At 43.5% G+C, this 61,513-nt stretch overlaps 1 protein-coding gene across 4 annotated transcripts; it reads right to left on the bottom strand.

The window, feature by feature from the left end:
- Positions 1-47,902: 47,902 nt before the first annotated feature.
- LOC110526628 (cdc42 effector protein 3) lies at positions 47,903-58,611 on the bottom strand. Of its 4 annotated transcripts, XM_090236992.1 has the most exons (3): positions 57,668-58,325; positions 57,245-57,309; positions 47,903-49,714 (listed from the first exon to the last, which is right to left on the bottom strand). In XM_090236992.1, the coding sequence occupies exon 3, from the start codon at positions 49,440-49,442 to the stop codon at positions 48,408-48,410; it is 1,035 nt and encodes a 344-aa protein (XP_090093118.1). In that variant the 5' UTR covers positions 49,443-49,714; positions 57,245-57,309; positions 57,668-58,325; the 3' UTR covers positions 47,903-48,407. The 4 variants fall into 4 exon arrangements, with proteins under 4 accessions (XP_090093118.1, XP_021463438.2, XP_021463446.2 ...); XM_021607763.3 differs by lacking the exon at positions 57,245-57,309 and having other exon boundaries at positions 57,668-58,611; XM_021607771.3 differs by lacking the exon at positions 57,245-57,309 and having other exon boundaries at positions 57,656-58,353.
- Between the last annotated feature and the right edge of the window lie 2,902 nt (positions 58,612-61,513).

Here is a 61,513-nt window from a genome sequence, read left to right as displayed (position 1 = left end):
CCTTCGTGGGGTTGTATAATGAGGGGTTGGGTTAAATGCGGAAGGCACGTTTCAGTTGAAGGCATGTTTCAGTTGAAGTCACGTTTCAGTTGAAGTCACGTTTCAGTTGAAGGAACGTTTCAGTTGAAAGGCACATTTCAGTTGAAGGCATGTTTCAGTTGAAGGCATGTTTCAGTTGAAGGCATGTTTCAGTTGAAGGCACGTTTCAGTTGAAGGCACGTTTCAGTTGAAGGCATGTTTCAGTTGAAGGGATACCTAGTCGGTTGTACAACTGACTAGGTATCCTCCTTTCTCTTTAATGCAGCATTCTCGCCTGTGGACATCACACTCAACCTCGACTGTCCACCTCAACTGTCCACTCAACTGTCAACCTTTAACTGTCCACTAGCCATCACTAGTATGCCCTCATGTCCCCTCACATCACCTCCTGGTGATGCAACACAGTGCTGGCTTGCTGTTGGCTAAAGTGCTGTCTGTTATCTCTGTGCTTTCTGCTGGGCAGGGATGTTGGTGATGTTTACCTTTGTGTCACTCAGTCAAACCCTCTCCACTTGAACCTTAATGTAACTATTGTTCCGAACTGTGTCCGCTCACTTCTCTTCAGCGTTCACTGTCAGTTACTGAAGCATATTACTCTTGTTACACAAGTACAAACAAACATTTAGGAAGGAGAATGTGCATGTTATTGATATAAGCTCGGAGTCGATTAAGAGAGCTTGCTTCCTTATTCTCCTCTTCCTGCTCCTGGTCCGTGCAGTGACTTTGGCTGTGTGACAGACAGGATTAGCCTGTCCTCCTAGACGATGTGACTCATTTGTGACTGTTTATCTCCCACGACACAACATGCCATTTCACTCCAGGCTCCTCTGTCTTAAGGGGGGTCTTATTAAGACTCTTGGTGCATGCATCTTCCACAATCCTAAAGCCTCTGTTACTTTACACCCATTCCAACTTCCTCAATAATCAAATGACCTTTTACCGTTGCAGACAGTTCTTTCTCTTTTGTGTTTAACTGTAAAAGAGCAACACGTGATTGCATGCCTTAACCATCTCAATATGAACTTTTGAATAAAATAAAGCAATATGGCCTCATGAATAGGTCTGACAATATCTGTGTTCCCAGTCTGGAATTCAATTAATACACATTTTCTTTTACAAATGCCATATATGGGGTAGGTCTACATAGGCTCCTGTGCACTCTTAGAAAAAAAGGTGCGAAGTAGAACCATATAGGTTTCTTTGGCTTGTCTCCATAGAGGAACCCTTTTTGGTGCTAGGTAGAACCCTTTCCAAACCATCTATGAATGGTTCTTCATAGAACCCTCTGTCAAGAGTTGATCCTAGAACCCTCTATAAATGGTTCTACCAATAACTATTTTATTATCTCAAGGTTCTTCCTAGAACTTTCTATGAAGGGTTCTATTGAGAACCTTTTTTATCTTTGAAGTGTTCTTCCTAGAACCCTCTATGAGTGGTTATACCAGGCTTATTAGCCTTTAAAAAAACTATTTATGACAATAGATTACATATATTATATATTATATACAGCTCTGGAAAAAAAATTAAGAGACCACTGCAAAATTGTCAGTTTATCTGGTTTTACTATTTATAGGTATGTTTGGGTAAAAACTTTTTTTTTGTTTTATTCTATAAACTGACAACATTTCTCCCAAATTGCAAAAAAAATATTGTCATTTAGAGCATTTATTTGCAGAAAATGACAACTGGTCAGAATAACAAAAATATACAATGTTGTCAGACCTCGAATAATGCTAAGAAAATAAGTTCATATTCATTTTTAAACAACACAATACTAATATTTTAACTTGGAAAGAGTTCAGAAATCAATATTTGGTGTAATAACCATGATTTTCAATCACAGCTTTCATGCTCTCCACCAGTCTTTCACATTGATGTTGTGTGACTTTATGCCACTCCAGATGCAAAAATTCAAGCAGCTCGGCTTTGTTTGATGGCTTGTGACCATCCCTCTTCCTCTTGATCACATTCCAGAGGTTTTCAATGGGATTCAAGATCAGGAGATTGGGCTGGCCATGAAAGGGTCTTGATCTGGTGTTCCTCCATTCACACCTTGATTGACCTGGCTGTGTGGCATGGAGCATTGTCCTGCTGGAAAAAACTATCTTTAGAGTTTCGGGAACATTGTCAGAGCAGAAGGAAGCAAGTTTTCTTCCAGGACAACCTTGTACGTGACTTGATTAATGAGTCCTTCACAAAGACAAATCTGCCCGATTCCAGCCTTGCTGAAGCACCCCCAGATCATCACCGATCCTCCACCAAATTTCACAGTGGGTGCGAGACCTGGAGAGGCCTACAAGCCACAGTGTCTCGCACCCACTGTGAAATTTGGTGGAGGATCGGTGATGATCTGGGGGTGCTTCAGTAAGGCTGGAATCGGGCAGATTGTAATCCCACGTTGTAACACAACAAAATGCATTAACAAATCAAGGGGTGTGAATACTTTCTGAAGGCACTTTACATGCACACATAGGTGCAGTCTTTTTAAACTGATACAAATTGTCCGAATTCAATAATATTTGTTGGGCTATAGAACAGATGGTTTTAATGAAGTTAGAACAGAGACCATGCTAAAAGGTTATTAAAACAATTTAAAGCCTTTCCTGCAGAGCACATAGCATGTCTACTGTACCTCTTCCAAACATTTATTTCCCACTGTTCAAACAATAGATTCAAAACCTTTCAAAACACAAACAAATTAAGAGCAGGTGTGGCCAATTAGGCATGGTCAACACACCTGAAACACTCAAATTTCCAAGACAAACTACTGACTGTTGAGGATGAAGTTGATGGTAAATGTATACATCTATGGAATGGTTTGAATAATGACAGCTTTGGGTCCAATTAACACACAAGTAACACAATTACCCATTTACAAAAGTTCTAAGTGAAGATGCATTGAATGCAATAAAATGCAGCCATCACATGTTTTTAGGATAAAAAAACATGTTCTAGGTAGAACCCTATACCTCTGCAAAGGACTCTTTTGGAACCCTTTTTTCTAATAGTGTATCTGCATGTACAGATGTATTATCTTAATTTGATAACTATTCTGTTGCTGAGAATTGTCCTGCACAGTAGGAAATTCAAACTTTTTTGTATATTTTAGTTTTAAAAAGGCTTCCAAAGTTTGTCATTTCAACTTTGAAATTTGATTTGCCCTAACTAAAAATAGATCAACCCCTAAAAAAATGTACATTAATTATGATCCACATAATCATTTACATTTCCTATTTTCAAGCTGTAGCAAACTGGATCAAGTTAGAATCCTACATCTGTAGCATAGAGATTTGTATTCTGTAGTATGAAGCCAGATAATAACCCAAATTTCGCTACATTTGTTGCTTACACATCCAGGATGAATAATGCCTGATAAAAATGCTAAAAATGATATTTGGGCAACAAGTTTTAGGCACGCTGTGGAAAACAGACTGTGTTTAATTACTAGGCAAACAGCCCGTGGACAAGGAAGGGGATGCTAGCTAAGGAATATTGATGTAAACAAGAAGAGAGAGTGTATTTTGGGTCTTCCTGCATCTGTCAGAAGACGCGGGTACACCAAAGGAAAAGCTTTCGGGGCAGTACTGTAACATTATGTGACAGAACAGATAGGACTCCTGCTTTGGAGATGATAGGGAACCAGACAGTGTGTGGTTGGATCTGTCCCAGATATGAACTGGATATCCAGACTTTTTTATAACACTAGACCTTGACTGGCGCAGGTAGAAACCAGCCAGCATCTATCCACTCTCACTCTGCAATCTGATACTACACTACAACCTCCAGGCCTAGAGTGATGACAAGAGCTGATGAAATGTATCTAGGCGTCTGTGCTGTATTCTCATCACCCAGACTCCCCAGCAGACAGTGGGGTGAAATAAGAGAGGATTGTCAGAAGAGCTTGGGCTGTTTAGAGGCTATTCTATCCTCTCAGATTCTCCTGATTCTATCTGATGGCCCAGCCTGGTCTCATAGACTAGACGTAACATAGTAAATGTAAACGTTGGGCACTAAAAGTAGTATGATATGTTACGTTTGGAATGATTCCATATTGTAAGAAAGATGGTTACTTAAAGCAAAAAACAAAGTAGGGTGGTTAGTTGGGGTGGATAGGTGGGCGTGTAATGCGGTCGTCTCGCAACCCAAAAGTTCTCATCATGGACAACTTAAGCATTTTAGCTGCCGAGCAACTTTTCAACTACTTACTACTTTTTAGCTACTTTGCAACTAATTAGAATGATAGCCAACCCTTCCCCTAACCCTTTAAACTAACTCCTAAACTTAACCCTAACCCCTAACCTCTAGTCTAGCTAACGTTAACAAGCTAGCTAATGTCAGCCATCTTTTTTCAAATTTGAAACATATTGTATGTTTTGTTCTAAGCTGGTATATGGAATTGTTTAAAGATGGTCATACCATGGATAATTTAGAACCCCCTAATATTGCATTGGCTTTTACTACTATAGCCCCTAGAAACGCATTGAATAACACATTCAGAAATGGCAAAAAAGACAGTCAAAAATAAATCATAAAGAATAAGGTTTTGAAGTGTCTGTCCTAGATCTAGGAGATACAGTCATTCGGAAGGTATTTAGACACCTTGACTTTTTCCACATTTTGTTACGTTAGAACCTTATTCTAAAATGTATATATTTTTTAAATCCCCTCATCAATCTACACACAATACTGAGCTAATGAAAGAGCTAAAATAGGTTTTTAGAAATGTTTGCAAATGTATAAAAAAATAGAAGAAAAAAAATATTACATTGATATAAGTATTCAGACCCTTCATCTCAGTTTTGTTGAAGCACCTTTGGCAGCGATTACAGCCTTGAGTCTTCTTGGGTATGATGCTACAAGCTTGACACACCTGTATTCGGGGAGTTTCTCCCATTCCTCTCTGCAGATCCTCTCAAGTTCTGTCAAGTTGGATGGGGAGCGTCGCTGCACAGCTATTTTCAGTTCTCTCCAGAGATGTTGGATCGGGTTCAAGTCCGGGCTCTGGCTGGGCCACTTGAGGACATTGAGACTTGTCCCGAAGCCGGTCCTGCGTTGTCTTGGCTGTGTGCTTAGGGTTGTTGTCCTGTTGGAAGGTGAACCTTGGCTCCAGTCTGAGGTCCTGAGCACTCTGGAGCAGGTTTTCATCAAGGATCTCTCTGTACTTTGCTCCGTTAATCTTTCCCTTGATCCTTACTATTCTCCCAGTGCCTGCCACAAAAAAACACCCCCACAGCATGATGCTGCCACCACCATGCTTCACCGTAGGGATGGTGCCAGGTTTCCTCCAGACATGACGCTTGGCATTCAGGCCACAGTGTTCAATCTTGGTTTCATCAGACAGGAAGATCTTGTTTCTCATGGTCTGAGAGTCTTTAGGTGCCTTTTGGCAAACTCCAAGCGGGCTGTCATGTGCTTTTTGAAGAGTGGCTTCCACCTGGCCACATTGCCATAAAGGGCAGATTGGTAGAGTGCTGCAGATATGGTTGTCCTTCTGGAACGTTTTCCCATCTCCACAGAGGAACTCTAGAGCTCTGTCAGAGTGACCATCAGGTTCTTGGTCACCTCCCTGACCAAGGCCTTTCTCCCCCCAATTGCTCAGTTTGGCCAGGCGGCCAGCTCTAGGAAGAGTTGTGATGATTCCAAACTTCTTCCATATAAGAAGGATGGAGGCCACTGTGTTCTTGGGGACCTTCAATGCTGCAGACATTTTTTGGTAACCTTCCCCAGATCTGTGCCTTGACACAATCCTATCTCAGAGCTCTATGGACAATTCCTTCGACCTCACGGCTTGGTTTTTACTCTGACATGCACTGTCAACTCTGGAACCTTATATAGACAGGTGTGTGCCTTTCCAAATCATGTCCAATCTATTGAATTTACCACAGGTGGACTCCAATCAAGTTGTAGAAACCTCTCAAGGATGATCAATGGAAACAGGATGCACCTGAGCTCAATTTCAAATCTCATAGCAAAGGGCCTGAATACTACTGTAAATAAGGTATTGAAGTTTTTTTTTTTATATATAAATTAGCAAACATTTTGATAAACCTGTTTTTGCTTTGTCATTACGGGGCATTGTGTGTAGATTGCTGAGGATTTGTTTTCATTTAATCCATTTTAGAATAAGGCTGTAATGTAACAAAATGTGGGAAAAGTCAAGGGATCTGAATTATTTTCGAATGCAGTGTATATATACAGTACCAGTCATAAGTTTGGACACACCTACTCATTCCAGGGCTTTTATTTCTTTCTTATTATTTTCTACATTGTAGAAGACATCAAAACTATGATATATGGAATCATTTAGTAACCAAACAAGTGTTAAACAAATAAAAATATATTTTACCTTGAGATTCCATAAAGTAGCAACCCTTTGCCTTGATGACAGCGTTGCACACGCTTGACATTCTCTCAACCAGCTTCATGAGGTAGTCACCTGGAATGCATTTCAATTAATAGGTGTGTCTTGTTAAAAGTTAATTTGTGGAATTTCTTTCCTTAATGCGTTTGAGCCAATCAGTTGTTTTGTAACAAGGTAGGTGTGGTATATAGCCTGGGCCCTATTTGGTAAAAGACCAAGTCCATATTATGGCAAGAACAACTCAAATAAGCAAATAGAAACGACAGTCCATCATTACTTTCAGACATGAAAGTCAGTCATCCAGTCAATTTCAAGAACTTTGAAAGTTTCTTCAAGTGTAGTCTCAAAAACCATCAAGCGCTATGATGAAACCGGCTCTCATGAGGACCGCCACAGGAAAGGAAGACCCAGGGTTACCTCTGCTGCAGAGGGTAAGTTCAATAGAATTACAAGTCTCAGAAATTGCAGCCCAAATAAATACTTCACAGAGTTCAAGTAACAGACACATCTCAACATCGACTGTTCAGAGGAGACTGTGTGGATCAGGCCTTCATGGTCAGATTGCCGCAAAGAAACCACTCCTTAAGCCCACCAATAATAAGAAGAGACTTGCTTGGGCCAAGAAACATGAGCAATGGACATTAGACCAGTGAAAATCTGCCCTATGGTCTGATGAGTCCAAATTTGAGATTTTTGGTTCCAACCGCTGTGTCTTTGTGAGATGCAGAGTAGGTGAATGAATGATCTTCACATGTGTAGTTCCCACCGTGAAAGATGGAGGAGGTGTGATGGTGTGGTGGTGCTTTGCTGGTGCTTTGCTGCTTTGCTGATACTGTCTGTGATTTATTTAGAATTCAAGTTACACTTAACCAGCATGGCTACCACAGCATTCTGCAGCGATATGCCATCCCATCTGATTTGTGCTTTGTGGCACTATAATTTGTTTTACAACAGGAGAATGACCCAACAAACCTCAGGCAGTGTACGTGCTATTTGACCAAGAATGAGAGTGGTGGAGTGCTGCATCAGATGACCTGGTCTCCATAATCACCCGACCTCAACCAAATTTAGATGGTTTGCGATTAGTTGGACCGCAGAGTCAAGGAAAAACAGCCAACAAGTGCTCAGCATACAGTATGTGGGAAATCCTTCAAGACTGTTGGAAAAGCATTCCAGGCGAAGCTGGTTGAGAGAATGCCAAGAGTGTGCAAAGCTGTCATCAAGGCAAAGGGTGACTACTTTGAAGAATCTAAAATGATTTTTGGTTACTAAATGATTCCATATGTGTTATTTCATAGTGTTTATGTCTTCACTATTATTCTACAATGTAGAAAATAGTAAAATAAAGAAAAACGCTTGAATGAGTTGGTGTGTGCGAACTTGTGACTGGTACGGTAAAATTTGGGGTAGGCACAAAACTACCTCCATACTTCCAGTCATTTTTTTCACCGGTACTGGTTACCTTCAGACAAGTCCCGTGATGGAGAACACCATCATGTTTTTAAGAATCCCCCGTTTCCACAGTGGGATCATATTAGTTATGTAGACTGAACCGTCTGGACGCTAGGGCACCTTCCACCGCAGATGCGGAAAGCCGCCACAGGCGGATTTAAATATCTCTTGTTTAAACTGACAGATTTTGATGGGGATTTTTTATAATTATGTTACTTAATACGTTTTTTTCATGTGAATGTACATGTCAATGGGTTCATTATTTTATTCTGTGTTGTTACAGCATTGAACCCACATAATGCGTAGTGCATTTAATGTTTACAAAAATAAATAAATCATCTAAACGGAAATTTAAAACGATGGTTAGTGCTGCTCGCTCAGCACTAACCATGGCTGATTGGGGGTTGTTGACGTGTCTGTGTGTGTGTGTGTGTGTGCCTGCTGTGGGAGTAGAAGAGTAGATTCTTCACTGGTTGATGCACACTTCAAAGGAACACAAACACCACAGCTCTTCCTTCTCCTTTCTTTCCTCCTCCTGCTCGATATGGCGAGGACGAGAAGTGCAGTACTCAAAGACCTTGTTCTCTATCATCGAACAGGTGCGTAATGAGGATACCAGACTTCAAATGAAGCTCTGAGCCAGACTACGACAAAGAAAACATTTGAATGGGAACATGGTGTATACCTGCCTCTCTCTGTCCTCATAACAAAGTGATTGTGTTAGCTGTATTGTTGGCTAGCTTCTCTGAACCACTGTGTCCTGTAGTTCCCCTCGAAGCTGGTGTCTGGAGGATATATTGGCACGGTTTGCGAGAGGCGCAGTATTCAAAGACCTTGTTCTCCATCATCGAACAGGTGCGTAATGAGGATACCAGACATCAAATGAAGTTCTTAGCCAGACTTCAACAAAGAAGATGTATTAATGGGAACATGGTGTACACCTACCTCTGTCTGTCCTCATAACAAAGTGATTGTGTTAGCTGTGTTGTTGGCTAGCTCCTCTGAACCACAGTGTCCTGTGGTTCCCCTCAAATCTGGTTTTTGGAGGATACATTGGCACGGTTTGTGGCTCTGTAATAACACCCATGCCAATATATACTGCAAACACCTGCTTCTCGGGCATTATCACTTAAGCAAACACAGGTGGTGTCATGCATTGCTTTGAAGGTCCACATTCTCTCAATGCAAGCCATCTTGGTCATCATTCTATGTGTTCCCTCAGCTAGCACCATATTAGAAGGATTTGGAATTCTTTCTCACTTAAAGTCAAGGGATTTGTATCATGAATAATTTATTAAAGAAAGCGCTGTCAATCATCTACCATGGCCATGTAGAGGGGAAACCTGAGTCACTCAGCAGGGATTAGGACAGAGCTCTGGGGTAATCACAAACACTTCTGAAAGAAATCAAAGAAGTGCACCATGGTGTGTGTTCTGCATACACATGTATAGTCAGAGAGTCCCAATGTAATGTCAGGAGTTAGACTGTGGCTGCTCTACAGTACTATGGCGTCCATATTAGGAAGTCAACAGATGTCAGGCCTGACATACAGGACACCAAAGTACATTCGATGCAACCAGACGATCACCAATCAATTTCTTAAAGGTATCTGGGTCACATCTCTGACACATGGGACTGCTTTCCAAGACACTTTCTAATGTCCCTTTTCCCTCTTTTTCCCCATCATAAGTTTACAGATGAATAATGAATGTGTGGAGGGAGTGTGGAAATGATACTCTCCAGGGCCTGTGGTGTGGAGCTGCTGTCTGCCTGGGACACTCCTGAGTCAATTCCTGGGGGGAGACACCACGGATGAGTTCACTGACATGGGACTATTCCAATATTTCAACTCAGTTTTGAGTTTGATTCATACAGGCTCTGTGATATTGATTTATTCTCACTCAGAGACTGCTATGTCCACTACTATGTTTCATTATATTTCAGCAAATGGCACTAAGGATAATTTTTTTACAGACATTGTAGTGAAGGATCTACTGTAGGTATCATGGCTCAGGCTAGACCCAGATGCAGACACAGGAGGCGGATAGTGCGAGTCTCAGAGTTTATTAGAGTACAAGGGGCAGGCAAAAGGTAAGTCAAGGCAGGCAAAGAGTCGTAGATCCATGTCAGAGTCAGGCAGGTACAGGACGGTAGGCAGGACCAGGACAGGCTGAAAGGTCAGCACTGGGAAGACTAGGTAAAACTAGAACACAGGGAACACACTAGTCTGACTTGACGGGACAAGACGGATTGGCAACAGACAAACAGAAAACGCAGGTATAAATACAAGGGATAATGGGGGAAGATGGGAGACACCTGGGGGAGGGGGGGTGGGGGGTGGACACGAGCACAAAGACAGGTGAAACAGATCAGGGTGTGACACTAAGCTATGTTGAAATGAACGCTAAGATGTACACCTTTCCTGCAGTCACCCTCTAGGGGCCTCATGGGTGGAATGTTATTAATATCTTTCATAGTTTCATGATTAATAAACCGTTTGTTATATTTCAGTATTCTGTAATTGATATCAAGTGTAATATTGGGATGCAAACTCAAAATGTAATACATTTCAACTCTATATCTGACATGGTACAGGTGTCTTCTTTTTTTAAATGATGTTTGTAAGGTTTATACTTTTGTTTCAAAGTAGATTTGTTTAAGTCTACCAAGAAACACTCGGTGTGACCCTGATTTAGCCTACTGCAGTACATTTAAACACTGGATCCTGGAATTACAATATGCCACAGGTTTAATCTTTTCACCAGTAATTCATAAAATACAAATTTACAGACGCTGCCAAGGTAGTGTGGCTGGTGTCATGTCTTAATGAGGCTGGCTCATTTATCACCAAAGCAACGGCTTAATTAATTTGTCAAGTTGAAGATAAGTTCGCCGGACTCCAAGCATGAAACATTCAGTGGATTCTCTGCCATGCTAGAGTAATGATTTCATGATTCATGTTTTAAATGAGGGTTCAAATTAATATCTCATGCAAAAGTAGTATACTGTTGTACAGTATATTTTTTATTGTACCTACAGTTAATAAACTTGCTGGTTTTGTAGTTGTATGAGAACTTCCTGTGGGATACCAATCTGTGAGGTGCCTGCAATTATATGTCTGCAATTATATGTGAGTGTATATTTTCCTTAGGGCACAGCGGTCATTTATCATTGCAATATTTGCTGAAAATGATTGGCTCAATATTTAGCATGAGTGTTCTGTTTGGAGAATTTCATATACACTTAGGTTGCCGCAAAATAGATTGGATCATGAAAGACTTGCCCCTTTTCAATGCTGCATATTGAGGTAGTCACTGCTGAGGAAACTTGCATTCAATATTCTGCCTCAGTAGTGATGAAAGGTAAAGTTTAAAGAAAAGTATATTAAACGTGTGCGTGTGTGTGTGTGGCTACGCGTGCATACAAGTGTGTGCTTCTGTTATTTGCAGCTCACCGCTTCCAGCCATACACTAACTGATGCAGACTGGCACTGACAGACAGCCACGTCATGCCCAGACTGGGAACCAGCCAGCTGGATCACACAGAGGTAAGGGATACCATTGTGTGGGGCCACACACACATCAACAGCTGCTAATCAGCCATGGTCCATCTTACACCTGTGGCCAGGATTGGACCTTAGTCTCAGTCAATCAAACCAACACAATCTTACACTCAATTTGTGCAAATATGTACAAAACGTATTTTAGCAGATTTGGACTGTTTTTTCGAATTTTGCTTGGCTTAATTTGTGAAAATACACACATTTTTTGTGCTACTGAATTTGTAGGAAAAGACAGAAAATGTTATTCATAGGAGAATCATTTTTGAGGGATGCAAACTAAGGATTTTTTAAATATAAAACCCCCCACATTTGTTAACAACCCAATCTTGCTAATCAACCAGGTTTATTATGGCCAATGCTGTTTTCTATGCTTGTTTTTGCTTGATACTTTGCGATTGTGATGCTATGTCAGATTTTATGAGGGTTGCCAGATTCTACTCCCAACTCCACTGCTCCGGCTCTCGACATCGCCTGTTAACTAACCACCGGTCATAGCAACCCAACATTACGCACACCTGCGTCCCATCATTAGGCACACCTGGACTTAATCAATACCCTGATTACACCCCCTTTACTTAGCCCTCAGTTGTCGTCAGTCCTTAGGTGTTATTGGTTTTCCTTCATGTTCAGTACGTGGCCCATGTTTGTTATGTTGTATCTGTTTGTGATTAAACTCTCCCTCTGCACGTGCCGTCTGACTCCCGGTGTACATGTTACAGAGTGGAGTAAAAACTGTATTTGTCTGTTTTTTTCTGGCATCGATGAAGGTATTTGATTGGGGAATGTCACGTTTGTCATATTGATGAGACCAAGGCGCAGCGTGATATGAATACATACTTATTTTAATAAAGAACGACCACTAAACAAAATGACGCTATATCAACCAAGTGCTGACAGGCAACTACACGGACAATAACCCACAAAACAAAAATGGGAAATGGCAACCTAAATAGGATCCCCAATCAGAGACAACGATAAACAGCTGCCTCTGATTGGGAACCAATTCAGGCCATCATAGACCTACATTTACCTAGACAAACCAAAACCCCATAGATGTACAAAAACCCTAGACAAGTCAACACATACCGCCCTCGTCACACCCTGACCTAACCAAAATAATAAAGAAAACAAAGATAACTAAGGTCAGGGCGTGACAGGAAATGGGGATACATTTTCATGATGGGAAATTAATTCAGATATAAATGTGGGGAAACAGAAGAACTGCAAAAAACTGTTTGGTTTAAATTCCCCTGGTGCAACTACATGGTACTTGCAACTATAACGAGTCTGGACTATGATGAATTAAACCATATCAATGCTGTTAAACAGGTTAATGTAAACTAATTAATTATGTTGGCTTACACTTATGGCCCTTCCAAGGCTGTTTCATGATGATTATTACGGTCGTGTCAATCATGTTACATACTTAGGCTATTGTAACAAGGCATATGCCAGCATTGTAGACCTACTGCCTCTGCCCAGAGGCGTACTAGGCTTACTAGGCAACGGCCGTTAGAGCTCACTTTGCCACGTATTCTTACGCTACATTGGTGGCAGCGTTGGGATCATGTCCAGCTCATGTCTAGTTATGTGATCTATTAGTGGAAGCGTTCTGTTTTTCAACATCGTGTCGGGTGTAATTACATTGAAATATCTAGTAAACAATTGATAAACCATTAGCGTCCTTTACTCTATCAACGGTGTGATGACCTAATGATTAGAATTTTGGAGATCATTACAGACTAAATTACGTTCTTTTCATCATCGTTATGCAAAGGTAGATTTCCGCGACAATTTCGCTGTTTTAACAAGTTAAACATTGCTACGTTTCGGAAATGTCAAAGAAAATGTGTGATCTGCTTGACACTTTAAAGTTACTTGCCTTACAGCTCACGAAGTCAGCTAATTTCCACTCCATTCATATGCAAATCCGTTTGATTCATACACTGGCTAGTCTGGCTGTGATGTTGTTGTTTTTTAAACGGCCCTTTCCTCATCTACCCTGAAATAATACAGGAATAATGTGGAACAAATAAATACCATCAAAGGAAACGTTACAACTTACAATAATGAACACCTTGTGAAACAGCTATGAACCAACCTGGCAAGATTTAAGATTTTAATACAAACATTGATTGGTTTTGGTACAGTTGTGTCATTAATCTATTTTCACAGATTTTTTTGGTACACTCACATGGCAATCATAGACTAAAATACTGAATTCTGGTGTGTGGAATTCTGCCTGTCACTTGTTCTCAAGTCCCCCAGTCTCAGAAGGGGGACTTGAAGAGGGAGACTGCAAAGTCCAGGCACTGCTGCTCTCTTTGTTCTGAGTGTTTGCAGTACTAGTGTTTTTTTAGTTCATCTGTGTATCTCACATATTATGTGCCCGGTATGATAGAGCAAGAAGACCTTCTTAACAGACAATGACAATAATGATGTAATGAAAAGTTGGAGGGTGGTTGGTAATGGAGAACATCAGGTGGATCCACGTCTGGGTGTTGGGCAGAACCCCCTAGGTCCTGGAGAACGGGAGCAGAGTTAAAGGGAACAGTGTAGGAGACAGAGATGTAAACAAGCAAACACACAGGTTACATTTTACCGTGAGAGAAATTGATGGATTAGTGCAGTGTTCTAAAATGCGCATGGCAGTCTTGAGGGTCGGGTTGGTCCCATTCCCCAAACCTGGGGGAGGGGGTAGGAAAGCCATATCTATTGACAATGTAAGATATTGAAATATGTCTGATGTACCATGGAAAAACAAATTGTAAAAAAATAAATGAAACAACATAACCTATAACATCCATACCTTGTTCCAGCGTTCATGACCTCGGTCACTCAAGATGACCTCAGGAGAACCTTGGGTGTTGAAGATAGTCCACCATCGCCTTGGAGGTGGCCTCGCTAGTCTCGTCCGTGATGGGTATAATACAAAGCACACATCTATTTTGGTTCCTAGCACCCTTTTTAATGGTTTACAGAAGGGAATTTAGAGTTAAGCACGTACTCTTCCTTTACGGACCTTAATGGGTATTGGCTCTACCCTCTTGTGATCGGTAGCTGGCAGACACCAGCTGTTGCCATTCCCGGATTTCGTGAAGGGTCCAATGAGGTCCACCCCGAACATTTAAGGTGTTAGAGAGAAGATTACTTTATTCTTACCCGTATGTATCTGTGTCATACAGTCTGCAGATTTTCGTATTTGTAAGAATACTGACACACACATTCTATAATATTAATAATATCTGCTGTGGTCAAATAAAGATACCATAACAAAACACCTTATTAGGGTAACATTTGAATTGGGACACTTATCGATTTTTTAACTTTTTCGACTCCGGTGCCACAGTCTTCACCCTCTCAAACTAGACAGGGTACTGACTGACCTTTAAGCAAAAAGTGACACATTTAAACATTGTGTGCTCTCTGATTTGACATGAATTGAAATCATCATCATTTCAGATATAATAGAATGTGATTGATAACCAGAAGGTTATTTCAATTGCCCAGCTGTCCACCTCCATGACAATTCCCCGTCAGAAAAAGCGTAGGTTGATTTTGGCATTCATGCGCTTCACTCCGAAATGTACAGCATGCATCTCTGTCAGCACGGCCTCCTTCTCCTCCTCAGTAAAAATCACCCTCCTGTGTCGCTGGCCCTCCTTCCCCCGTAGGGACATGTGATTGCCTAACAAGTTGGAAGAGAAGTGTTGTTGAAATATTCAAGTCTAAGTGTATTTGCACTGCTGTCTTTCTCTCTCTGTTTCTCTCTCTCTATCTGTCTTCCACTCTCTTCCCACCTTTCGCTCCCTCACTCACTTTCATCCTTTCTTTCTCACTTTCTTCCTCCCCCGTCTCTGTGTCTGTCTAGCGAAGACACCTAGTTTAAACCTATCCATTTGATTAATCAGGTTGAACTTATAGCTAGACACCTCATTATGACAGACATATAAGTAAACTCAGCAAAAAAGGAAACGTCCCTTTTTCAGTACCCTGTCTTTCAATGATAATTCATAAAAATCCAAATAACTTCACAGATCTTCATCGTAAAGGGTTTAAACACTGTTTCCCATTGTAACGGTCTTCTAGGTGTGAAGGAGAGTCGGACCAAAATGCGGCGTGTAGATTGCGATCCATGTTTATTGTGACTATAGCAACATGAATCCAAATACAAACAGTGCAAAATAATAAACGTAATGAAAACCGAAACAGCCTAAACTGGTGCAAACTAACACTAAGGACAATCACCCACAAACACACAGTGAAACCCAGGCTACCTAAATATGGTTCCCAATCAGAGACAATGACTAACACCTGCCTCTGATTGAGAACCATATCAGGCCGGACATAGAAATAGACAAACAAGACATCCAACATAGAATGCCCACCCAGTTCACGTCCTGACCAACACTAAAACAAGGAAAACACACACGAACGATGGTCAGAACGTGACAGTACCCCCCCTCCAAGGTGCGGACTCCGGACGCACAACTTAAACCTATGGGGGAGGGTGTGGGTGGGCATCTGTCCGCGGTGGCGGCTCTGGCGCTGGACGTGGACCCCACTCCATAACAGTTTTAGTCCACCTCCTTAGCGTCCCTAGATAGGTGACCCTTCTTAATGACAGCTCGGGACAGAGGGTCAGCTCGAGACAGAGGGGCAGCTCGGGACAGAAGTAGCTCGGGACTGATGGGTAGCACAGCACTGAGAGGAAGCTCAGGCAGGTAGTTAGATCCGGCAGATCCTGGCTGGCTGGCGGTTCTGGCAGATCCTGGCTGACTGGCAGATCTGGAAGAGTCTGGCTGACTGGCAGATCTGGAAGAGTCTGGTCGACTGGCAGATCTGGAAGAGTCTGGTCGACTGGCAGATCTGGAAGAGTCTGGTCGACTGGCAGATCTGGAAGAGTCTGGTCGACTGGCAGATCTGGAAGAGTCTGGTCGACTGGCAGATCTGGAAGAGTCTGGTCGACTGGCAGATCTGGAAGAGTCTGGTCGACTGGCAGATCTGGCTGCTCCATGCTGACTGGCAGCACTGGCTGCTCCATGCTGACTGGCGGCCCTGGCTGCTCCATGCTGACTGGCGGCCCTGGCTGCTCCATGCTGACTGGCGGCCCTGGCTGCTCCATGCTGACTGGCGACCCTGGCTGCTCCATGCTAACTGGCAGCTCTGGCGGCTCCTTGCAGACTGGTAGCTCCTTGCAGACTGGCAGCTCTGGCGGCCCCTGGTTGACTGGCGGCGCTGGCGCTGGGCTGACTGGCGGCACTGGCGGCCCCTGGCTGACTGGCGGCACTGGAGGCCCCTGGCTGACTGGCGGCACTGGCGGCCCCTGGCAGACGGGCGGCACTGGCGGCTCCTGGCAGACGGGCGGCGCTGGCGGCGCTGGGCAGACGGGCGGCGCTGGGCAGACGGGCGGCGCTGGCGGCGCTGGGCAGACGGGCGGCACTGGCGGCGCTGGGCAGACGGGCGGCACTGGCGGCGCTGGGCAGACGGGCGGCACTGGCGGCGCTGGGCAGACGGGCGGCACTGTCGGCGCTGGGCAGACGGGCGGCACTGGCAGAGGCGCCGGACAGGCGGGAGGCTCCGGCAGAGGCGCCGGACAGGCGGGAGGCTCCGGCAGAGGCGCCGGACAGGCGGGAGGCTCCGGCAGAGGCGCCGGACAGGCGGGAGGCTCCGGCAGCGGCGCCGGACAGGCGGGAGGCTCCGGCAGAGGCGCCGGACAGGCGGGAGGCTCCGGCAGCGCTGGAGAGGAGGAAGGCTCTGGACGGATGGGCCGGAGAGACAGCCTGGTACGGGGAGCTGCCACCGGAGGGCTGGGGTGTGGAGGTGGTGACGGATAGACCGGGCCGTGCAGGCGCACTGGAGCTCTTGAGCACCGAGCCTGCCCAACCTTACCCGGTTGAATGGTCCCGGTCGCCCTGCCAGTGCGGCGAGGTGGAATAGCCCGCACTGGGCTATGCAGGCGAACCGGGGACACCGTGCGCAAGGCTGGTGCCATGTAAGCCGGCCCAAGGAGACGCACTGGAGACCAGATGCGTAGAGCCGGCTTCATGGCACTTGGCTCGATGCCCACTCTAGCCCGGCCGATACGCGGAGCTGGAATGTACCGCACCGGGCTGTGCACCCGCACTGGGGACACCGTGCGCTCCACAGCATAACACGGTGCCTGCCCGGTCTCTCTAGCCCCCCGGTAACCACAGGAAGTTGGCTCAGGTCTCCTACCTGGCGTAGCCATACTCCCTGTTAGCCCCCCCCCAAGAAATTTTTGGGGCTGACTCCCGGGCTTCCATCCACGACGCCGCGCTGCCTCCTCGTACCAGCGCCTCTCCGCTTTCGCCGCCTCCCGTTCTTCCTTGGGACGGCGATATTCTCCTGGCTGAGCCCAAGGTCCTTTACCGTCTAATTCGTCCTCCCATGACGCTCTCTCCCACTGCGGCTGCTGCTGCTCCTGCTGCCTCTGTTCCTTCTTCGGCTGCACCTTGGTGCGGCTATACTCCCCTGGTTTAGCCCAGGGTCCTCTCCCGTCGAGGATTTCCTCCCATGTCCAGAAATCCTTACAACGTAACTCCTCTTTTTGCTGCTGCTGCTGCCTGTTGACACGCCGCTTGGTCCGTTGGTGGTGGGTGATTCTGTAACGGTCTTCTAGGTGTGAAGGAGAGTCGGACCAAAATGCGGCGTGTAGATTGCGATCCATGTTTATTGTGACTATAGCAACATGAATCCAAATACAAACAGTGCAAAATAATAAACGTAATGAAAACCGAAACAGCCTAAACTGGTGCAAACTAACACTAAGGACAATCACCCACAAACACACAGTGAAACCCAGGCTACCTAAATATGGTTCCCAATCAGAGACAATGACTAACACCTGCCTCTGATTGAGAACCATATCAGGCCGGACATAGAAATAGACAAACAAGACATCCAACATAGAATGCCCACCCAGTTCACGTCCTGACCAACACTAAAACAAGGAAAACACACACGAACGATGGTCAGAACGTGACACCCATGCTTATTCAATGAACCATAAACAATTAATGAACATGCACCTGTGGAATGGTCGTTAAGACACTAACAGCTAACAGACGGTAGGCAATTAAGGTCACAGTTGTGAAAACTTAGGACACTAAAGAGGCCTTTCTACTAAAACTCCAAAAGAAAGATGCCCAGGGTCCCTGCTCATCTGTGTGAATGTGCCTTGAGGACTGCAAATGTGGCCAGGGCAATAAATTCCAATGTCCGTACTGTGAGACGCCTAAGACAGAGCTACAGGGAGACAGGACGGACAGCTGATCATCCTCTCAGTGGCAGACCACGTGTAACAACACCTGCATAGAATCGGTACATCCAAACATCACACCTGCGGGACAGGTACAGGATGGCACCAACTGCCCGAGTTACACCAGGAACGCACAATCCCTCCATCAGTGCTCAGACTGTCCGCAATAGGCTGAGAGAGGCTGGACTGAGGGCTTGTAGGCCTGTTGTAAGGCAGGTCCTCACCAGACATCACCGGCAACAACATCGCCTATGGGCTCAAACCCACCGTCGCTGGACCAGACAGGACTAGAAAAAAGTGCTCTTCACTGGCGAGTTGTGGTTTTGTCTCACCAGGGGTGATGGTCGGATTCGCGTTTATTGTCGAAGGAATGAGCGTTACACCGAGGCCTGTACTCTGGATCGGGATTGATTTGGGGGTGGAGGGTCTGTCATGGTCTGTGTGTCACAGCATCATCGGACCCGCTGGTTGTTGTCATTGCAGACAATCTCAACGCTGTGCGTTACAGGGAAGACATCCTCCTCCCTCATGTGGTACCCTTCCTGGAGGCTCATCCTGACATGATCCTCCAGCATGACAATACCACCAGCCATACTGCTCGTTCTGTGCATGATTTCCTGCGATACAGGAATGTCAGTGTTCTGCCATGGCCAGCAAAGAGCCCGGATCTCAATCCCATTGAGCACGTCTGGGACCTGTTGGATTAGAGGGTGAGAGCTAGGGCCATTCCCCCCCAGAAATGTCTGGGAATATGCAGGTGCCTTGGTGGAAGTGGGGGTAACATCTCACAGCAAGAACTGGCAAATCTGGTGCAGTTTCTGAGGAGGAGATGCACTGCAGTACTTAATGCAGCTGGTGGCCACACCAGATACTGACTGTTGCTTTGGATTTTGACCCCCTCTTTGTTCAGATTATTCAGATTATTTAATTTCTGTTAGTCACATGTCTGTGAAACATGTTCAATTTATGTCTCAATTGTTGAATCTTGTTATGTTCATACAAATATTTACACATGTTAAGTTTGCTGAAAATAAACGCAGTTGACAGTGAGAGGACGTTTCTTTTTTTGCTGAGTTTATATCAGTAGAGGCTGCTGAGGGGAGGACGGCTCATAATAATGTCTGGAATGGAGTCAATTGAATGGTATCAACCACATCGAAACCACGTGTTTGATTCCATTCCATTTACTCCATTCTAGATTATTATGAGCCATCTTCCCATCAGCAGCCTCCACTGAACTATATATATAGCTAGCAACTAACATTAGATGGGAAATGGTTGTTGAAAAATGGTTGTACATAGCTAAATCCATACAGTTATCTAACTGAAGTTAACTGCTTAACGTTACCCTGAATTGTGAATGTCTCTGAATGTTGTGTCTCTTGTTGAGATCCGTGTTGTCTTCATAGTACTTCTCACAGACTCCAGTTCATCAGTGCTAAGTGTCCCGTCAGCTGGGAAATCTTCATCTGGGGGGGGGGGGGGGGGGGGGGTCAATGTAAATGGTTCGGTAGCTCCAGTCTTTAGCTCGATTCGGCTGTTGCCTGTAATCCATGGCTTTTGGTTGGAATATGTACGTACAGTCACTGTGGGGAAGACGTAATCGATGCACTTGTTGATGAAGCCGATGACTGAGGTGGGGTATTCCTCAATGCCATCGGATGAATTCCGGAACATATTCCAGTCAGTGCTAGCAAAACAGTCCTGTAGTGTAGCATCCGCGTCATCTGACCACTTCTGTATTGAGCAAGTCACTGGTGCTTCCTGCTTTAGTTTTTGCTTGTAAGCAGGAATCAGGAGGATAGAATTATGGTCAGATTTGCCAACTGGAGGGCGAGGGAGAGCTTTGTATGCATCTCTATGTGTGGAGTAAAGGTGGTCTAGGATTAGTTTTTACCTGGTTGCACATGTGACATGCTGGTAAAAATTTGGTAAAACTGATTTAAGTTTTCCTGCATTAAAGTCCCCGGCCACTAAGAGCGCCGCTTCTGGATGAGCATTTTCTTCTTTGCTTATGGCCTTATAGGGTTAGTTGAGAGCAGTCTTAGTGACAGATAATTTTTTTAGTGGTAAATAGACGGCTACGAATAATACAGATGAGAACTCTCTTGGTAGATAATGTGGTCTGCAGCTTATCATAAGGTACTCAACCTCAGGCGAGAAATACCTCGAGACTTCTTTAATAGTTGACATCGCGCACCAGCTGATATTGACAAAAAGACACACACCCCCACCCCTCGTCTTACCAGAGGTAGCGTCTCCATTCTGCCGGTGTATGGAAAATCCTATGTTGTCCGTATCTTCGTTCAGCCACGTTTCGGTGAAACATAAGAAGTTACAGTTTTTAATGTCCCGTTGGTTGGATAATCTTAATAGTAGGTCATCCATTTTATTGTCCAATGATTGCACGTTAGCAAGAAGAATATCCTTCTCGTCGGATATCCTTCTCGTCGGACTCATTAAAGTCCGTGGTGAGCAATTGCTTTTCTGATGTCCAGAAGTTATTTTTGGTCGTAAGAGACGGTAGCAGCAACATTATGTATACAATAAGTTAAAAAACACATTTTTTTAAAACAAAAATAGCACAATTGGTTGGGAGAATGTAAAACGTCAGCCATGTTCTTCGGCGCCATTTAGTTGTCCAATCGGAAGCACAAAAACATATGAAAAAATAAACTCATTACCTTGATGTTTTCTCTGTTAAATCTAACAAGACCCCACTGTAAATCAAGCAGACAACAACTGTCAAAGCGGCTAGCCGGAGCTTTTCTGAGCGGTAGACTGTGAATGCCCTCACCCGCTAGTACTTAATGCTGATTGTGAAGGTTCTGACTTGTTACAAGTTGTCCGGCAAGAACATGGGAGATGTGTCCACATCCAGAACTTTATTATCTCTAGGTCATCACCACACATTAGCACACACACACACACACACACACATGGAAGAAGTAACCTTGTGGAATAGTAGTTGAACTGTTGTGATACTCTTAATGATTTGTGATCTTAATTGCGAATGCACACACAACACTTGGCTGAAGAGAAGGGCCTTTTTTTTACAGCTGCCCTTGGATTTCTCACGGAAATTCACATATCTTTAAAGGCCTCAATGGGGGCCTCAGTCCTTTAAGCGCTCAATTCTATCTGGCAGGACAGGCAGTACAGTGGGGCAGAGCAGCAAGGGACCAGAAAGGATCGAGTCCAGTCCTACTGTGCGTCTGACCGAACTAGAATGGCAGCTGATTACTACTGTCACTTTAGAGGACCATGGGGGCCAGTAGTGCCGGCTTCCGTCCACGTAAGAGGCGAAAGGGCCACCCAGTGAAGGAGGTGCATGGAGATGCAGGGACAGTCCTGGAACGCCCCATGGAATGCCACGGGTGTGGTGGCGGATCCTCTGACTTGCTCAGGGGCCCATCCTTGGACGCTGTGTATTGTGCCGGAGGCTGGCCACGGCTATGGTTGGCAGGTCACTCGCTGCTGCGGAGGGTGGCGACTTTTTCACCATGGCTCCCATTCTGGAGCAGGTGGGGACCCCTGGGCGAGCCTCATCGGGGATCGTTCCCTGACCTGGGAGGCATGCTGTCACCAGAAACGTTCCCCAGATGAGAGGGCCGGAGGGTCTTCCAGTGCAGGAGGTGGGTGGCCCCCCAGGACTGGAGAGAGCATGCCCCCAGGTCAGGGAACTGTGGGTCCCCCAGGTCAGGGGGCTGAGGGCCTAGCAGGACAGGAAACCCAGGGCCTGACAGGGCAGTGGACTTGGAACCTACTACTAACACTGAGGACTGCAAGCCAGGTATGGTGGAAGGCTGCAAACTTAGCTGAGTACGGAACTTATAGCCTAGACCAACTGAGGCCAGAGGCTGCAGAACTAGTGGGGCAGAATAACTATAGCCTAGCGAAGCAGTGGACTGAGGGTGGACTAGGGCTGGAGACAGCAAAACTAGAATAGCTAAAGGTTGGAAGTCTAGTGCTGATAACTTTGGGCCTGACAAGCAAAACTAATCTGGATCTGACAGGGAAACTGACTCTGTGTCTGGCAGGGAAACTGACTCTGGACCTAACAGGTATACTGATTCTTGACCTGACAGGGAAACTGACACTGGACCTGACAGCGAAATGGACTCTGGACCTGACAGGGAAACCTACTCTGGGCCTGCCTGGGAAAGTGAATGTGCGGCTGACATGGGCAACGACTGAGGGCTAGGAGAGCATTAGAGTTCTGGGCCTAATGGAGAAACTGATACCTTTGAGCCTTGTGGGGAAGGAGCCTGATGAACCACCTGGGCTATGGACTGAGGGCCGACTAATGCTGGAGACAGCAGACCTAATACAGCTGGAGACTGAGGACCTAGTGCTAGGGACTGAGGGCAGATGAGGGCTGAGGACTGAGAACCTATCGTAGATCATTTGTGGCCTAGCAGGGCATGAAGTTCTAAACCTGGCAGTCTAGGGAGCTGTGGACTGACAGACAGCGAGCTTAGTGCAGCGAACTTGGGGCCTAGTAGGGCAGGAGGCTCTCAACTTTGTGGGATAGGAAACTGCCTACCAACTAAGGCAGTGAGCTGCAATCTGAGAAGGACAGGAGATTGCAGACCAACAGACAGGTCATCTAACTTAAAGCCTGGCAGGGCATGGGGCTCTAAACGTGTTGGGATAGGCAACTGTATACCTGCGAAGGTAGGGGGCTGCAATCAAAACAGGGCAGGAGACTTCAGACCTGCAAACTGGCCAGCTAACTTAGGAACTATAATGGCAGGGGGCTCTAATCCTGGTGGGCTACAACGTTGCGTACCACGCTGCGTACCAAATAAGGCAGGGGTCTGCGGACCGTGCAGGGCAGGATACAGCATACTGGACGACAAAGCGAATGTGGGGCATAGTTATGTAGGATACCTAAGGCCTGACAGATGCTACTAGTGCAGGGGACTGTGGACTTAGAACAATAGAGGACTGTGGCCTTAGTACTAACGCAGGGAACTCTGGAAGGTCTGGAGGTAGCGGGACCCTCGGGGCTGGAACTAACACAGTGCTGGCAGGCGGTCTGGAGAGGCCCCAACTTCCTGGCTGGATTTGACATCTGCAGTGCTACAGGCTGGGGCTCCATCCTAGATGGATATCGGTCAGGAGAGCAGCTGGGCCGCCTCGGGGGGAAGTGATGCTACCGGCGCTCTGGTAGATACACCATAGGTTCCAGCCTGGGCGGCCTGGAGCGACCATGATCTGGTGAATAGCTCAGCCATACTCTGACCAGGGAGGCCTGGAGTGGTGTCTGTCAGGAGAGTAGCCGAGAGAATCGGCTCCCGTGACAGACCCCTTAGTTCCAGTTAATTGAAATCTTAACACTACAGCATACAATGTCATTCTAGATAATTCTGTGCTTCCAACTGAGTGGCAACAGTTTGGGGATGGCCCTTTCCTGTTTCAGCATGACAATGCCCCATTGCTCAAAGGAAGGTCCATACAGAAATGGCTTGTCGAGATCAATGTGGGAGAATGTGACTGGCCTGCAAAGGCCTAATCGCTCAACATCAGTGCCCGACCTCACTAGTGGCTGAATGGCAGCAAGTCCCTGCAGAAATGTTCCAACCATCTAGCAGTGGTGCCCAATCTTTTTATGGTCCCATACCCATTCAAACGTTCAACCTCCAGCTGCGTACCCCCTCTAGCACCAGGGTCAGCGCACTCTCAAATTTAGTTTTTTTGCCATCATTGTAAGCCTGCCACACACATAAGAATGAGTGTGAGTTTTTGTCACAACCCGGCTTGTGGGTAGTGACAAAGAGCTCTTATAGGACCAGGGCACAAATAATAATATAATAATCAATAATTTTGCTCTTTATTTAACCATCTTACATATAAAACCTTATTTGTTCATCAAAAATTGTGAATAACTCGCCAAGGGGTTAATGAGAAGGGTGTGCTTGAAAGGATGCACATAACTCTGCAATGTTGGGTTGTATTGGAGAGAGTCTCAGTGTTAAATCATTTTCCACACACAGTCTGTGCCTGTATTTAATTTTCATGCTAGTGAGGGCCGAGAATCCACTCTCACATAGATACGTAGTTACAAAGGGAATCAGGGTCTTAACAGTGCAATTTGCCGAGGCAGGATACTCTGAGCGCAGCCCAATCCAGAAATCTGGCAGTGGCTTCTGATTAAATAACATTTTCACAGAACCGCTTGTTGCAATTTCGATGAGGCTCTCTTGTTCAGATATTGGTAAGTGGACTGGAGGCAGGGCATGAAAGGGATAACAAATCCAGTTGTTTGTGTCATCCGTTTCGGGAAAGTACCTGCGTAATTGCGCACCCACTCATGTGCTTCGCTATATCACATTTGACATTGTCCGTAAGCTTGAGTTCACTTGCACACAAAACATCATACAATGATGGAAATACCTGTGTGTTGTCCTTGTTAATGCAGACAGAGAAGAACTCCAACTTCTTAATCATAGCCTCAATTTTGTCTCGCACATTGAATATAGTTGCGGAGAGTCCTAGATCCTAGATTCAGGTCATTCAGGCGAGAAAAAACATCACCCATATAGGCCAGTCGTGTGAGAAACTCATCATCATGCAAGCGGTCAGACAAGTGAAAATTATGGTCAGTAAAGAAAACTTTAAACTCGTCTCTCAATTCAAAAAAACGTGTCAATACTTCGCCCCTTGATAACCAGCGCACTTCTGTATGTTGTAAAAGCGTTACATGGTCACTGCCCATGTCATTGCATAGTGAAGAAAATACACAAGAGTTCAGGGTCCTTGCTTTTATTTATTTTTTTATTTATTTTTTATTTCACCTTTATTTAACCAGGTAGGCTAGTTGAGAACAAGTTCTCATTTGCAACTGCGACCTGGCCAAGATAAGGCATAGCAGTGTGAACAGACAACACAGAGTTACACATGGAGTAAACAATTAACAAGTCAATAACACAGTAGAAAAAAGGGGAGTCTATATATACATTGTGTGCAAAAGGCTTGAGAAGGTAGGCAAATAATTACAATTATGCAGATTAACACTGGAGTGATAAATGATCAGATGGTTATGTACAGGTAGAGATATTGGTGTGCAAAAGAGCAGAAAAATAAATAAATAAAAACAGTATGGGGATGAGGTAGGTGAAAATGGGTGGGCTATTTACCAATAGACTATGTACAGCTGCAGCGATCGGTTAGCTGCTCAGATAGCAGATGTTTGAAGTTGGTGAGGGAGATAAAAGTCTCCAACTTCAGCGATTTTTGCAATTCGTTCCAGTCACAGGCAGCAGAGAACTGGAACGAAAGGCGGCCAAATGAGGTGTTGGCTTTAGGGATGATCAGTGAGATACACCTGCTGGAGCGCGTGCTACGGATGGGTGTTGCCATCGTAACCAGTGAACTGAGATAAGGCGGAGCTTTACCTAGCATGGATTTGTAGATGACCTGGAGCCAGTGGGTCTGGCGACGAATATGTAGCGAGGGCCAGCCGACTAGAGCATACAAGTCGCAGTGGTGGGTGGTATAAGGTGCTTTAGTGACAAAACGGATGGCACTGTGATAAACTGCATCCAGTTTGCTGAGTAGAGTGTTGGAAGCAATTTTGTAGATGACATCGCCGAAGTCGAGGATCGGTAGGATAGTCAGTTTTACAAGGGTAAGTTTGGCGGCGTGAGTGAAGGAGGCTTTGTTGCGGAATAGAAAGCCGACTCTTGATTTGATTTTCGATTGGACTTTTACAAAGTTAACCATTTTCACAGTAGTGTTCAAAACGTATTTCAAGCTGTCATGCATTCCCTTGTTAGCAAGAGCCTCTCGGTGGATGCTGCAGCGTACCCAAGTTGCATTGAGAGAAACTGCTTGCACGTGCGTTACCACTCCACTATGTCTCTCTGTCATGGCTTTTGCGCCATCAGCACAGATAGCAACATGAGCAGGAGCTATGTTTGGCAAACAAACTGACTTTCAGTGGAATTCACGTGAGAGAGTAACGGTTAATGTGATTGAATGTTAAGTATTTGACTAGGCTACCTGTATTTGACATTGTGTTGTTATTTCACTAGATGGTTAAATTTTATTTTTGGCAGTGAAAGAAGGCTACTCAGGCAAGAAAAAAACCTCATCAAAATGTATAGCCCCGTTGGGAAATATACATTGACTGTGGAAAATGTGGGGGAAAAAAACTTTTATTTTTAATTGTGAATCACATTTTTATTTGGCCTACCCCCCGACGGCATCCCCAGTTTGGGAATAACTGATCTAGTGGAAAGCTTTCCCAGAAGAGTGGAGGCTGTTATAGCAGCAAATGGGGGGACCAACTCCATATTAATGCCCATGATTTTGGAATGAGATGTTCGACGAGAAGGTGTCCACATTTCACTGCCAGGGATGTGGGTGTAATTGCCGGGGCGACCCATATGTAAAATGTATGCACTGTGGCGTAGTCACCAGGGGGAGAATCGTTGAGGCCTGGTGACAGACGAAGTCTACATCACGCGGCGATGGCTCCCTCTGCTGGACATGCCAGGTCTCGATGGGCTCTGGGCCAGGACTAATTGGGGCTGATTGTGGTTGCTGAGTAATCAAGCGGCTGATTGCTCACCAGCTGGACGAATCCCATAAAGTTTCCAGAAGGGCAGCACACAGGGTTGTGGACTGGGGAAGAGAGACAATGCCTGTATAGTTGTGCGCAGTACAAGAGATAAAGGTGGCAGCTCAGTTTTCTTCCCCAAGGGATACATCAAGACCCCGGAGCCCAGAAGACGGTATCACCAGGGGCTATTTTTTTTCTATTTGTTTATTATTTAAACAAACACCCTTGAAACCGAACTAATACAATTTTGTTCGTGTCTAATCTGTGTACACGTCTTGACCAAACCCCCTGATCTGCCACAACACACATGACTAAGTTGCTTTTGGACAAAGCATTTGCTAAATGGCATATATTAGTTTGATAAAATGTGGGCAAGGAAATTCATGTGAAGCAGTTTCAATCGAGGCTATTCGTGGTGTATTTGTGAAGTAATGGTACAATTTATAGAGGCTTTGAACATCAGGCTGCCAGTCAAATTGCACCTTTAGCCGGATGCTGAATAAAGCTCCGCCTCCCTGTAAGCTGATTAAAGCTCTGACTCCCTGTAAGCTGATTAAAGCTCCGACTCCCTGTAAGCTGATTAAAGCTCTGCCTCCCTGTAAGCTGATTAAAGCTCTGACTCCCTGTAAGCTGATTAAAGCTCTGACTCCCTGTAAGCTGATTAAAGCTCGGCCTCCCTGTAAACTGATTAAAGCTCTGCCTCCCTGTAAACTGATTAAAGCTCTGCCTCCCTGTAAGCTGATTAAAGCTCTGCCTCCCTGTAAGCTGATTAAAGCTCTGCCTCCCTGTAAGCTGATTAAAGCTCTGCCTCCCTGTAAACTGATTAAAGCTCTGACTCCCTGTAAGCCGACGGAAGTTTAATTACCAAACCAATCAGACTCACTTGGTCCCTTTCAAAAGAAGGCATCCTACATATCTATAAATACAGTGCCTTGCGAAAGTATTTGGCCCCCTTGAACTTTGCGACCTTTTGCCACATTTCAGGCTTCAAACATAAAGATAAAAAACTGTATTTTTTTGTGAAGAATCAACAACAAGTGGGACACAATCATGAAGTGGAACGACATTTATTGGATATTTCAAACTTTTTTAACAAATCAACAACTGAAAAATTGGGCGTGCAAAATTATTCAGCCCCCTTAAGTTAATACTTTGTAGCGCCACCTTTTGCTGCGATTACAGCTGTAAGTCGCTTGGGGTATGTCTCTATCAGTTTTGCACATCGAGAGACTGAATTTTTTTTCCCATTCCTCCTTGCAAAACAGCTCGAGCTCAGTGAGGTTGGATGGAGAGCATTTGTGAACAGCAGTTTTCAGTTCTTTCCATAGATTCTCGATTGGATTCAGGTCTGGACTTTGACTTGGCCATTCTAACACCTGGATATGTTTATTTTTGAACCATTCCATTGTAGATTTTGCTTTATGTTTTGGATCATTGTCTTGTTGGAAGACAAATCTCCGTCCCAGTCTCAGGTCTTTTGCAGACTCCATCAGGTTTTCTTCCGGAATGGTCCTGTATTTGGCTCCATCCATCTTCCCATCAATTTTAACCATCTTCCCTGTCCCTGCTGAAGAAAAGCAGGCCCAAACCATGATGCTGCCACCACCATGTTTGACAGTGGGGATGGTGTGTTCAGCTGTGTTGCTTTTACGCCAAACATAACGTTTTGCATTGTTGCCAGAAAGTTAAATTTTGGTTTCATCTGACCAGAGCACCTTCTTCCACATGTTTGGTGTGTCTCCCAGGTGGCTTGTGGCAAACTTTAAACGACACTTTTTATGGATATCTTTAAGAAATGGCTTTCTTCTTGCCACTCTTCCATAAAGGCCAGATTTGTGCAATATACGACTGATTGTTGTCCTATGGACAGAGTCTCCCACCTCAGCTGTAGATCTCTGCAGTTCATCCAGAGTGATCATGGGCCTCTTGGCTGCATCTCTGATCAGTCTTCTCCTTGTATGAGCTGAAAGTTTAGAGGGACGGCCAGGTCTTGGTAGATTTGCAGTGGTCTGATACTCCTTCCATTTCAATATTATCGCTTGCACAGTGCTCCTTGGGATGTTTAAAGCTTGGGAAATATTTTTGTATCCAAATCCGGCTTTAAACTTCTTCACAACAGTATCTCGGACCTGCCTGGTGTGTTCCTTGTTCTTCATGATGCTCTCTGCGCTTTTAACGGACCTCTGAGACTATCACAGTGCAGGTGCATTTATACGGAGACTTGATTACACACAGGTGGATTGTATTTATCATCATTAGTCATTTAGGTCAACATTGGATCATTCAGAGATCCTCACTGAACTTCTGGAGAGAGTTTGCTGCACTGAAAGTAAAGGGGCTGAATAATTTTGCACGCCCAATTTTTCAGTTTTTGATTTGTTAAAAAAGTTTGAAATATCCAATAAATGTCGTTCCACTTCATGATTGTGTCCCACTTGTTGTTGATTCTTCACAAAAAAATACAGTTTTATATCTTTATGTTTGAAGCCTGAAATGTGGCAAAAGGTCGCAAAGTTCAAGGGGGCCGAATACTTTCGCAAGGCACTGTATATATTATGTTACATAGCCAGGGGAAGTAGGGGTGCTGAGGGTTGACACACCTACTCATTCAAGGGTTTTTCTTTATTTTGACTATTTTCTACATTGTAGAATAACAATGAAGACAAAACTATGACATAACACATGGGCTCATGTAAACTAAAGTGTTAAACAAAGTCAATATTTCAACGTATCCACGTTAGTCCCACTAAGCCCAAACCAGATGGGATTGTGTATTGCTGCAGAATGCTCTGATAGCCATGCCGGTTAAGTGCCCCTTGAATTCTAAATAAGTCACAGACAGCATCACCATCAAAGCACCATCACACCTCCTTCATGCTTCACTGTGGAAACCACACATGCGGAGATCATCCATTCACCTACTCTGCGTCGCACAAAGATACGGCGGTTGGAACCAAAAACTGCAAATTTGGACTCATCAGACCAAAGGACAGATTTCCACTGCTCTAATGTCCATTGCTCGTGTTTCTTGTCCCAAGAAAGTCTCTTCTTATTATTGTTGTCCTTTAGTAGTGGTTTCTTTGCAGCCATGAAGGCCTGATTCATTCTGTCTCCTCTGAACAGTTGATGTTGAGATGTGTCTGTTGAACTCTGTGAAACATTTATTTGGGCTGCAATGTGAGGTGTAGTTAACGCTAATAAACGTACCCTCTGTAGCAGAGGTAATTCTGGGTCTTCCTTTCCTGTGAGGGTCCTCATGAGTGATAGTTTCATCATAGCGCTTGATGATTTTCGTGACCGCAATTGTAGAAACTTTCTGTACACTTTCAGTATTGACTGACTTTCATGTCTTAAAGTAATGATGGACTGTCGTTTCTCTTTGCTTATTTGAGCTGGTCTTCACATAATATGGACTTGTTCATTTACCAAATAGGGCTATCTTCTATATACCACCAACTACCTTGTCACAACACAACTGATTGGCTCAAAAACATTAAGAAGGAAAGAAATTCCACACATTTTAACAAGGCACACCTGTTAATTTTAATGCATTCCAGGTGACTACCTCATGAAGCTGGTTGAGAGAATGCAAAGAGTGTGCAAAGCTGTCATCAAGGCAAAGGTTGGTTCTTTGAAGAATCTCAAATATAAAATATATTTTGATTTGTTTGACACTTTTTTAATACATGATTTCATATGTCTTCACTGTTATTCTACAGTATAGAAAATGGTAAAATAAAATAAAGAAAAACCTTTGAATGAGTAGTTGTGTCCAAACTTTTGACTGGTAATGTATATATTTTATGTTACTATATTACTCCTGTAAGGAGTAGATGGGGTAGGTGCAGTTAGGTGCAGTTTACTCATTTGACCACCAGATGGCAGGTGAAGTCAATAATCAACCAGTCCCCAAAAGTCCCCATTGTTTTTCTATGTAGTAAATTCAAACAAAGGGCTCATTAAAAAGTTATTTATGAAACAGTTTGCACTCAAAAACACTATTATTCTGCATTGTTTTTAAAAATTTGGTCACCCTTGATGCTGGGCCTCTTAAATGGACTTTAATCAAATGTATGCTATCAATTACTAGCATTACACTTGGAAGTGTCTCAATGAAACAGCTAAGTAGTGTAAGAACACGTTTCCGTGAGCTCTCGTGATGTCCGATGTTTAAGGACCACTTACATGCATTTCCCTCGCAGGCAGACAGTGAAGGCAGAACAGCTTTTTATTTTTATCAAACAGGTATAGCTAATACAAAAACATCCTAAGTAACAAGGCTACAGCTGTCAAGAGCATCTGTGTTTCTGCAAATCTCAAACACACATTTTACATTGACATTTTAGTCGTTTAGCAGGCGCTCTTATTCAGAGCGACTTACAGTCATAGTAAGTACTTTTTTCCCTCAATTAAGTAGCTATCAGCAAAATCAATGCTAGTATAGTAGTCCTATATTATCCTGGCATTTTGTGGGGGGGGGCACACCATTTGTTTTGTTGGACTCCGTGATTGGATTTGAGTCATATGGGGACTGTATTGTGACTGTTTCTCTTTGCAAGTCGTTAAACTCTTCTAATAAATCTTATGTAATTTAGAAAAGCTGCTTGGATGAGATCATTTTTGGGGCTTTAGGGGATCAGTTAGCATGCAAGGAGTAAGCTGTTGAATTTTTTTTATTTTTTATTATCAAGCACTTGTTTTCCAATAGGTCATATGGTTTTCCTGTGAACAGATTATTATTGCAGATTAGCGCAGTAACGTACAGTGCCTTCGGAAAGTATTCAGACCCCTTGACTTTCTCCACATTTTGTACGTTATAGCCTTATTCTAAAATGGATTACATTTAAAAATATACATTTAAAAAAGCTCAGCAATCTACACACAATACCCTGTAATGACAAAGCAAAAACAGGTTTTTAGAATGTTTTTCTAATTGATTAAAAATTAAAAACTGAAATACCTTAAGTATTCAGACCGTATGAGACTCGAAATTGAGCTCAGGTGCATCCGGTATCCATTTATCATCCTTGAGATTTCTACTACTTGAATGGAGTCCACCTGTGGTACATTCTATTGATTGGACATGATTTGGAAAGGCACATACCTGTCTATATAAATTTCCACAGTTGCCAGTGCATGTCAGAGCAAAAACCAAGCCATGAGGTTGAAATAATTGTTTGTAGAGCTCCCAGACAGGATTGTGTCGAGGCCCAGATCTGGGGAAGGGTACAAAAAATGGATCCAGCATTGAAGTGGCCTCCATCATTCTTAAATGGAAGAAGTTTGGAACTACCAAGACTCTTCCTAGAGCTGGCTGCCCGACCAAACTGAGCAGTCGGGGAAGAAGGGCCTTGATCAGGGAGGTGATGAAACCAAGGTTGAACTCTTTGGCCTGAATGCCAAGCATCACCTATGGAAACCTGACACCACCCCTACGATGAAGCATGGTGGTGGCAGCATCATGCTGTGGGATGTTTTTCAGCCCCAGGGACTGGGAGAGAGGTACAGAGACATCCTTGATGAAAACCTGCTCCAGAGCGCTCAGCATCTCAGAATGGGGCGAAGGTTCACCTTCCAACAGGACAACGACCATAAGCACACAGCCAAGACAATACGGGAGTTGCTTCAGGACAAGTCTGAATGTCCTTGAGGGGCCCAGCCATAGCTCGGACTTGAACCCGATCGAACATCTCTGGAGAGACCTGAAAATAGCTGTGCAGCGATGCTCCCCATCCAACCTGACAGAGCTTGAGAGGATCTGCAGAGAAAAATGGAAGAATCTCCCCAAATACAGGTGTGCCAAGCTTCTAGCGTCATACCCAAGAAGGCAAGGCTGTAATCGCTGCCAAAGGGTCTACAACAAAGTACTGAGTAAAGGGTTTGAATACTTATTTAAATGTAACATTTCCGTTTTTTCATTTATTTTTTATAAATTAGCAAACATTTCTGAAAATCAGTTTTTGCTTTGTCATTATGGTGTATTGTCTGTAGATTGGTGAGGGGGAAAGGGTCTGAAGGGTCTGAAGAACTTCCGAAGGGACTGTATAGTGTAAAGTGAGCTAGCCTTTGGGCCTGGATAACCTTTTTTGAGGTTGGTTCAAATGTATCTTGGATCACGAGATACTTTACCTTCCTTGGCCCATCAGGGGGACATGTCTCAGATCATTTTCTTAGACTAGTGGATTGGTTATTTTGGAGATCCAGAACAGTAAACCCAGTATCCCAGTATGTGCATCTCCACCCTTCAACTCACTGGACAACTGAAGGTGAAGAAGAAGAGCTACAATGCCAAATATGAAAAATAATAACTGGACCAAATATGAAAGGAATTGAAACACAGGAAAGGTGCTCCTTTCTCCAGTCTCAACAACCATTCCAAGGGACCTGAATGTTTCTTGGCTTTACTTGTAATTCCTTTCGTCCTGCATGTGCATGTGTATCAATAGGAGGCTTTTCACATTTAGTTTTTATTGGAGAACCTCCCAAAATTAGAATAAATGTGTTTCTAATTCTACCACAAGTCCCCCTAATCAGCTTAACGTCAGAGAGACCTTCGTGTTCACACAGCTGGCAAGGCAAGCACCAAACCGCCTTCTTTCCCTGCCTGTATCCCTTTGTACTGCAGCCCCATGGACCAGTAATCTCCTACAGTAGCACTTGTTTCTTTATCCACCCACAGCTCCTTGTCGTGGCCCGTTGCCTACCCCAACTCATGTCATGAGCAGCTACGCACGCCACACTCTGAATTAGGATGACCTGGGCATGTGACATATTTGGTGACCGGTTCGTTTCTATCGGTGCAATGGAACTCTTCTAATGATCAGCTGGCACGCAAACGGGTTGTTAGCCAGCCAGACAAATTAGCAGGTTGCATGCGAAGGACTTGGGTTCAAGCCAAATCTCAGAATGGTTGGGTCATTTTCTCTCTCTCTCTCTCTCTCTCTCTCTCTCTCTGGCTGTTTGTGATGGAGGCGAAAGCGCAGATAATCTCATTAGTAAAAACCTAACTTTTGTATGAGCTTTAGTCTAAACTCTGACTGAAAATTTACGCAGTGGCTTAAATTGACACAGAGGCCCCTTGCAAAATTGGATCAGTGGGGATAAAAACAATCCTCATTAAAATGATTCTACTTTTAGGACTTCCGTTAATATTGCACCTGTTATATCATCAATGGCCATCAGTTGTGACATATCTACTGTTTAAGAAAATGGCGTGTGCGTGCTTACTAACACAAGAAATGGACCTACCTTGTCTTGGTATAACTCTGTTCTGGAAATCCCATTTAGGGGATTTATTAAGGGGGCAATGCCAGGAAATCCTGAGGTTCCAATTCCAGGTAATTCTCTCCCAGAGTTGGTATGACAAGAGGCTTACCTCAGCTCACCCTACGTAGATATGGCACAATGTGTTTAAAATGATTCTTACACAACACTGAATCACCAGTACCAGAATCACATATACGAATAAGAGAAAGATCACTTCATAACACATTTGATTCGCAGTGCTGCCCTTCCCAATCGACCTGCTGGATCTTCCCATCCCAGTATTGTGGGATTGAGCAGCTTTTAGGGCCTAATTGTATTTGACATTCATAAGTATGGAATGTTCCGGTTAAGTGCTGAGACAAATCTGTGTGGTCTGGGGAGCATTGGGGTGCTGGGGGTGAAAACAGCCCATAATCCTCTTATTCTGATCTAATTGTTAGGGGCATGGATATTTGATGACTGGAGTTATTTTTTTGTTAACGCCAAGGGATTTCTGTGTTTGTTAGTTTGGCTAATACTTTCAGCCAGTATACTGAGAGTTTCCATTTCAATGCAGCAGAGGGTGCTGGCTGCCCACGAGTTACAAGATCTGTTCAGCACATAGAGATAGATAGATAGATAGATAGATAGATAGATAGATAGAAGGACTCATCTTTGCAACTTGTGCCATTATAGTGCCTGTGACAGCGTGGGCAGCGCCACTGAGGCAATCTCCATTTTGAAGTAGTCAATTTGGTCTTCACGATTTACGTAAATGTACGTAAATATATGTCAATTGGAAAGCATTTTGTCTGCAATGTCTTTTTCGAGTATGTATCGGACCCCAGTAAGACTAGCTGTTGCTCATGGAGATCCTAATAAATAAATGGAATCCCTCCTGATGACCTGGTTGAACATAACTTCAACAGGGTCACCAAGAGGGATCAGCCAAGAAGACCCACCCAGTTGACTGTGTTAAAAGGGTGGGACTTCCAACTTCAATGGCACTGCCCCTGCTCATACAGTATTTTGGCCACTAGAGGCCTTTAGCATTCTCTTAAGCGTCCATTATGAGATCAGTGGTGATATGTATTTCACATCACTTCAACATTCACATTTTGATTTGTTTACATCCACCACAGAACTCTAACCCTTATTTTACATTTTGAGTTCTTTAGCAGACGTTCTCTTCCAGAGCAACTTACAGTTAGTGCATTCATCCTAGTTTAAGAGGCATATCACAGTCGTAGTAAGTCAATTTTTTTACCTCAAAACAGAAGTTATCAGCAAAGTCAGTGCGATTGTTTTTTGTTGTAGATTTTTTTACTCAAAATTCTAATTTGATGTGTACACGTGTCAATACTGTTGTTCGTACACGTTTGTTCCTACACGGTGTTATTGCGCCTCAGCTAAACAATAGTATTTGAATATTTCCTGAGTATCTTGTCGTGGGTTTTTATGCATGATTAAAACTATGCAAATAGGTGTCAATAATGTTTTTGAGCATTGGATTTGAAATCCAGCGTTTTTGAATAACACCGTGCATGAGCAACAGTGAATCCATCTACTCTAACTACCACAGACGAAGAAGCAGAGGTCCTACTTTGTTGATCTGTACTTACTATTACTATGACTAAATCCTTACTATTTACTTCCTTTGGAACGTATTGTGTGAGATACATTCCCGCGTCACTGCCATTTGTAAACCCGTTTCCATAATGACATCGTCAAGTTGAGCTGTATACTCAAAGAGAACGTATAAACTCATTCTTTGGAGAGTGAGCTGAACTGTGGATGACATCCAGGAGGTCATGACCTTGGATTGGAGGAGGTCAAAAAAATGCACATCAGTGAGGTATTCGCAAGATCATTAAACTTGACACTAGTGATCTACTATCCTTGGATGAGGTCATGTTCCTCAACAACAACACCAAAAATGATTGGATCTGGGAAACTATGTTCCATCTTGACAGGAAAACTTTTGACTTTTGATATTTTGGAAAGATAGTTGATCCGTTTCATTGATGTCAGGGGTAAGATGTTGATAAAAGAGTCACGTCGCTGCTAAAAATACATTTACAGATACGTTTTGAGACAAATCAGCCTAACGTGTTTTTTTTTATACACACAGCATGGCTTACATTTCACACGATCAGATTTGTTGTGCTTTTTGAGTAGAAGAGTCCTCTGGACAGTCAGATAACCCACCAGGATAGCACATAGTCTGGATGTCCATTGAGGGAACAGTTGTTCTACTTGGCAGATGAACAACACACAGCACAGTTTCAAACCTATGCTGATAAATTCTGCAAATATAAATCCTATACCCATAACCTGTTGAATTGGTGTAGGTGTCTCCTTCTGACTACCACTCATACAGATCAATCTAAGCCACTGTCAGGAAGTATATCCTATTTAACGTTCAAACAGACAGTTTCTGAGGTCTGAGCAGTAGAGTGTCGTGGATCCTAGCTCAGGGTATACTGGAAGTCTGACACAGATTTAACCCCATGCGGACTGGCCTTATGAGGAGGACATGCATCTCTCCTAGCTGTGATTGACAGTCCACATAGAAAAGGCTCCAACAGAGGCTGGTGTGCCGATAAGTGCTGTCTGACACGTCAGAATACACCCCATACGGTGTCATATGGGAACGAGGGAAGATGTTGAAGAAGGTAGCGTGTTGTGTTTGGGTGGAAGGCAGCACAATGCTTCTCTCCGGAAGAGGTCAAAGTCCACTGTGAGGTCGTCATCATTTCCTGCAACTTGCTCTCACACACACATACTGCACGTACTGTACTGCACACACACTCTTTCTGTTGTTTGATGATATTTTTTCTGAAATGTTGTTCCATATCTTCGATACTATGGCAGATCTGCATGGTTTCCCCTACCACCTGGCCATAACTGTCCGGTGCTGAAACCAAAGTGTACAAAGTTCACTCCAAACAAAACGTAAAGTGAATAGCTGGCTGCTCCATTCAAGGGTTTAGACCAGAGGAGCCTGTTGGAAATGTCCTGCAGATGTGGTCACTTGACAGCTCCAGTGACAACTTATTAAAAAAAAGTGTCTGGGTCACCCAATAGAGCCCCCGGGAAACCGAGGGTTTAAGAGGAGGAGAGGGAGCGAGGCAAACAGAGAGTGGGGTCTTACCTTAAAAGGCAGAATCCGAGGGCGGCTGGCCCATAACGGTAGGAATGTAGATCGTTGACCTGTGAACGCTGCTCCATTTGAAAATGGGGGGGGGTTGGGCTTATTTTCCAGATCCGTGCGTGTGCGTGTGTGTCAAACACATGGTTTCCAGGTTCAACTTAGGGTGCACTATTGGTTAATACAGGAAGAATATGTATGAAGTAGATAAAAGCGATAGTGCTCAAGGTATATTCTTAGAGTTAGTCACTGGGCAGAATGTCCAGTTCTGTTTCATGCATTTGTAGTACTTTTCAAATAGTTTTCCACTGAACAAACTCAAAGTAGATCTATATTGTAGGCCTACCGTACTTCTGACGGCAGCCATGCATGCTCATTGAGTACAGTAAGTACACTAAGTGCAATGCCCCACTTTCGGGATTCTGAAAGGTGACACTGTGGACTACAGTAGTGCCATGAGACTGACAGAAGTGTTGTACAGTTGTATGACTGGGACCGAGAGAGGGAGGGGGGAGAGGTAAAGAGGGCAAGTGATGTCACCCCGGCTGAATTTCCCACATATCTATAAGGGGAAATGTCCTCCCAGTCTACAACCCTTCCCCCGTGACATTGACAGGAATTTTCAGTGTTGTTTTGAGAAAACACTGCAAAGAGCAAGATATCACATGTGTAAATTCCACGTATGTGTGAATATAGACAGTTGAGTGGGGCTCCCTATTGGAGAGACTCTAAATGGGCACTTATTGCCGTGGAGATGATCGGGGCGGTTCAAAATACAGCCGAACATAGCAGAGAAGACGCAACTGGAATAAATATCCTTTGGTCTCGTCCTCTCCTCCTTACACTGCCTTTTGAGGACCGCTCAGCGTCTAATGAAGCGTCTCAATAAGAGTACAGATATAGGATCAGGTCCCCCCTCTTATTCATTTGGATTTTTAAAGGGAAACCTTGGGATGTTGGCAGTAAAGCTCGTTATTTACTGCCCCAGAGTCAGATGAACTCGTGAATACCCTTTTTTATGTCTCTGCGTGCAGTTTGAAGGGAGCTGCTAACTAGCGTTAGCGCAATGACTGGTCATTACACTAACGCCAGTTAAAATCCCCAAGTATCCATTTAAAGGCATAACTAATCCGCGGTCAGAGCTCATACTGTGAGACGCTTCATGAATACGAGCCCAGACATAGTCACGTGCATCACAGGAGGTTGGTGGCACCTTAATCGGGGAGGAAGGGCTTGGGGTAATGGATGGAGCGGAATCAGTGGAAGGGTATCAAATACATCAAACACGTGGTTTCCAGGCGTTTGATGCCATTCCATTGGCTCCGTTCCGGCCATTATTATGAGCCGTCCTCCCCTCAGCAGCCTCCACTCAAGTGCATACATTTCACATCGCAAGATTCTGTCACAGTTGCCTGCACTCTGTCAGGATGTGGGGTGACTTTGAATAATTCATGGTGTTTTCTGTGTGAGGGATGCCATTAATGAAAGAGATTGACTGGCAAGCGCCGCAAGCTTTTGGGCTTTTCACGAAGGCTTTTCTGTATCAATCACTAAGCTGACAGTACAGTAAGTACTATGTCTGTCTGTCTGTCTGTCTGTCTGTCTGTCTGTCTGTCTGTCTGTCTGTCTGTCTGTCTGTCTGTCTGTCTGTCTGTCTGTCTGTCTGTCTGTCTCTGTCTTTCTGTCTGTCTGTCTGTCTGTCTGTCTGTCTGTCTGTCTGTCTGTCTGTCTGTCTGTCTGTCTGTCTGTCTCTGACTGCAGGCTGAACTCTGGGGGATAGCAACATGTATCTGAAGCCAATAAAGTACAAGTCACTCCTCTGTTAAGGTACATTAATTAACCTCATCAGGCCCGAGGACCCCAGTTAAAATCTGTGTTTTTGTCCAGCCCTTATATTTAGCATCACAATGAAGCATTTGATCATTTTCTTTTCAGGGCAACTAGGGTTACAATAAAACAGCTGCATTCATTTTGACAAAATGTCATAAAAAAAAGGTCCTCAAAGCAAAAAACCTGTTTAAAAAAATATATTTATACGAATACTGGAAATACAGAAATGGTTTGTTTAGTGGGAAATGAATATCCAACTAGTCAGTGACAACTGTGTGGCGTTTGAAATTTGTGACAGCACCTATGTTAGCATATAACAGTATTATATAAAGTTATATGTCCTGGGATTTCCTATAATCTTTTCATCCATATCGGGTGAACCGTTTAGAAATTACACAACTTTTTGTACATAGTCCCCCCCCATTTTAGGGGACCAAAAGTATTGGAACAAAATCACTTATGTGTGTATTAAAGTAATCAAAAGTTTGCTATTTGGTCCCATATTCCTAACACGCAATGATGACATCAAGCTTGTGACTCTACAAACTTGTCGGATGCATTTGTTGTTTGTTTTGGTTGTGTTTCAGATCATTTTGAGCCCAATAGAAACAAATGGTAAATAATGTATCGTGTCATTTTGGAGTCACTTTTATTGTAAATAAGAATAGAATATGTTTATAAAGACGCCTACATTAATATATGGATGTACCCATGATTACGGATAATCCTGAATGAATTGTGAATAATGATGAGTGAGAAAGTTAGAGGCATATATATAAATATCAAAATGCTGACAATCTCACAGTGAACTTTGACCTCTCTCTGATCTGTATGAGTGGTAGTCAGAAGGAGACACCTACACCAATTCAACAGGTTATGGGTATAGGATATATATTTGCAGAATTTATCAGCATAGGTTTGAAACTGTGCTGTGTGTTGTTCATCTGCCAAGTAGAACAACTGTTCCCTCAATGGACATCCAGAATATGTTCTATCTTGGTGGGTTATCTGACTGTCCAGAGGACTCTTTCATTCAAAAAGCACAACAAATCTCATCGTGTGAGATGTAAGCCATGCTGTGTGTATAAAAAAGCATGCTAGGCTGATTTGTCTCAAAATGTTATATGAATGGTAAAAAATGTATTGTATAATTTTGGAGTCAATGTTATTGTAAATAATAATAGAATATGTTTCTAACACTACAGATGTTTTTGTTTAAATTGACTCCAAAAGTGTTAGACACAATACATTATTTATCATTATTTTCTATTGGGCACAAAGGAATCTGAAACACAACCAAAACGAACAGAAAATGCAAGCTTGATGTAGTCATTGTGTGCTAGGAATATAGGACCAAATACTGAACTTTTTACTACTTTAACGCACATAAGTGCATTTTTCCCAATACCTACGGTTCCCTAAAATGTGGGGACTATGTACAAAAGGTGCTGTAATTTCTAAACTGTTTGTATTTGTATTTATTATGGATCCCCATTAACTGCTGCCAAGGCAGAAGCTACTCTTCCTGGTGTCCAGCTAAATAAAAAGAAATAAAAACCATTACAATACATTCACAACACATTGTGTGCCCTCAGGCCCCTACTCTACAACCATATACTGTATCTACAACACAAAATCCATGTGTACGTGTGTGTATAGTACGTATGTTATCGTGTGTCTGTGCCTATGTTTGTGTTGCTTCACAGTCCCCGATGTTCCATAAGGTGTATTTTTATCTGTTTTTTTTTTTTAATCAAATTTTACTGCTTGCATGAGTTACTTGATGTGGAATAGAGTTCCATGTAGTAATGGCTCTATGTAGTACTGTGCGCCTCCCATAGTCTGTTCTGGACTTGGGGACTGTGAAGAGACCTCTGGTGGCATGTCTTGTGGGGTTTGCATGTGTGTCCAAGCTATGTGCCAGTAGTTCAAACCGACAGCTCTGTGTATTGAGCATGTCAATAACTATCACAAATACAAGTTGTGATGTAGTCAATCTCTCCTCCACTTTCAGCCAGGAGAGATTGACCTGCATGTTATTAATGTCAGCTCTCTGTGTACATCCAAGGGCCAATTGAGACAATTGCAATTTTCCTAAGTCCCTCTTTGTGACACCTGACCATACGACTGAACAGTAGTCCAGGTGCGACAAAACCAGGACCTGCCTTGTTGATAGCGCTGTTAAGAATGCAGAGCAACACTTTATTATGGACAGACTTCTCCCCATCCTAGCAAACATTGTATCATTATCTTTGGACCATGACAGTTTACAGTCCAGGGTTACTCCAAAGCAGTTTAGTCAATTTCCACGTTATTCATTACAAGATTTTGTTGAGGTTTAGGTTTTAGTCAAGGATTTCTCCCAAACGTAATGCTATTAGTTTAAATAAAATATTTTGCACTAACTTATTCCTTGCCACGCATTCTGAAACTAACTGCAGCCCTTTAAGTGTTGCAGTCGTTTCAGTCACTGTAGTAGCTAACATTTATAGTGTTGAGTCATCCGCATACATAGACACACTAGCTTCATTCAAAGCCAGTGGCATGTCGTTCACCTGATATGGACGAAAATACCCTCAAATTAAAGCTGCACTTTAACCCCATAGTCATTGTATCATTTCAAATCCAAAGTGCTGGAGTACAGAGCCAAAACAACAACAAAATGGTCACTGTCCCAATGGCCTAGGAGCTCACTGTACGTTGTCTAAGTTCAAACTTCACAAAGGCAGTGGTGAAACGTCAATTATTAAACTCTCCCTCTCAAAGCAGTCACATAGACCTTTAACCTCATGCAAGTGAACAGTTCTAAACGTGTTTACATGGGTTGTGAGTACTGAGGAGGGCTGCACAAAAAGTCCTGCACTGGAATGACGTCTGGGTCTCGTCTTGTACCCATCATTCTCCCTCCAATCTGACACTGTTCAGGGCTTCAACCCTAGACTTTTGCCCCCACCTCAGCTTCCAGTCTTCACATGCTGCAGACACAAATCTCCCTCACCATGGAAACGGTCTGCAAACAACCGTCAACACGGCAGACCTGACGTTTGCATGCCCCGGAGACCAAACTGCATGTGAGACTGCTTGTAGTCTGCTCTGCGTCACTTTCTCCTCCTGCTATTTTATTCGCCCCTCAGGTGAAGTAAATACTCTATGTTTCTGCTGGGTTTCATTTTTTTTCTCTGTCTAAGGTGAGCTGGGTTCCATTCCAAGCAACTGATTCAGCAGGTTTGGGGTGAACACACAATCCCTGCTTCTGTGCAAAGCATCCCAAAGTAAATGTCCCCGCAAAGCTCCCCTCATTAACCCTGGTCCCGAGGGCTTAATCCAACCACCAAACCTGGCATTCCCTCCACAAGAAATTATATCTCTTTCTTACGCAATAACAATGAACGCTCATATTTAGTATCAAGATAGGCCTAGTTGTAGTCTCAAACATTTCTTCTTGTCCTGCCTTCTGCATGGCCGGAAAGCGTTCGATGTTGTGGCATAGCAGTGTGAGGGGGAAAACAAGAAGACCTTTATCCTCCTTTACCGTGCCTCTGCTGTCTCCACGGCATGCCAGAGAGCAGGGAAAATGTCCTATTAAAAATGTCCCTCTTTTCACCTAGTGCAAATATCACTATGAGGGACTCTGTAAATAACACTTCTATGTGAAAGACACTGCACACATTATTCTGGGCTGTCTGAGAGGTGGTGTAAAAATTTGTCTTGGTTTGAGTTATGCTTTCTTTGGCACACCTGGCCCACGGGCCAAAGCTTATTCATCCTGAAACCTGACAGCTTCACCTTAGTCCAGGAAACAGAAACAGGAGAGAGCTGGACTCCCATGATCTCAAATGTTCTGTTGGGGTATTTGAAGGGAGAGGCAGTTTCTTGAGAACCACAAACGATTTATCAACGGTTGTGATGAACCAGAACATTCTTTGTGAAAACAAGCTTAGCGGTAAATGTTTTACATGTCACATTACATAGGAATTATGGGATGTTTGCATGCATAAAACAAATAGCCAGTTTAGCCAGTATATTTGGCTTATCATAGGAGGGAATGTTTACTGATCCATGAGTCCAGCTACACATGACTAATACCTCCATTATGTAAAAAAAATATATGGCTATAAACTACTTTGTTTGTTTGTGTTTCCTTGGTTAGTCAACTAGAAAACCATGTAACGGGCAAGTGAATAAACAGATTTTTCCAGTTAATTCCTCCCTTTTCCCCAGGCTTCTTATTGTCACCACGTTGCCAACCCACGCCACCAAAGTCACAGAAAATAGAATTGAGTGATTAAAGGCCCAGTGCAGTAAAAAATGTGATTTTCCTGCATTTATACATATTTCCACACTATGAGGTTGGAATAATACCATGAAATTGTGAACATTATGATAATGCCCTTTTAGTGTAAGAGCTGTTTGAAAATACATTTCAGCCTGTTGTGGTGGTATGGCGTTTTGGCCTGCCTGGTGACAACGCAAGGCGGTAAGTTAGTAAAACCTCTCTGCCAATAACAGCTAGTTTTCAGTTTTCCTTCCCTACTCAGACTATTCCTAGATAGTCCTAGCAAAATTCTTGCTTGAGAAAATTGCTCTTGCTATTTTTTCTCATTTTAATTGAAAACAATCACAATAAAGTACTTAATTGTTACCCAGAAATTATTTGATATTGAGATAAAAACGGCGGTATTGGGCCTTTAAGTATTTGCTATTTTTGTTAAGCGACCAACAGACAATTACAGGGCTCCAGGTAGATCAGAATCTGTCGACGCCTGTGTCACCTCTCCATCCTTCTAGAGTGTCACTAATCTGGCTAAACCAATTACAACACACCCTTTTTCCCCAGCAATAATGACTGTGTTTGTCTGGCTCAGTGTGGTGAAAACATGGAAAATAACTACGTTTGGGCCAAACATTTATAGTAATTGCATTTGAAAGGCACTTGAGTCTGAGCTGGATAACAGGCAGTGTACTCAAGATTGAGTCAGAGAAACAAGTAGAGATATTGTTCTATTTAGTTATATGTCTGTGGGTGTATCACATGCTAAACGTATCCATTTAGATCATGACTATCTCTCTTTACTTTGTTTGTAGCATACATGGAGGTTGAGGAAAAGCAGCTGTGATAGTGGAGAGTTGAACCCTGGGTTGATCCAGCCTTGCTTAGGCCCTAAACCCCCCGGTCATAAAACACAGTCCAACAAGGTTATTTTCTACCTTCTATATAAATATGCACAATCCATGGCATTATTTATTCTTCTTGCATGATTTTTGGGTAGACCAGCACAGAGAGTTGGCAATTTGGGGATTGAGACAGGCAGTACAGGCTATATGAGGTCTGTAGTTGAGATTTAAAACAAAAATCTGACTGGGCCTCCTGAGTGGCGCAGTAGTTTAAGGCACTGCATCACAGTGTCACTACAGGCCCGGGTTTGATCCCAGGCTGTCGCAACTAGCCGTGACAGGGAGACCCATGGTGCGTTGTCCAGGATAGGAGGGGGTTTGGCCGGCTGGGATGTCCTTGTCCCATCGTGCTCTAGCGACTCCTTGTGGCGGGCCAGGCGTATGCACACTGACTTCGGTAGCCAGTTGTATGGTGTTTCCTCTGACACATTGGTGCAGCTGGCTTCCGGGTTAAGCGAGTAGTGTGTCAAGAAGCAGTGCGTGGTTCGGAGGACTTATGGTTCTCGACCTTCGCATCTCCCGAGTCTGTACGGGAGTTACAGCGACGGGACAAGACTGTAATTGGATATCACGAAATTGGGGAGAAAAAGAGGATTTTTCTTTTTATTTATAATAAAAATAAATCATACTAAACAAACATGTATGAATAAAGACAAAAAAGACAATTGGCAGCCCTAACCCAGCACCTCAGTGAAAGATTAGCAGCATGGTCGAGACCAGAAGTTGTACAAGGCTTCACAACTAGACAACAAACTTAAACAATCCCACAAACACACAAATGGAATGTCTCACACCTTTTATAACACATTACAGACAATTAAAACATTTTCAGTATTTTCCATTTGAGGACGTCAAATTAGTCTCTGGTAATTATTTGTTCTGACGCGAAGCCTTTTAACTTTCAAAGGAATGCAACATATCACACCATACTGCAGCCGCAGCACCTTTTGTAAACAGCAGTGTTCACATACAGTTGAAGTCAGAAGTTTATATACCCTTAGGTTGGAGTCATTAAAACATATTTTTCAAACTTGTTTTTCAACATCTCCACAAATTTCTTGTTAACAAACTATAGTTTTGGCAAGTCGGTTAGGACATCTACTTTGTGCATGACAAGTAATTGTTCCAACAATTGTTTACAGACAGATTATTTCACTTATAATTCACTGTTTCACAATTCCATTGGGTCAGAAGTTTACATCCACTAAGTTGACTGTGCCTTTAAACAGCTTGGAAAATTACAGAAAATTATGTCATGGCTTTAGAAGCTTCTGATAGGCTAATTGACATAATTTGAGTCAATTGGAGGTGTATCTGTGGATGTATTTCAAGGCCTACCTTCAAACGCAGTGCCTCGTTGCTTGACATCATGGAAAATCAAAAGAAATCAGCCAAGACCTCAGAAAAAATTGTAGACCTCCACAAGTCTGGTTCATCTTTGGGAGCAATTTCCAAACGCCTGAAGGTACTACGTTCATCTGTACAAACAATAATACGCAAGTATAAACACCATGGGACCACGCAGCCGTCATACCGTTCAGGAAGGAGACACATTCTGTCTCCTAGAGATGAATGTACTTTGGTGCGAAAAGTGCAAATCAATCCCAGAACAACAGCAAAGGACCTTGTGAAGATGCTGGAGGAAACAGGTACAAAAGTATCTATATCCACAGTAAAACGAGTCCTATATTGTCATAACCTGAAAGGCCGCTCAGCAAGGAAGAAGCCACTGCTCCAAAACCGCCATTAAAAAAGCCAGACTATAGTTTGCAACTGCACATGGGGATAAAGATCATACTTTTTGGAGAAATGTCCTCTGGTCTGATGAAACAAAAATAGAACTGTTTGGCCATAATGACCATTGTTATGTTTGGAGGAAAAAGAGGGAGGATTGCAAACTGAAGAACACCATCCCAACCATGAAGCACGGGGGTGGCAGCATTATGTTGTGGGGGTACTTTACTGCAGGAGGGAATGGTGCACTACACAAGATAGATGGCTTCATGAGGAAGGAAAATTCTATGGATATATTGAAGCAACATCTCAAGACATCAGTCAGGAAGTTAAAGCTTGGTCGCATATGGGTCTTCGAAATGGACAATTACCCCAAGCATACTTCCAAATTTGTGGCAAAACGGCTTAAGGACAACAAAGTCAAGGTATTGGAGTGGCCATCACAAAGCCCTGCCCTCAATTCCATAGAAAATGTATGGGCAGAACTGAAAAAGTGTGTGAGCAAGGAGGCCTACAAACCTGACTCCGTTACACCAGCTCTGTCGGGAGGAATGGGCCAAATTTCACCGAACTTAATGTGTTAAGCTTGTAGAAGGCTGCCCAAAATGTTTGACCCAAGTTAAACAATTTAAAGACAATGCTACCAAATACAAATTGAGTGTCTGACCCACTGGGAATGTGATGAAAGAAATAAAAGCTGAAATAAATAATTCTCTATACTATTATTCTGACATTTCAAATTCTTAAAATAAATTGCTGACCCTAACTGACCTAAGACAGGGAATTTTTACAATGATTAAATGTCAGGAATTGTGAAAAACTTGAGTTTAAATGTATTTGGCTAAGGTGTATGTAAACTTTCGACTTCAATTGCCAAATCAGAATGTTGCCTCAACACCGCTAGGTCAGGAATTGACCTTCTTGATCAAAGACAGAGGAGAGCTGCAATCCATCTCTTTGCACGGAAACAAAAAAAAAAGTTTGCCTGTCTTGTGAGACACTTTTACAACCCTTTATACAACAACTCTAAACAGCTGATTTATGCCCGCTCCTGGATGCTTGTGCTCCGTTAGTGGAATGTAGGGAATTTTAAAGACCCCTCCTCTGCTTGTCCCCGTCCGCACGCAGACAAACGGAGCAGGCGCCTGTTTGAGTGCTCTCCCATCAGTGCTCCCACGGCAGGGCAGTGAAGCAGAACGTAAAGAATGCCAGAAGATGAGAAAGAAATCTATTCTGTTCTTCTCTTTTTTTCCCCACTCTCTCGGGTCTGTTTCCGTTTCGCATCTCTTCTCAGGCCTTCTCGCTTTTTTTGCTCGTCTTTCTCACTTTCCAAGTGTACTGTACTGTGTAGGCCTATCGTCTTCACTTTGAGTTCATCCATCTTTTACTCTCAAACCTCAGTCATTTTCTCTGAAATATACTGTATCATACCATCAATGATACAACTGCACAATCACATATTATTTCACTCTTTTGAAAAAAGTAGAGGGAAATAGGACACATTTAATTTATTAATGCCATTTAATAAAAACACAAGTACTGTATATTATGCATAAGATTCTTTGTAGTTTTGTTAATAAAATGGTCATGTGACAAACAAAACAGTGCCTTGATAAACATGTTAAAAGTCACACAAGATGCATTATATTTACAGAGAAACAGGGCTTTAGATTGTGTATCAAAGCAACCTTTTTTATCTACAGCAAAAGTCGGGAAAAGAACACTAAACTACCCTTTAATCTTAATTTAATTGCAAAATAAAAGGCACAATGGCTTTGGTTTAGTAGTAATTCAATAGCACATGCATCTCCTAATACTGGTGGCACAACGCACAAACAATAAAAGCATTGAGACTTCCAAGAAGCTAAATTAGAAACTTATTTAGAAAATAAGGACATAAGCAGCGCTCCACATGCCATGGACTGTATCTTGACAGGTTTGTGAGACCTTTCTCATACTTCTCTCAAGTTCTGTATTTCCCTTTCACCTCTTCAGCTTTGGCATTGCTCAAGGTCTGCTCTTTGCCTTGGGGTCACCCATGATGTTGAGTACATCATCAAGAATGGAGGGGCCCAAATCGAGTTCAAGTGACAGAAGAGACCCGGTGATGTGGGAGATTGAATACTGTGACACGCTCTTGTCCTTGGAGAACTCAAAGTCAAAGTCGCATAGGCGCCCCTCATCCACCCCGCTGTCCCTGTCCACCCAGTCTCCATTGCAATCAGAGAGCTTTTTCTCGAAGCGGAGGGTAATGTCATTGTTAAAGCTTCTAAAGCCATTGCGGTTGTCATTGCCGCTGAAGCCTTCATTACTATTGAAGATGCCATTGCTGTTTTCATTGAAGACACCGTTACCATTGCTGTTGCCATTGATGTAATAGGTAGGTGAAGGCTTTTCATACCCGTTTTCACCATTGTGCTTTTTATGATGACTTTTGGAGACTTTCTCCGTCTTTGGCTTCTCTGGTTTCTCTATCAGATCCAGCAGGACGCCTGGTTTGGTTGTGACTTCTGTCGGATGTCTGGTCGGGTTGCTGCTGAAGACCTCGATGGAACCCAACGGGGTTTCAACCTCCAGGATGTCAGCCCCGTCTGGGCTCCCCAGGGGAGAGGTAGGGATCCGCCCTACCATGCAAACCAGGGGGTCCATAGCGGGCATAGAGAACACAGCGGTGGAGAGGTGGGGCAGGGTGAGGGCCTGGCAACCCCCAATTGAAGGGAGTGAGATGGCGTTCTTTAGAACGGGAGAGGGTGTGTCAGGAAACTGGGCATCAGATGCGCTGTTGGCCCGCAGGAACTCGTTGTGGATGCTGTACTGCGGACGGAACACCTCACCTTTCCCAGGCAGGAGCTCAAACCTTCCCTGGAGGAAGGACATGTCCCCGAAGGCGTCCCTCTCCCCGCCTTTTCCGATGTGGATGGTGTGGCGGAAGTCCCCCAGCGGTGGGCTGATCATGTCTGGGGACAGGATGTCTCTCAGACGACACTTCTTGCCTTTCTTGCTATTTTTGGACTTCAGGTAGATGGGTGCTTTGGCAGGCATGGTGGTCACTGTTGAATAGAGCTCAGAGATAAAGGACAAAGAGGAGGACTCTCCCGGAACTTTAGGATGGGTGAAGAACTTCACACTGAGCACAAGGTCTCCCTGGGGAGATGAGGAAATTACATTCTCAATGAAATGGCTGTGTTGTCTTGTGCTGCTCCGAAGATAGCTTTGATATTTCTGTCATTAATCAGGAAATCCAAGTTGATCAGGAGTCCAAGTTCTCACCAGTGTTGTCTATGAGGTTGCAGTGTGGTCAACCAGCCCCATTTCTGAGGAAAGAAAAAGAACAAAATGTTTTTTCCCTAAACATACACAGTTTATCAGTCTATTAGTCAAATCTGGGGTATGTTGTGCCAAGATGCTTGAGCCAATGTTACATTTTACATTCCAATAAAATGTTGATACATAGACATTTCTCCAACTTCTTCCCTAGAATCCCAACTGGTCTGTCACTGATGATCTACTCTTCATGTCAATCCCCATTCAAATAACAATATAAAGTTACTTACACAAGACGACAAAATAAATAGTGGACACACACGGAATGTCTTCATCCCCAGTTCCCCTCATCCCCCTGCATTTAGAAAGCGTAAAGGCCATATGAGATTCGAGGGCAAGGCCTGGTGAACTGAAGCCCAGGCTCAGGCCCATCTGCTCAGGTCCTTACGAGACCCCCCTCCAAGGCTGCCTCCTCCAACATGTGCTAATATGGAACAGCTGGACAGCAGATTGGGCGAAGAGAGGTGAGAGGGCTTTAGTAGGATCAGAGCAAGGCAGACGATGGAGGAGAGGGCTACTGCCCAGACACGCACCAAGAGGGAAAGAGGGGGGCGTTGAAGTGATGCAGAGAAAGAGGGAAGGGAAGAGTTAGGAGAACTAACGGTTGGAGGAGGGCTACAGGGGATTATTGGAGGATTTTAAAAGAGGGGGAGGCAGATGCTTATTTGTTTTTACTTTGATAGCTGGACGTTCTGTTTCAATCGTAATTTTGACTGAAATACCAGTCATCCCACTGGGCAGTCATCAGTTCAACCTCTAGTTTTGATTTACATTTGATTTTCAACTAACGTGAATTCAACATGAAATCAGCCCAAAAAATTGTACCATGTCATTGGAAAAATACAAATTGAGTGTATACAAATTGAGTGTATACCAAATACAAATTGAGTGTATGTAAACTTCTGACCCACTGGTAATGTGATGAAAGAAATAAAAGCTGAAATAAATCATTCTCTGTCACGTTCTGACCTTTTATTTCCTTTGTTTTGTCTTTATTTAGTATGGTCAGGGTGTGAGTTGGGGTGGGCAGTCTATGTTTGTTTATCTATGTTTGGTTTCTGTTTCGGCCTAGTATGGTTCTCAATCAGAGGCAGGTGTCGTTTGTTGTCTCTGATTGAGAATCATACTTAGGTAGCCTGGGTTGGTTTGTGGGTGTTTTTTTTTCAGTGTGTGTGTTTGTTGCCACAGTTGGTACTGTTTCGTTTTTTTTTGTAGATTTCACGTTATCGTTTATTGTTTTTGTTCGAGTGTTCATTTTGTCTTTATTAAAATATTGTCATGAACACTTACCACGTTGCATCTTGGTCCGATCCTTACTCCTCTTCAGACGAAGAGGAGATCTGCCGTTACATTCTCTCTACTATAGTTCTGACATTTCACATTCTTAAAGTTAAGTGGTGATACTAACTCACCTAAAACAGGGAATTTTTACTAGGATTAAACGTCAGGAATTGTGAAACCGAGTTTAAATGTATTTGGCGAGGTCTATGTAAACTTCCGACTTCAACTGTACTCATGGGTATAGCTGGTAAGCATGCCCCTTTAAGAAAATGCACTGTGAGGTCAAGCGGTGCCCCATGGATTGGTGATGAGCTGAGAAATATAATGATTGAATGTTACGATGCCAAAAGAAGCAGCAGATAAATCTGGCACTGTGTTTGATAAGCAAATGATTGTAAATTAAGAAATCTTGTATAGACACAAAATTGATATACTGTTGTAAAGTGTGATGGGAAAACTGTGGAGAACGTTGAATGCTATTATGGGTAGGAATTCGAATATGTCCTCCTCTTTTGTTGAATCAGAGGGTATATTAATACAAAACCACAAGACATCGCAAACTGCTTTAATTAATATTTTACAGGCAAAGTGGACAAGTTGAGGAATTCTATGATTCCTACTGATGGCTGTCACATCCTGACCATAGAAAGCCTTTATTTTCTATGGTGGAGTAGGTCAGGGCGTGACTGGGGGGTGTTCTAGTTTATTATTTCCATGTGTAGTCTAGTTTTTGTATTTCTATGTTGGCCTGGTATGATTCCCAATCAGAGGCAGCTGTCTATCGTTGTCTCTGATTGGGGATCATATTTAAGCAGCCTTTTCCCGCCTGTTGTTTGTGGGATCTTGTTTTTTGTATTGTTGCTTTTGAGCCCTACAAGGCTGTATGTTCGTTCGTTCGTTTGTTTCTCTTTATTGTTTTGTTGCTGTTTCACAAATAAATTATGATGAACTCTTGGTCTCCCCATTTCGACGAGCGTTACAATGGCTCCATGTCATATACCCTTAGGAAAGGTTGGATCATGAAGGAGAGGCAATGCGTGTTTGAATTTCACCAAGTAGAAAGGGAAGAGGGGGAACAGATGCTGTTGTCTCTTTCGGATGACAATTCACCCTGTACAGATAATCTTGATGCCATATTGCTTAGAGTTACAACTTACCAAATATCTACCCCAATCTCTCATATTTTTAATAAGTGCTAAATGTATGGGATGTGCCCAGAAGTCTGGAAAGAGTCAAAGGCTATTCCACTACCTAAGGATAAAACATCTGCATTCACTGGTCCTAATAGTCATCCTTTAAACTTGCTGCCTGTGTCAAGTAAATTATTGGAAAACATTGCATCTGTACAAATCAAGGATTATTTCTCATGTAACTTGTTTTCAGCATGCATGCAAAGGGCATTCTACGAGTACGGCCTTAGCACAAATGACAGATGATTGGTTAAAGAGTATAGATGACAGGAAGTTAGTTGGTGCAGTGTTGCTAGATTTCAGTGCTGTTTTTGATGTAATTGATCATGAACTGTTACTAGGTAAACTCAAATATTATGGTTTTAAGTCTGCAGCTCTATCCTGGATGGAAAGCTATCTATTCGTGAAAAAGGCAAAAAGTGTTCTTTAATGGTAGTTTTTCAAACAGTAAAGATATACACTGTGGTGATCCTCAAGGAAGCTGCCTAGGCCCACTTCTCTACTCTAGCTTTACTAATGATTTACCTTCAGTATTGAACAAATCAAGAGTGGTCATGTATGCTGATGACTCTACAATATTTATTGCAGCATCAGAATATAAGGAACTAACAGATGTACTGAGTAGTGAACTAAGAATGGTGTCAGAGTGGGTTGATATGAACAAATTGGTGTTTATAAAACTAAATGTATTGGGTTCAAAATATATGCTTGCTGATGATCCCCAATTTAATTTGTCTGTGAATAGAATGCATGTAGAGCAAGTGAAAAAATGAAACTACTAGTTGTCATGTTGGACGTAGCTTTATCATGGGCAGAACACATAAATAACATTAAGATAGGTATGGGAATTTCTGTTTCAAGTAAATGTTCAGACTATGTAACATCTAGCACTCTGAATCAGGTGATTCAATCCCTGGTCCTATCACACTTTGAGTACTGTCCAGTTATATGGTCGTCTGCAGCAAAAAAATATATAAAAAGCTCAAAATTGCTCAAAACAGGGCTGCCAGATTACCTCTTCATTGCTCTATCCATATGAATATTATCCAAATGCGTCACAATTTCTCATGGCTTCACTTTGAAAACAAATGAATATCCAGTATTCTGATTTTCTTTAGGAATGTTATATTTTTCCAAAAAATACAGTATTTCTCAGGCCAGTTAGTACATACTAGCAACACACATAACCACCAAACTAGACAGGTAAATTCAGGGCATCTAAGACAACCCAAGCCAAGGACAAATCACCTTAAATCTACAGTTTTATCTAGAGCCACAGCTGAATAGAACCCTTTACCAATCCATATTCCTAAATCCACCTTCGAGAATCTTTTTAAGAACATCTAATGCGATAAACCATATGACTGGACAGGAAATAGAAAGCATCAACTGAATGTTAAATGTGTTTTACTGTCAGGTATTTTAATTGTCTGTGTTGTCTACTTGTTAAATGTTTGTAAAGTATTCATTTGTAATTGTTTGTAATATCTTATTAATTGGTGTTGGACCCCAGGACGATTAGCTAATGTTACGGCGTCAGCTAATGGGGATCCTAATAAAAAATTCACAAATTCACATTCATCCATGGTACATGTTTAGTGGGGACAGCCATGGACACTTGGCATGGTGTTAATCTGGACTGCAGACCGGATACCTGTATAACTGTGAAGACGACAGACACAGTAGTCTTTTTCAACCAGAGGCATTTGGTGCCTAGACTAAATGAAGGATAATATCACCGTTGCTCATCTAAATGATAACATCAGTGTTTCCTGTACTAAAAATAATTTGACTTCCCATTGAGTGAAGCAAAATTGGCATCTGCATTTCCCATGACACCGCTACATTTTTAAAGTCTAATATAGCAATGGTCATACATACATTATTACTGGAAGACCTACTTACTCAAACAATACAAAACCAAAGTGCCAAAAACTGAACATATGGTAGGTTAAATGAAGTGGTTCAGAGAATGTCCTCACTTGGGCATTACAACACAAATAAATTGTCACTTAACAAGCACTGTGGCTCTCTCTCTCTCTATGTATATATATGCAGAATATGTGTGAGTGGGTCTGAATGGCAACACCGCTCTCTTAAGGGGCCTTGTGCATGTTAGTGTTGGAGTGAGTGTAAGTGTTTGTATGAGGTGCTTGACTGGGCTCAGGAGAGATAGCAAGAAGGTTTGAACACGCGCCATGTGTTTGTTCGCTGTGCGTCTGACACGGAGAGAATGAGAAAGAGAGAAAGAGGAATAACAGACCGTTTAAAAGAGTCCTGCAGTGTTTTTTTTTTTTTACGGGACAGAAAAGAAAACAAAGAGACCCTGCCTCGCATAGCATCTGACTCCTTTTCCCTTCTCCCTCTCTCTCTCTCTCTCTCTCTCTCTCTCTCTCTCCGCCTCTCTCCGTACTGCTCTTTCTCAGTTGACCTTGACAGCTAAGGCCCACTGCGGCTGGGTTCCGATAGGAAGTCGGAGAAAAGCAAACCTCCAAATCCTAAACCCTTCCGCTCATGGGCTCCTTCAAATGTATGTACTCTGTGCTGCGACTGCAGCCGCGTTACCTGCCTTATAATACCTTCCCAAACTGCAGACGGTCACTGGCTTAGGCAGCTACAGTCTGACACACGTATTGATTATTGGACTGCCCTAGCATCAGAGCCAGACCACCTGCTGGGTCTGTGCGGATGGAATACAGATCCGCTATTCTCAAGTGTCATGGGAAATCCATAGCATTATGATGGATGACCGTGTTTTGTTGTTGTTGTTGTTGTAATCAGCTGTATAGTCCCTATATAGATTCCCTCATCCTAGCCAAATTCCCTCCTGTCCAGCGATGGGGAATTTGGCTCGGGTGGAAGATTTCTACAGAGTTATGCTATTGATAGTTTAGCATAAAGAGACATCCGATAGCATAGAGAGACATCCGTTATGCATCTAAATCAAGGTCGACAGCCGTTGCCTATGAAATGTCAGCTGGTGTACGGAAAGCGGATGACCTTCAAACGGATCATTCTGGTGGCGGAATGGAGTTTGGCTGCATTTGGCAGGCATGATTGGAATGTCAGAGGCCACTAGTTAATTAAAAAGGAAGTGGTATTCAGCTCAGTCAGCTAACTCTGTTTTTCTGTGAGGATAACTAATAGTGGACGCCAGCTGTTGTAAAAGCAAAATATCTGATATATATATATATATATATATATATATACATATATATATATATATATATATGACACATGGGGTATGAACTGATATACAAAACAATGCTTGATTCAACACAGAGTTTTTCCAATGTGAAATTATTACACAAAACTCTTGCAACCGACCGAATGTTATATATATGAAGCATACGACAATTTCAGCTCTGCAGATGTTGCTAAGAGTATCAAAGGGCTGGGTTTAAAAAGCTCATGATCGGCAATAGTTTTTACTGGAAACACTATATACATGTCTAAGTAATAACTATCCAAAATATGTGTATATATAAAAAACTATGTGTACTGTACTGTAACTGTGCAAAACAAAAGTACCATGTATGTAAATGTGTGTATGTATAAAAAAAACAAAAAACAAAGAGGGGATAATATTTATATATTTTTTATGAAAAATGTTATTCTGACAGGATAACTAATAAGCTGTATAAAAAGCAAAAAATATCTGATATAAATATTTAAACTGGAACTTTCACTGGTTGTGAAATTGTTGAGGAGGTGCGTACTGGTCTAACTCCTACTCAAGGCCAGATTCACACTGTACTTTTGGACTGGAGCCCAAGAGGAGCAGCGAGAGCAGCGAATGTTCGTTGCCAGCCCTGGGCCTGCCGCGACGCCACTGCAGAATGCGGTCAAGGGTTTTCATTTACACCTCCGGGGAAGGAGGGGAGGGGAGGGGGGGGGGGGGGGGCGATCTGCTGGCGCCTTCCTCCCAAGTGGTTGCTGAGCACCGGTCCAATCATCGAGAGTGGCGAATAAAGCTAATGTGTCATTGGGTCGGCTTTATGTATCTGTGCAGACATGATGGGGGAGCTGGAGCTGTTCCAGCCTCTAAGGACAGCATTGGGTTTGTTACAGACATGGGGAGTTCCATGTAATGCAAAGCAAGGTCCAGTTAAGGGGATTAGCTATTGTAAGCAGAGAGGGTTGTAGTAGACTAGGGAAGCGCTGAGGGCTTTGGGTAATGGACAGATGATTTTGGGTGAGGGCCGTGGGGTCCGGTTATGGACCCCATCTCTCATCTCCTCACAACCGGCTGTTTCGACTATCTGCGTCAGCTTATTATTAGAGCTTGTGTAAGTAAGTGTGCTGTATTCTAAACAAGTGCCCATGATGACACTTTACAGTTTGTTCTCACTGTACACAGAAATGCATCATATGGGTGACAAACCTAGAAAGGCCTACAATAAACATTGAAGCAGCACACACTTCGGCTCACAATTTGACCTATTTTATCCATTATCGTTCTTCAAAAAAAAGGAACCATCACAATCCTTCCTTCAAGCAAATGTTTGTCTCATACTAGCATTAGTGGGATATTAAGGTTTTTAGGGATTCCATGGTCACTGAACATGTGGTTTTGTAAAAACATAGTTATATATTTCGATGTACTGTATGTATGTTGGGCTAGGAGGTTATAGCCCGTGTTCATATTTTAAACTCTAACCTTTAACCCCTTAAATTCTGACATGACCATGAATAGATTGTCCCCTTTATTTTCGTCCGCAATTTAAAAAAGAACTAGGGCATACCACCGCAGAGGGTAATGGTAGCCCTAAGAAGACTTGGTCTGAGCTGTTTCTGTTACATAAAGAAACCTCAATTACAGGCAGTTGTTCCTCTTGGGGCCTGGATGTGGCTGTGGTGGGAGTGTAATAGAATGGCAGGGTGGTGTGTTTGTTCTGTCTGATTCTCCCCTCCTCTGTACCTCCCCACCCCAGCTGTCAGCGTTTACCCCCCGTGCCACCCGTGCCACCAGTTGTCCTTGGCAGGGCCGGGCAGGAAACCATATCAAAGCAGAAAAGACATGAAGGGAATGACAACACAACCACTCACTGGCAATGCGATGAGTGCAGTCTGATGAGCCACTCCAAAAACCCCTCCAAAAACCTTGCGAGAACCTAAAAATAAAATCTGTTCACTCGGGAGATTAACGCAAAGCTCAACATGTCAGAAGTGTGTTGCCTGGCTTAAAATGTCCCCTCTAGGAAAGAAAGAAGTGGTGTCAGGTTGCCCCGAACTGCTCACCCCCTGTAATGTAAAATACCCCTGCACTCTTTATATCCATAACTGAACACTAATTATCACATTCAACAGTGTTGAACCACAGAGACACACGCTAACAGCAACATTGTCCCTTTGAATACTTTGAAGGTTTTACCATAATGTACCAAATCACTGTACATGATGCGATGCCAGAGATATTCTACACCCATTACACACTAACAAGTCTTAAACATTGCTCACCCTTTCCCTCACCTTGTGTAATTCCTGGGATAAGCTCCTGGTTCCTGCCAAAAGGTGTCCACTGCCCTCCTGAAGGTCTGCAGTCCTAGTGCTGACTGCTAAAGAGGTGTGTGTGGCGTGTGGTTCCCAAACTCACTGGGGCTGACTGACTACTGTCTCTGCCCTGGGGCCGCCCTGCTCTCGCCACTTGCTCTCGGGAGGGATGTCTGCCGGACAGCTGTTTTTGGAATTCCTCTCAGGTTCGATCCAGCTATTCCACTCTGGAGCTGTAGTCTCCTCCTCCTAACCATCTCTCACCACTGCCTGCAGCACCGGTGTCTGTCTGTCTGCTCCCCTAGCCACAGCTTGAGGCGGTTTTGAACGGGTGGAGTGGGATCCTCTCCTTTTCCCTGGTGTGTCTCTTGCTCTCTCTTCCGTCAGCGGGCAGCTATCTGCTGGGGTGGAGAGAGGTCAGGCTGAGGGTGAGGTCTGGCGCTCTGGAGGTCTGCTCAGCAGCTGGTTGGAGGATCAGTATGCTGCCTCTGCTGCTGCGCTGGATGTCCCTCCTTTCCCGAAACAGTGCTGTTTTAAACAGTCTGTTCTCTGCTTCTCTCTCTCTCTCTCTCTTTTGCTCTCTCACTCAGTTTCCCACTCTCTCCTCTCCCTCTCTCCTCTTTACTCTCTCTGCCTTGATCTGATCCAATCTGCTCTGTAAACCTAGTGGGCATACAGCAGACACTGTATTCAAGGTCTCGCTCTCATAAAATACATTGAGGCACTCATTCTCCCACCATTTCCCCTGACTATTTTCAGACCGGCACATTCATTCACATTCTGGCTTGCTCCTTTGTACCGCATAGCACAGTATGCTTTATGTTCTTCCAAACATTTTCTCTGTTTCCTACATGGTTGAGTAGGCTAAATCCTGCAGGACTCTGCGGCACTGCAGTGATCCAGAGGACAGTTATTAATTGGCTACCAGACAACACATGACATACTTTTGTTAAACTGCTCCCCTGGTGGGATCCCCATATACCCAATTGAAATGTGTGTGTGTGTGTTTTATTGTCCCTTTTCACAGTGGCTAGGTGAAAAGGACAAAGATGTTCACATAATCTTCTTGTCGCATTGTAAACCCTCTAACCTGATGCCCTCAAGGACATAGGGAAGCTGTGCTTCACAAATTAAGAGGTATTTTTGCAGCGCTCTGCTGCTATTCTTGCCCCCAAAAAACGATCACCTTGGTAACCACTGCTGCTCTGTTGTGACGTTGGGGGGGGGGGGGGGGGGGGTGTTAGAGAGAGAATGAGAGGAGGAGAGAGACGGGGGATAAAGAGTGGGTGATATAGCCGCCTCCCGTTTATGCCTGTGTTTATGTTGGGGGGAAAGTAGTGAATGGGTGTCCTCACATGTCCAAATTCTATACTAAGAGTAATCCTGTCATGTTCAATGTAGGACAGATCACAAAATTCCCACTCCTCCGCTCAAGTAAATTTGACATTGATAACCCACTCGCCCTAATCAAATCAAATAACATGTTATTAGTCACATGCGCCGAATACAGCAGCTGTAGACCTTACAGTGAAATGCTTACTTACAAGCCCTTACCACTTATTTTTCTTAACTTAAAAAAAAGTTAAATACCAGCAGTAAAATAACAGTAGTGAGGCTATATACAGGGGGTACCGGTACAGAGTCAATGTGCGGGAGCACCGGTTAGTCGAGGTAATTTAGGTAATATGTACATGTTTGTAGAGTTAAAGTACCTATGCATAGATAATAACCAGAGAGTAACAGTAGCATAAAAGAGGGGGACAATGCAAATACTATGGGTAGCCATTTAATTAGCTGTTCAGGAGTCTTATGGCTTGGGGGTAGAAGCTGTTAATAAGTATTTTGGACCTAGACTTGGTGCTCCGGTACCACTTACCATGCGCTAACAGAGAGAACAGTCTATGACTAGGGAGTCTGGAGTCTTTGACAACTTTTAGGGCCTTCTTCTGACACCGCCTGGTATAGAGATCCTGGATGGCAGGAAGCTTGTGTGGTGCCTTGTGGTCGGAGGCCGAGCAGTTGCCATACTAGGCAGTGATGCAACCCGTCAGTATGCTCTAGATGGTGCAGCTGTAGAACTTTGAGGATCTGAGGACCCATGCCAAATCTTTTCAGTCTCCTGAGGCGGAATAGCCTTGTTCGTGCCCTCTTCACGACTGTCTTGGTGTGTTTGGACCATGATAGTTTGTTGGTGAAATGGACACCAAAGAACGTGAAGCTCTCAACCTGCTCCACTACTGTTGTGTCGCCGGCAAACTTAATGATTGTGTTGGGGTCATGCCTGGCCATGCAGTCATGGATGAACAGGAAGTACAGGAGGGGACTGAGCACGCACCCCTGAGGGACCCTTTGGCAGATCAGCGTGGCAGATGTTTTGTTCCCTACCCTTACCACCTGGGGGCGACCCGTCAGGAAGTCCAGGATCCAGTTGGAGAGGGAGGTGTTTAGTCCCAGGTTCTTAGCTTAGTGATGAGCTATGAGGGCACTATGGTGTTGAACGCTGAGCTGTAGTCAATGAATAGCATTCTCCCGTAGGTGTTCCTTTTGTCCAGGTGGGAAAGGGCAGTGTGGAGTGCAATAGAGATTGCATCATCTGTGGATCTGTTGGGGCGGTATGCAAATTGGAGTGGGTCTCGGGTTTCTGTCATAATGGTGTTGATGTAAGCCTTGACCAGCCTTTCAAAGCACTTCATTCAGTCTCAACTTCAACAGTGAAGAGGCGACTCCAGGATGCTGGCCTTCTAGGCAGAGTTCCTCTGTCCAGTGTTTGTGTTCTTTTGCCCATCTTCATATTTTATTTTTATTGGCCAGTCTGAGATATGGCTTTTTCTTTGCAACTCTGCCTAGAAGGACAGCATCCAGGAGTCGCCTCTTCACTGTTGACGTTGAGACTGAGGTTTTGCAGGTACTATTTAATGAAGCTGCCAGTTGAGGACTTGTGTTTCTCAAACTAGACATTCTAATGTACTTGTCCTTTTGCTCAGTTGTGCACCGGGGCCTCCCACTCCTCCTTCTATTCTGGTTTGAGTCAGTTTCCATTGTTCTGTGAAGGGAGTCGTACCCAGTGTTGTACGAGATCTTCAGATTCTTGGCAATTTCTCTCATGGAATAGCCTTCATTTCTCATAACAAGAATATACTGAAGAGTTTCAGAAGAAAGTTATTTGTTTCCAGCCATTTTGAGCCTGTAATCGAACCCACAAATGCTCATGCTCCAGATACTCAACTAGTCTAAAGAAGGCCAGTTTTATTGCTTCTTTAATCAGAACAACAGTTTTAAGCTGTGCTAACATAATTGCAAAAGGGTTTTCTAATGATCCATTAGCCTTTTAAAATGATAAACTTGGATTAGCTAACACAACGTGCCATTGGAACACATGAGTGACGGTTGCTGATAATGGGCCTCTGTACGCCTATGTAGATAATCCATAAAAAATCAGCTGTGTCCAGCAACAATGGTCATTTACAACATTAACAATGTATTTTTGATCAATTTGATGTTATTTGAATGGGAAATGTTTTGCTTTTCTTTCAAAAACAAGGACATTTCTAAGTGACCCCAAACTTTTGAACGGTATTGCACGTCGTGGATATCTCTGTCTCTTTCTCCTGCGAATGACAGGTGACCGAAGAAGAACCTTCGAGTCTGACTCGTTAAAGAAAAAAATCTTTGTCCAGTACGAGGTGAGTAATTGCTGTCCTGGTATCCAGAAGCTCTTTTCGGTCATAAGAGACGGTGGCAGTAGCATTATGTACAAAATAAGATACAAACAAAGAGAAAAATAGCACAATTGGTTAAGACCCCGTAAAACAGCAGCCATCTCCT

The sequence above is a fragment of the Oncorhynchus mykiss genome, chromosome 1, assembly GCF_057628025.1.
Source record: "Oncorhynchus mykiss isolate SJ-2025 chromosome 1, ASM5762802v1, whole genome shotgun sequence".
Taxonomy (NCBI): Eukaryota; Metazoa; Chordata; class Actinopteri; order Salmoniformes; family Salmonidae; genus Oncorhynchus; species Oncorhynchus mykiss.
The sequence above is the reverse complement of the archived record's forward strand: the minus strand, read 5'-3'. Positions and strand labels throughout refer to the sequence as shown.

Excerpts from the sequence above, each read along its gene's own strand:
- LOC110526628 (XM_021607763.3), bottom strand. The coding sequence starts at position 49,442 with ATGCCTGCCAAAGCACCCATCTACCTGAAGTCCAAAAATAGCAAGAAA.